At 44.3% G+C, this 72,089-nt stretch overlaps 1 protein-coding gene, 2 long non-coding RNA genes and 1 pseudogene across 4 annotated transcripts; all 4 read right to left on the bottom strand.

Annotated features, from left to right (window-relative positions):
- Positions 1-29,377: 29,377 nt before the first annotated feature.
- LOC127297106 (uncharacterized) lies at positions 29,378-30,279 on the bottom strand. Its single transcript, XR_007848884.1, has 2 exons — positions 29,687-30,279; positions 29,378-29,498 (listed from the first exon to the last, which is right to left on the bottom strand). It is a non-coding gene; the product is annotated as an uncharacterized lncRNA (long non-coding RNA).
- A 14,107-nt stretch (positions 30,280-44,386) lies between these two features.
- Positions 44,387-44,754, bottom strand: LOC127349229 (uncharacterized). Its single transcript, XR_007880161.2, has 3 exons — positions 44,686-44,754; positions 44,527-44,592; positions 44,387-44,440 (listed from the first exon to the last, which is right to left on the bottom strand). It is a non-coding gene; the product is annotated as an uncharacterized lncRNA (long non-coding RNA).
- Positions 44,755-44,942: 188 nt separating this feature from the next.
- LOC127348035 (uncharacterized) lies at positions 44,943-47,030 on the bottom strand. 2 transcript variants are annotated; one of them, XM_071829395.1, is made up of 8 exons: positions 46,853-47,030; positions 46,506-46,762; positions 46,016-46,414; positions 45,819-45,920; positions 45,397-45,738; positions 45,275-45,337; positions 45,146-45,214; positions 44,943-45,056 (listed from the first exon to the last, which is right to left on the bottom strand). In XM_071829395.1, exons 3-8 carry the CDS (start codon positions 46,139-46,141, stop codon positions 44,958-44,960), a joined length of 801 nt encoding a protein of 266 aa, XP_071685496.1. In that variant the 5' UTR covers positions 46,142-46,414; positions 46,506-46,762; positions 46,853-47,030; the 3' UTR covers positions 44,943-44,957. The 2 variants fall into 2 exon arrangements, with proteins under 2 accessions (XP_071685496.1, XP_051230110.1); XM_051374150.2 differs by having other exon boundaries at positions 46,545-46,762.
- A 3,058-nt stretch (positions 47,031-50,088) lies between these two features.
- On the bottom strand, positions 50,089-53,692 carry LOC127348037 (uncharacterized; annotated as a pseudogene).
- Positions 53,693-72,089: the final 18,397 nt, after the last annotated feature.

The raw sequence follows: 72,089 nt of genomic DNA, 5'->3' as shown, positions 1-72,089 counted from the left end.
AAGGGAAAACTTGCTGCTGTTCTACAAACCTCTGCTCTTGGAGGCCCAACACATCTACAGAAAGGAGGGGGAACGTAGACATCAAGCACTTTTCTGGCGCCGTTGCCGGGGACCAGAAAGCTACACCACAGGGATTTCCTCCCTCGTCAACCCCGCGCCAGTCCTGGACAGCATCAAGTACTTTTCTGGCGCCGTTGCCGGGGAGGAAAGGTAAAAGGCTCTCATACTACGGTCCCAGGTAAAGTATTTTTATGGCGCCGTCGTGTGTGTGCTCGAAGCTATTTCCTTTAGATCCTGCAATTGCATCTTTTTGTTTCTTGTTTACACTAGTTTGGCATAATGGACAACAATGAGCTTCTTGTTCTATTTCCTGATTTAAAACATGGATTGTTTGATGCGAAAATTAAAAAACCTATGAAATCTTCTTTGCATGCGGGTAGTAATATTAGTATGAACGCTTTGAACACCATTGTTGACAATAATATAGAAAGTTCTAAGCTTGGGGAAGCTGGTTTTCATGATATTTTTAGTCCCCCAAGCATTGAGGAGAAAATTTTCTTTGATGGTACTTTGCCTCCTATTTATGATGATAATGATACTGGTCTTTTAGTGCCGCCTACTATGGAGAGTAAATTTTGTTGTGATTATACTATGCCTCCTACACTTGATGAGAATAATAATGATAGCTACTTTGTTGAATTTGCTCCCACTACAACTAATAAAATTGATTATGCTTATGTGGAGAGTAATAATTTTATGCATGAGACTCATGATAAGAATGCTTTATGTGATAGTTATATTGTTGAGTTTGCTAATGTTGCTACTGAAAGTTATTATGAGAGAGGAAAATATGGTTGTAGAAATTTTCATGTTACTAAAACACCTCTCTATGTGCTGAAATTTTTGAAGCTACACTTGTTTTATCTTCCTATGCTTGTTACTTTGCTCTTCATGAACTTGTTTATTTACAAGATTCCTTTGCATAGGAAGCATGTTAGACTTAAATGTGTTTCGAATTTGCCTCTTGATGCTCTCTTTTTCTTCAAATACTATTTCTTGCGAGTGCATCATTAAAACTGCTGAGCCCATCTTAATGGCTATAAAGAAAAGAACTTCTTGGGAGATAACCCATGTGTTATTTTGCTACAGTACTTTGTTTTATATTTGTGTCTTGGAAGTTGTTTACTACTGTAGCAACCTCTCCTTATCTTAGTTTTGTGTTTTGTTGTGCCAAGTAAAGCCGTTGATAGAAAAGTAAGTACTAGATTTGGATTACTGCACAGTTCCAGATTTCTTTCTTGTCACGAATCTGGGTCCACCTCCCTGTAGGTAACTCAGAAAATTAAGCCAATTTACGTGCATGATCCTCAGATATGTACGCAACTTTCATTCAATTGAGCATTTTCATTTGAGCAAGTCTGGTGCCATTTTAAAATTCGTCAATACGAACTGTTCTGTTTTGACAGATTCTGCCTTTTATTTCGCATTGCCTCTTTCACTATGTTGGATGAATTTCTTTGATCCACTAATGTCCAGTAGCATTATGCAATGTCCAGAAGTGTTAAGAATGATTGTGTCACCTCTGAATATGTTAATTTTTATTGTGCACTAACCCTCTAATGAGTTGTTTCGAGTTTGGTGTGGAGGAAGTTTTCAAGGGTCAAGAGAGGAGGATGATATACTATGATCAAGAAGAGTGAAAGCTCTAAGCTTGGGGATGCCCCGGTGGTTCACCCCTGCATATATCAAGAAGACTCAAGCGTCTAAGCTTGGGGATGCCCAAGGCATCCCCTTCTTCATCGACAACATTATCAGGTTCCTCCCCTGAAACTATATTTTTATTCCATCACATTTTATGTGCTTTGCTTGGAGCGTCTGTATGTTTCTTATTTTTGTTTGTGTTTGAATAAATTGGATTACATCATGCTTGTGTGGGAGAGAGACACGCTCCGCTGGTTCATATGAACACATGTGTTCTTAGCTCATAATATTCATGGCGAAGTTTCCTCTTCGTTAAATTGTTATATGGTTGGAATTGGAAAATGCTACATGTAGTAATTGCTATAATGTCTTGGGTAATGTGATACTTGGCAATTGTTGTGCTCATGTTTAAGCTCTTGCATCATATGCTTTGCACCCATTAATGAAGAAATACATAGAGCATGCTAAAATTTGGTTTGCATATTTGGTTTCTCTAAGGTCTAGATAATTTCTAGTATTGAGTTTGAACAACAAGGAAGACGGTGTAGAGTCTTATAATGTTTTCAATATGTCTTTTATGTGAGTTTTGTTGCACCGGTTCATCCTTGTGTTTGTTTCAAATAAGCCTTGCTAGCCTAAACCTTGTATCGAGAGGGAATACTTCTCATGCATCCAAAATACTTGAGCCAACCACTATGCCATTTGTGTCCACCATACCTACCTACTACATGGTATTTCCTGCCATTCCAAAGTAAATTGCTTGAGTGCTACCTTTAAACAATTCAAAATTTATCACCTCTGATTTGTGTCAATGTTTTATAGCTCATGAGGAAGTATGTGGTGTTTATCTTTCAATCTTGTTGGGCAACTTTCACCAATGGACTAGTGGCTTCATCCGCTTATCCAATAATTTTGCAAAAAGAGCTGGCAATGGGATTCCCAGTCCCAAATTAATTAACAAAAATAGACACTCCTCCATGGTATGTGATTGTTGGACGGCACCCGAAGGATTCGGTTAGCCATGGCTTGTGTAAGCAAAGGTTGGGAGGAGTGTCATCATAATAAAACTAAAATAAAAAGGCACTCCTTCATGGTATGAGATTGTTGGCAGGCACCCGAGGATTCGGTTAGCCATGGTTTGTGAAAGAAAGGTTGGAAGGAGTGCCACCCAAAATAAAATAAAATGGGAGCCGCTCTTTGAAGGTTTGTCTGGCAAGGGGGTTAGAGTACCCGCTACCATTCGTTGACAACAACATACACCTCTCAAAACTTTATTTTTATGCTCTCTTTATGTCTTCAAAATCAAAGCTCTAGCACAAATATAGCAATCGATGCTTTTTCCTCTATGGAGGACCATTCTTTTACTTTCAATGTTGAGTCAGTTCACCTATTTCTCTCCACCTCAAGAAGCAAACATTTGTGTGAACCGTGCATTGATTCCTACATATTTGCCTATTGCACTTATTATATTACTCTATGTTGACAATATCCATGAGATATACATGTTACAAGTTGAAAGCAACCGCTGAAACTTAATCTTCTTTTGAGTTGCTTCAATACCTTTACTTTGAATTATTGCTTTATGAGTTAACTCTTATGCAAGACTTATTGATGCTTGTCTTGAAGTGCTATTCATGAAAAGTCTTTGCTATATGATTCACTTGTTTACTCATGTCATATACATTGTTTTGATCGCTGCATTCACTACATATGCTTTACAAATAGTATGATCAAGATTATGATGGCATGTCACTCCGAGAAATTATACGTGTTATCGTTTTACCTGCTCGGGACGAGCAGAACTAAGCTTGGGGATGCTGATACGTCTCCGACGTATCGATAATTTCTTATGTTCCATGCCACATTATTGATGTTATCTACATGTTTTATGCACACTTTATGTCATATTCGTGCATTTTCTGGAACTAACCTATTAACAAGATGCCGAAGTGCCAGTTCCTGTTTTCTGCTGTTTTTGGTTTCAGAAATCCTAGTAACGAAATATTCTCGGAATCGGACGAAATCAACGCCCAGGTTCCTATTTTACCCGGAAGCATCCAGAACACACGAGAACCGCCAGAGAAGGGAGGCAGGGCCACCACACCACACCCCGGCGCGGCCTAGGGGGGGGGGCGCCCCCCTAGGGTGTGGGCCCCCCTTCGACCTTCCTGCGCCGCCTCTCCGCCTATAAAAAGCCCCTGGATCAGAAAACCCTACAACGATTGACGAAACCCACGAAAACCTTCCAGAGCCACCGCCATCGCGAAGCCAAGATCTGGGGGACAGGATCTCTGTTCCGGCACCCTGCCGGAGCGGGGAAGTGCCCCCGGAAGGCTTCTCCATCGACACCGCTGCCATCTCCACCGCCATCTTCATCACCGCTGCTGCTCCCATGAGGAGGGAGTAGTTCTCCATCGAGGCTCGGGGCTGTACCGGTAGCTATGTGGTTAATCTCTCTACTATGTACTTCAATACAATGATCTCATGAGCTGCTTTACATGATTGAGATTCATTTGAGTTTTGTATCACAATTCATCTATGTGCTACTCTAGTGATGTGTTATTAAAGTAGTTCTATTCCTCCTGCACGTGTGTAATGGTGACAGTGTGTGCACCGTGTTAGTACTTGGTTTATGCTATGATCATGATCTCTTGTAGATTGCGAAGTTAACTATTGCTACGATAATATTGATATGATCTATTCCTCCTACATATGCATGAAGGTGACAGTGTGCATGCTATGCTAGTACTTGGTTTAGTAGCGTTGATCTATCTTACACTAAAGGTTACTTAAACATGAGCATTATTATGGAGCTTGTTAACTCCGGCATTGAGGGTTCGTGTAATCCTACGCAATGTGTTCATCATCCAACAAAAGTGTAGAGTATGCATTTATACATTAGTTATGTGATCAATGTTGAGAGTGTCCACTAGTGAAAGTGTAATCCCTAGGCCTTGTTCCTAAATACTGCTGCGTTACTACTGCTTGTTTACTGTTTTACTGTGTTACTACTGCTGCAATACCACCACCATCAACTACACGCCCGCAAGCTATTTTCTGGCACCGTTGCTACTGCTTATATATATTCATACCACCTGTATTTCACTATCTCTTCGCCGAACTAGTGCACCTATTTGGTGTGTTGGGGACACAAGAGACTTCTTGCTTTGTGGTTGCAGGGTTGCATGAGAGGGATATCTTTGACCTCTTCCTCCCTGAGTTCGATAAACCTTCGGTATCCACTTAAGGGAAAACTTGCTGCTGTTCTACAAACCTCTGCTCTTGGAGGCCCAACACTGTCTACAGGAAAGGAGGGGGAACGTAGACATCAGAGACAACCCATGTTTTTACCTACAGTACTTTGTTTTTATTTTGTGTCTTGAAAGTAGTTTACTACTGTAGCAACCTCTCCTTATCTTAGTTTTGTGTTTTGTTGTGCCAAGTTAAGCCGTTGATAGAAAAGTAAGTACTAGATTTGGATTACTGCACAGTTCCAGATTTCTTTGCTGTCACGAATCTGAGTCCACCTCCCTGTAGGTAGCTCAAAAAATTAAGCCAATTTACGTGCATGATCCTCAGATATGTATGCAACTTTCATTCAATTTGGGCATTTTCATTTGAGCAAGTCTGGTGCCATTTTAAAATTCGTCAATACGAACTGTTCTGTTTTGACAGATTCTGCCTTTTATTTCGCCTTGCCTCTTTTGCTATGTTGGATGAATTTCTTTGATCCACTAATGTCCAGTAGCATTATGCAATGTCCAGAAGTGTTAAGAATGATTGTGTCACCTCTGAATATGTCAATTTATATTGTGCACTAACCCTCTAATGAGTTGTTTCGAGTTTGGTGTGGAGGAAGTTTTCAAGGATCAAGAGAGGAGTATGATGCAACATGATCAAGGAGAGTGAAAGCTCTAAGATTGGGGATGCCCCGGTGGTTCACCCCTGCATATATCAAGAAGACTCAAGCGTCTAAGCTTGGGGATGCCCAAGGCATCCCCTTCTTCATCGACAACATTATCAGGTTCCTCCCCTGAAACTATATTTTTATTCCATCACATCTTATGTGCTTTTTCTTGGAGCGTCGGTTTGTTTTTGTTTTTTTTTGTTTTGTTTGAATAAAATGGATCCTAGCATTCACTTTATGGGAGAGAGACACGCTCCGCTGTAGCATATGGACAAGTATGTCCTTGGTTTCTACTCATAGTATTCATGGCGAAGTTTCTCCTTCGTTAAATTGTTATATGGTTGGAATTGGAAAATGATACATGTAGTAATTGCTATAAATGTCTTGGATAATGTGATACTTGGCAATTGTTGTGCTCATGTTTAAGCTCTTGCATCATATGCTTTGCACCCATTAATGAAGAAATACATAGAGCATGCTAAAATTTGGTTTGCATATTTGGTTTCTCTAGGGTCTAGATAATTTCTAGTATTGAGTTTGAACAACAAGGAAGACGGTGTAGAGTCTTATAATGTTTTCAATATGTCTTTTATGTGAGTTTTGCTGCACCGGTTCATCCTTGTGTTTGTTTCAAATAAGCCTTGCTAGCCTAAACCTTGTATCGAGAGGGAATACTTCTCATGCATCCAAAATACTTGAGCCAACCACTATGCCATTTGTGTCCACCATACCTACCTACTACATGGTATTTTCCGCCATTCCAAAGTAAATTGCTTGAGTGCTACCTTTAAAATTCCATCATTCACCTTTGCAATATATAGCTCATGGGACAAATAGCTTAAAAACTATTGTGGTATTGAATATGTAATTATGCACTTTATCTCTTATTAAGTTGCTTGTTGTGCGATAACCATGTTTACTGGGGACGCCATCAACTTTTCATTGTTGAATTTCATGTGAGTTGCTATGCATGTTCGTCTTGTCTGAAGTAAGGGCGATCTACACTGAGTTGAATGGTTTGAGCATGCATATTGTTAGAGAAGAACATTGGGCCGCTAACTAAAGCCATGATCCATGGTGGAAGTTTCAGTTTTGGACAAACATCCTCAAATCTCTAATGAGAAAAGAATTAATTGTTGTTGAATGCTTAAAGCATTAAAAGAGGAGTCCATTATCTGTTGTCTATGTTGTCCCGGTATGGATGTCTAAGTTGAGAATAATCAAAAGCGAGAAATCCAAATGCGAGCTTTCTCCTTAGACCTTTGTACAGGCGACATAGAGGTACCCCTTTGTGAAACTTGGTTAAAGCATATGTATTGCGGTGATAATCCAGGTAGTCCAAGCTAATTAGGACAAGGTGCGGGCACTATTGGTACACTATGCATGAGGCTTGCAACTTATAAGATATAATTTACATGATGCATATGCTTTATTACTACCGTTGACAAAATTGTTTCATGTTTTCAAAATCAAAGCTCTAGCACAAATATAGCAATCGATGCTTTTCCTCTATGAGGACCATTCTTTTACTTTCAATGTTGAGTCAGTTCACCTATTTCTCTCCACCTCAAGAAGCAAACACTTGTGTGAACTGTGCATTGATTCCTACATATTTGCTTATTGCACTTATTATATTACTCTATGTTGACAATATCCATGAGATATACATGTTACAAGTTGAAAGCAACCGCTGAAACTTAATCTTCTTTTGTGTTGCTTCAATGCCTTTACTTTGAATTATTGCTTTATGAGTTAACTCTTATGCAAGACTTAATTGATGCTTGTCTTGAAGTGCTATTCATGAAAAGTCTTTGCTTTATGATTCACTTGTTTACTCATGTCATATACATTGTTTTGATCGCTGCATTCACTACATATGCTTTACAAATAGTATGATCAAGATTATGATGGCATGTCACTCCGAGAAATTATACGTGTTATCGTTTTACTGCTCGGGACGAGCAGAACTAAGCTTGGGGATGCTGATACGTCTCCGACGTATCGATAATTTCTTATGTTCCATGCCACATTATTGATGTTATCTACATGTTTTATGCACACTTTATGTCATATTCGTGCATTTTACGGAACTAACCTATTAACAAGATGCCGAAGTGCCGATTCTTTGTTTCTGCTTTTTGGTTTCAGAAATCCTAGTAAGGAAATATTCTCGGAATTGGACGAAATCAAAGCCCAGGGGCCTATTTTTCCACGAAGCTTCCAGAAGTCCGAAGGAGAGACGAAGAGGGGCCACGCGGGCGCCACACCCCAGGGCGCCGCCGCCCCCCCTTGGCCGCGCGGCCCAGGGGTGAGGGGCCCTCGTGCCGCCTCTTGACCTGCCCTTCCGCCTACAAATAGCCTCCGTGACGAAACCCCCGATGCAGAGAACCACGATACGGAAAACCTTCCGGAGACGCCGCCAACGCCGAGCCAATCTCGGGGGATCTCGGATATCGCCTTCGCCACCTTGCCGGCGATGGGAATCATATCGAGGAGGACTATAGGCCGCCATGAGCTCCTCCGGTCTGATGTGTGAGTAGTCTACCGCTGGACTATGGGTCCATAGCAGTAGCTAGATGGTTGTCTTCTCCCCATTGTGCTATCATTGTCGGATCTTGTGAGCTGCCTAACATGATCAAGATCATCTATCTGTAATTCTATATGTTGCGTTTGTTGGGATCCGATGAATAGAGAATACTTGTTATGTTGATTATCAAAGTTATACTTATGTGTTGTTTATGATCTTGCATGCTTTCCGTTACTAGTAGATGCTCTGGCCAAGTAGATGCTTGTAACTCCAAGAGGGAGTACTTATGCTCGATAGTGGGTTCATGCCTCGCATTGACACACAGGACGATGTGAGAAAGTTCTAAGGTTGTGTTGTCTTGTTGACACTAGGGATAAAACATTGATGCTATGTCTAAGGATGTAGTTGTTGATTACATTACGCACCATACTTAATGCAATTGTCTGTTGCTTTGCAACTTAATACTTTGGAGGGTTCGGATGATAACTTTGAAGGTGGACTTTTTAGGCATAGATGCAGTTGGATGGCGGTCTATGTACTTTGTCGTAATGCCCAATTAAATCTCACTATACTCATCATGATATGTATGTGCATTGTCATGCTCTCTTTATTTGTCAATTGCCCAACTGTAATTTGTTCACCCAACATGCTGTTTGTCTTATGGGAGAGACACCTCTAGTGAACTGTGGACCCCGGTCCAATTCTCTTTCTTGAAATACAATCTCTTGCAATACTTGTTCTCTTGTTTCTGCAAACAATCATCTTCCACACAATACGGTTAATCCTTTGTTACAGCAAGCCGGTGAGATTGACAACCTCACTGTTTCGTTGGGGCAAAGTACTTTGGTTGTGTTGTGCAGGTTCCACGTTGGCGCCGGAATCCCTGGTGTTGCGCCGCACTACATCCCGCCGCCATCAACCTTCAACGTGCTTCTTGGCTCCTCCTGGTTCGATAAACCTTGGTTTCTTTCTGAGGGAAAACTTGCTGCTGTGCGCATCATACCTTCCTCTTGGGGTTCCCAACGAACGTGTGAGTTACACGCCATCACAGACCAGCCTCCTGAATGATAAGGTCAGGAGTCAACCACCTTCTGTATGAGAATCTCCATCCCATAGCAGCAGCCTCAGCCACAGTGATTTTCTGTTCATTACAAATGTCAAACAGCACAGGGAACATATCTTTGAGAGGACTTGTACTACACCAAGAATCTCCCCAAAAACTAGTCAACAATCCATTTCCAACCCTCATTCTTCTGCCACAGAGGTATAAATCTCTGACTTTCAGCATGTCAGACTAAAGGGGAGAATCTCCAGGCCTTTTTGTTGCATAATAAATGCCTTTATCTCTAAGATATTTCAGTCTCATAAAATCTTGCCAAGGTCCAGTGTCATGTTCCAGTTTCCACCACCACTTGCACATCAGACTAATGTTGAATTTGGATAGATCTTTAACTCCCAAACCACCTTTTTTGCTTTGGTTTACAGATCCATTTCCACTTCACAAAATGATACTTTCTTTTGTCAGCACTACCAGCCCAAAAGAAGGACCTGATAGGTTTATCAATTTGTTCTATATTTGTTTTGTGCAGAAGCCTCAGAGTCATCTGGTAAACTGCAGTGCTGGCCAGACAAGCATCAATCTTAACCAATCTCCCTCCAATGGACATGGAATTACCTATCCAACCACACATTTTTTTCTTAGTTTTCTCTCCCAGGAACCTCATGTCAGACACAGAAGCTCTTCTAGCACAGACTGGGGTTCCCAGGTATTTGATGGGCCATCTTCCTTTCTGACAGTTGAATAATTCAACATAGAAATTTTGTTTTGTATCATCATCCAGAATCAACATAACTTCACTTTTCTCAAAGTTAATTTTCAATCCAGACATGGATTCAAAAATATAAAGCAAGAGTTTCAAATTAACTGCTTGTTGAACATCATCTTGCAACAATAGAATGGTGTCATCAGCATACTGAAGAATTGCAACCCCATTCTGTATCAAATTATCAGCCAGGCCAGTAATCAATCCACTGCTTTGCGCCAGATGAACCATTTTAGCCAAACTATTAGCAGCCAAATTAAAAAGGAAGGGGGCAAAAGGATCACCTTGCCTCACTCCCTTATGGCTAGTAAAATATGGGCCCACTTTGTCATTAACTTTGACACTAAGGGTCCCACCAACAACAGATTTCCTGATCCACTTCAGCCAATTATCATTGAATCCTTTCTGTTTGCAGCAATCAAACAAGAACCCCCAATTTACTTTATCATAGGCTTTTTCAAAGTCAATTTTTAACACCACCACTAGTAGGAAAAGCCTTATAGGCGGATCTTATTTCTGTGGTGCACCACAAAAAATGCGCCACAGAAATTGTTTCTGTGGCGCACCAGATCCGGTGCGCCACAAAAATAGCTTATTTTTGTGGCGCACCACAAGCTAATGCGCCACAGAAATAAGGTTGGGACCACACCCAATCATTGGTTTCGCTATTTTTATGGCGCACGGTACCATGTGCGCCATAGAAATAAGACATTCTGTGGCGCATAGGACCAGTGCGCCACAAAATTAAGTCATTCTATGGCGCACGTGGGATGGTGCGCCACAGAAACTACACATTTCTGTGGCGCACATGAGTTGCATGCGCCACAGAACATTTTTTTGCTCCCCACGCAACTCCACCCCCCCCCCCCCCCCCCGTGGATCGCCTTTTTGACCTCTGTAAAAAATAAAAGAAATAGATAGAAATTTCAAAAAATAAATTCCTTCAAGATGCCCATGTATTATGTCATCTTTTACCACTGAGAACTAACAAACATGAATTTCGACTTTTTTTGCAAAATTGCGTGGGAAAATCATCAAACTGGATTTCTGGTTGCATACGAACTCGAAAAAAGACGCATAATATATCAAAATGTTCCCACGAAACTGGATTTCCGGTTGGACAATTTTTAGAATCTCCAAATTCGAAAAGAGTAAAAAGTTACGGGCAGTTAAAGATTTTTTGCTGCAAAATACAAAAAAAGAAAAAAAAAATCTGTGGCGCACCCAATTGCCCATGCGCCACAGAATTAAGCTCCGAAATTTGAAATTTCTGGCGCCCTCCTCCACTTCACCTCCACTTCACCTCACTTCTCCTCCACTTCTCCTCATTTCTCCTCACTTCTCCTCCACTTTTTCTTGGATGCAAACTTCTCCTCCTCCACTTCCCCTCCTCCTCTCCTCCACCACCTCCACCTCCTCCGACCGGCCTCCTTCTCCTCCTACTCCGGCGACCACCTCCTCCGACCGGGCGGCCTCCTTCTCCTCCAACTCCGGCGACCACCTCCTACTACTACTACTCCGGCCGGCCTCCTCCTCCTCCCACTCCGGCGACCACCTCCTCCGACCTCCTTCGGCGACCACCACCTTCTCCTTCTCCTTCTCCTTCTCCTCCTCCTCCACCACCACCACCTCCACCTCCGCCTCCGCCTCCACCTCCACCACCACCTCCACCTCCGCCTCCACCTCCACCTCCACCTCCACCTCCACCTCCACCTCCACCTCCACCTCCACCACCACTTCCTCCTCCTCCTACTCCAGCGACCTTCCCAGTGAAATTTCAAACAAAAAATTTTAAAAAAAATTGGCGGCCCCAGATCTAGATCTAGATCTGGCCGCCATTTTTTTTGAATTTCAAAAAAAAATTCTGTGGCGCACCAACGCCGGGTGCGCCACAGAAATAAGACTTTCTGTTTCTGTGGCGCACCCCCACCTGGTGCGCCACAGAAATAAGACTTTCTGTGGCGCATTGGCAGGTGCGCCACAGAAACCTTATTTTTGTGGCGAGAATTCTGTGGCGCACCGACCATGCGCCACATAATCAATTTTTGGTGCGCCACTGATGAGGCTTTTCCTACTAGTGCACACCTTGTTTTTTCCTGAACTTATCTTCTCTCAAAATTTCCTGAAGCAGCATCACACCATCAGAAATGTATCTCCCTTTGATAAAGGCAGTCTGACATGGCAGCAGGAGTTTACTCATCATAGGAGTTGTCCTAGCAGTCAAAGTTTTTGTCACTATCTTGAAAAAGACTTGCAGCAGGCAAATGGGTCTGAATTTTTGAATGACATCAGCATCAACAGACTTGGGAATTAGAGTGATAACTCCATAGTTGATTCTTTCCAGGTCAATCTTATGTTCAAATAGGTCATTGAAGACATGCAGGATATCAAATTTAATAACATCCCAGCGGTGCTGAAAGAATTCAATGGGAAAGCCATCAGGGCCAACTGCTTTGTTTTTCTCCATACTGTCAATAACATCTTTGATTTCTTCTAAGGTGAAATGTTTATCTAACTCAGTAATGTCCAGAGTATTAAGTTTCTCAACATCTGTCCAGACATCATCTCTCAATCTAATCCCAGAATCAGTCATTGGACCAAATAAATCTTTATAAAAGGCAGTAGCATGCTCCAACAAAGCAGCATCACCTTGAACAATTGAATCACCTTTTTTCAGAGAGAAAATGGTTCTTTTCCTTTTGCATCCATTGGCTGCCCTATGAAAGAAAGCAGAATTGCTGTCACCATAAAGGAGCCAGTTCTCTCTTGATCTTTGTCTCCAGAAAGACTCTTCATTATCCAATACTTTCAACATTTCCTGCTGGAGCATACTCCTCCTTTCTCTTTGGAATGGAGATAGAGGGCCAATCTCTTCCAAATCCTCAAGCTCTTTTAATTCCATGGAAATATCTTTTTTCTTTTTAATGTCAGTCCCTCTCAGATTAGCACCCCACCCTTTCAATGCTTTTTTGACATTTTTTAATTTCTTCATTAGTTTATCAAGACTGTCCTTTGCAAACACTTGTTGGACCCAGCATCTTTTAACTCTTTCCAGGAAATTATCCTCTTTGAGCCATCTTTTTTCAAATCGGAAATCTCTCTTCTTCACCATGATGTCAAGAGTGTCAAGAATAAGAGGATTATGGTCAGACATATCTCTCACTAATTTGTGAACTGTTACAAGGGGAAAAAGATCTTCCCAAGAGCTGCTCATCAGAAATCTGTCTAACTTTTCCAAGGTTGGGTCACAGTGGTTATTGGACCAAGTATATTGACCACCAGCCATATGAATCTCCCTCAAGGCACAGGTATTAATGATGGAGTTGAAAATATCTGACCATTTACTATGAGACATGGGTTTATTTTTCTCATTGGAAAACCTCATAAGGTTGAAATCACCTCCTACCAACATTGGTAGAGTTTGATTACTACAGACACTACCAAGTTCCACCAGAAATTCCTCTTTATCAGAGGCTTGAGCAGCTCCATAGATAATAATCAAGCACCATTTAGTATTTAGCTTTAAATCAAGCAAGGTAACTTTGATATGAAATTTACCAACAGAGGTATCACAAATGGTAAACCTGGATAGCCTAAAACCACCCAGGATACCCCCACTTCTGCCAATTGAGCTAATCCATTTCCAGTCAAAATCCCCACCAGGGTCAATCCTTCTGAGAAAAGCAGAAGAGTAATCTTTCTTAATAGTTTCCTGAAGACCAATAAAATCAAGTTGTTGGTCTTTTATCAAATCAGCCAAGAAAATACTCATCCCTTTCTTCCCAACACCTCTACAATTCATGGAAGCACCTATCATAGATATTTTGGATTCTGTTTCCTTCTCCTGGTTCCAGCTACAATGCCACTCAAAGGGTGATCATTGTTGGCTTTCACCTGGGCAGCACATGATTTTGATTGTGCTCCCAGAGTGGCATCACCTGATTTTGACTGTGATCCACTCCTCCCAACCTTACAAGCAGACTTCTTGTTTCTCTTCTTCCTTCTGGACAGAACAGGAGTGAAATCAACTTCATCTACATCTCTGTCACTTTCACTCTTATCATCCCCATTGATATTCACAGAGTTTTTTTGCACAGTAGCCATGTTGTGTCTAGCAATTTCTAAATCTTTCAAATAACTAATATTCTCAAGAGAAAAGGAAGCAGGACTAACACCCATTTCAAGGGCCCTAGCCAAAATTTCCTCATCATCAAGTAAAGCAAAAGAGTTATGAGTATTTAAGTTTGTACCTGGGATATTACTAGCTTCAGTATTCCCCATAGTTCTGACACCAATCCTTGTGTTGTGGGTGCCCAAAGATTCTATTCTGGAGCTCATCCTGGGAGCAGGCTGTTGATGATCTCTACCAGCAGAGAGAGAATTGCCACCACCTGGAATTTCAACATCAATGATGGGATTATCAACCTGAGAGAGGGGTTCCTCTTGTGAATCAGGTTCAGGCTGAGAGCCATCAACAGGAATCACAACAGCAGTTCTTTCAGATCTAAGAGATGGAGCAGCTAAAGCAAGAATCCCCTGCCCTTGTGTCAGGTATGGAGTGTCAGAGGCCTGGGAGTTATCACTGCTGTCATAATCAACCATCTCATCAGAAGGACCAATTTCTTCATTCACATTCTCATCAATGGGGTCAAGGAGATGTTTGTATTCTTTCTGGATAGTGAAGACTTTGTCACTGCCAGATCTTGCCAGAGAATTCAGGAACTGCTTGTAGGAATCGGCAGCTTTCTGTGAGGAAGAACTAGCATCTGACTGTGATGGAAGAGATGCAAGAGCATCAACCACCTCCTTGTGAACTTCTGAGAGAGAGGGGGATATAACAGGGGCATGACAGGGAGAAGTCATTTTCTCTTCAGTATTGCATGGAGGTTCCATTTCAAACAGTTTCCTCTTACCAGTGTCCTTTCTAGATGCAGGAGAGGCTTGCAGAGCAACATGCTTATGTGATCCAGTATAATTACCAGAGACTTTAGGAGGAGCAGATTGAGACCCAGCATCAGAATCCTACATGCCCATTCTCTGTCTTTTTGGGGTACCCTGATCTCTTCCATCACCATGAGTATCAACAGGGACAGCAGACTTGTTACCAGTATTGGAAGAAGGATCAAACAGCTCTCTGGAGTACTGGAATTCATAGAATCCTTTCTTGATTTCCCCAATTCTAGAATTTGGTACCAATGCCAGATCCTGACTACCAATCTTCACTCTCACAAAAGCAAAATGCCTGAGGTAATTTTTATCAAGGGCAAGAGGTTTGCCAACAAGACTGGCAGCATAATAGACAGTGGATTTATTTCTGAATTTCATAGGGATACCCTTAATTCTGAACCAGGCCTCCTGCATGATAGAAATTGGCTCAATGTCCCCAGCCCACTTCTCTAAGCTGATGATAGCACCAGGAACTGTCCTCATGAATAATTTCCCAAAATGGGCAAGCTCTTCAATAGCCTTGGCAGAAGGAAACCTTGTTCTAAACTCAGTAGATGAAACTTCTTTAGCAAAGAAGCGCCAGTTGATCTTCATTGACTCAGCCCAAACATTAAACTCATGCTCAATGTTTCTGCAATTTACCTCACCCTTATCAACAGTAATATGTGCATAGTTGAGCTGGTCTACTGGGTAGTTATCTTCTTCAGGAACTGGAATAGAATAAAAACCAGAACCAAACTCCTCACTACCAAAGAAAGGGGCATTGTAATCCCACGGATCATTCTCTTGACAGACAGAAATATGATGATCACCATTGCAGTTAAAGCAGGACAAGTTTCTGAGAGGAATCTCGACTCTTCTATTCGAAGCAGGGATGGAGGCAGGAACATGTGGTGGTACAGAGGACCCCACCGGTTCCGGCAGAGAAGCTAACGACTGTGAGCTATCAGCAACTGCTACTGATCTATGTTGAGATTGCAATTGAGAGGTAGCCGCTAACACGTCTGCATCAACAGTATTATGTGACGGCAAGGATGGGGCTACAGGACTTACTTCGGCAGATCGAGCGGAGTTGATGTTGGAGGTGGCACCAGGAACCATCTCGGACCGATGCGCCCATCGATCACGAGCACGCAGCTCATCTTCCTTGCGAGTCCTCTCAGCAAGGGCACGCTCACGTGCGACCTTCTCTGAAATACGGGTTGCCTCACGTTGACGGTCTTCATCGAGACGTCTGCGCTCATCCAATCTTCTACGCTCTTCAAATCGGAGGCGCTCTTGATCTGCATGTCGTCGTTCCTCTTCACGGCGGCGGATCTCGTCTTCGTGGCGCCAGTCTTCATCGCGGCGGCGCTCGTCTTCCCAACGGCGCTGCTCATCTCTCCGGTCAGCATCAGATCCAGCCCTTGGCCGGTAGCCGAAATAGTTGTTTCTTCTTGGCGGAGATCTGCGCGGACCTCCAAATCTTCGATCCATCCGCGGCAGAGCGGCGATCTGAGGAAACGATCTGCTGTCACCGGTGGTCGTCTCGGACCAGCGGCGGGGAGGAAGTGGTTGGGGGAGATCAGATCTGGGCGAAGGAAGCGAGGTGACGAAGACAACTGCTCCGGTGTTGAATGATCTAGGGTTTACCTGGACTCTCTCGGCAGCGCCGGCTAAAAGTGAGTCTCGACGAACAGTGTTGGGCTGAGGCCCATCAGAGGCCGCCATTGAAAAACTTGGGGAGGCTCCGGATCCATGATGCAGAGAAACCCAATCGCATCTGCGTACACTGGCCGAATGAGAACGTTGGGCTCGACCCAAAAAAATTCGGTCCAACCCACATCCAATTCTCGGGCCGAACATGATTTGAAAACCAGCAATCTCCCGCGCGGTTCCAATCGGCAGATCAGAAACATTGAGAACAGATTCAGCAAGAAAATTACGCTTAGATCGTAAAAACGCGAAACCAAGGAATCCCAAATCGCAATCCCAGGAACGCGAACGATGAAACCGTCACGAACAAATCGAAGGATCGTTGCACGCTCAATTAGCGCCCGCGGATCTCTGGGGATGTGTAGATCAGAGGCAGAAGGAAGAGGTGAATCATGGGCGGTGGTCGTCGGCGGCGCGAGTTTGCTGGGGGGCGGCGCTAGGTTGCTTGCGGGCGGCGCGAGGTTGCTTGGGGGGGACGCCATCCAGTCGTCGGCCCCTACCGCCATCATGGTCCAAAATCTTACCCTTGTTGCCGTAGGATTGAAAATGGTCTGGCCGTTAGATTTTCTAGCAGGCCCCGCGCGTGGGGATATCAACAGAATAATCTCCATTAAAAGCGGCCCACTCCCTCCCTCGGTTGTTTCCAAAGCAAAATTTCTGTTAATCACTCAGTATAAAAACTTCCGTTAATCTCGTTGCTTCAAGCGCCCCGCTGCTAGGGTGGTTTCCAAAACAAACTCCTTATAACAACGTTGCTTCCATATGTGCTCCCAAAATCCACTCCAGTAATCTAGCATGATTCAGTATACACTGATGCTTCCGTTTCAGAAATATATATTCACAGTGATGGTTCATTTTCATTCCGTGCTCCAGTATTAGCTCCTGTTGGGATTTTCTAAAATTGAAATCAGTTGACGCGTGTATTTGAACTTCAGTGGTATTTTAGACAACCAATTTCGGATCAGGTAACTAATGCACTAGAAAAATGAGATTCCACACCAGTTTGTTTCCTCAGAAGCAACTTTAGTTTCCAATGATATTCAGGTTTGCTTCCTTATGAAATAATATCTTTTTTCAATGGAGGTGAACTTAATTTAGAGTGCAACTTAATTTTGCTTCCTACCAAGAATTCTTTGCTTTTGGTGGTCAATCGATTTTCTTCAAAATTTGGAGATTTTCCATCTAGTAAAACCAGGGAATTCTTTCAGCGTAGCATTAAATTGCTTCCAATCAATCAATATTGTTTCTACGATATATTGCTTCCAAAGAAAATATTGTTCGCTTCTCATGTAACAATTACATGTTTCTATGAACAAATATTTGTTGATACATTATTGCTTCCAATGCTTCTAATTAAAGTAAAATGTATTTTGGTTCCAGTAATAATATATTTTGCTTCAACATACAACAAGAATGAGTCCACATGGTTAAGTCGTTTGGGCATAATGCCACCATGATCCACTTCGATGGCGATGGTGATGGCGCATTCATTGGGACGTCAGTGGTAGCAGCGAAGCACTAGTTGACGTTGTAGGACATACCAGTGAAGCATGCCCTAACATCGGCCCTGCTTTTTAGGCGGATATTTTTACGAAGAGTGGCAACAAAATCGAAGCGACGAGTGTGAGCAGGTGGGATAGATCGAAGATGAACATCAGGGGCTCGTCAGACTGCAACAGCAACCTCCTCGTAGTGGGTAATCACCATGCAGCAATAAAAGATCCTAGAAATAACAAAATAAGATATAAGTTTTATCCATGTATTTAGATTGCATCGAGAAAGCAAATGTAGGTAGCATATAAATTTGGAAGCACATGAGGGTTAGTGATGTAGCGATCATTGTTTTTACTGGAAGCATGGATGGTAAGTAGGTATGTTACATGGTTAGGTAATGGAATATATACAATTAGGATGGAAGCATAGCAAGAAATCAGTAGAAGCGCCTACTGAGTAGTAACGAAGTACTACTAATTTACCAACGAAGCATCTAATTTACATACAGGACTAGAGGTTGAGTACTTTAACCTACAGCTATACCTCAATGAAACATCTAGGATAGGGATGAAGCACATCATAGGAGATTATCTGAAGCAGTAGAAATTAAGATGGAAGCATCACATGATGTTATTTGAATAATCACAGAAGATTGTTTCGCATGAGAATGTATGCAATGTCGAGGTTGAGTAACAATGAAGCATTGTGTATTAAGCATTGAAGCATAGTACATCGATGTTAGTATTTGAAGATCTAACTGAATATTTGGAGTGCCATGTAGAGGCATAAAAAATTAGAATTGAAAATCATTACTTGCTGCCAACATGTAAAGCACAATTCCGGGATGGAAAAACTGATTTCATTATAGTTTGTTATTTTACACAGTAAAAGCAAGACACAAAAACATGATATCAACAAATATCTATTGTACCAATATATAATCAATTAGTAGCACACCTGTATTTCAAAGCAAGTGGATCAATTTGCTTTACACATATTCGAACCTCGAAATAAACATGAGGTGAGATGAGTGTGAACCTAGGTCAGCCGAGTACATGAAGGCTGATTCGTGCAGTCCTCGCCGATGCTGTTGTCGTTGAAGAAAGGGTCTGTCAAAAGATGCATGGCAGCGGCCTTCTGCTGCAGCTGATCCTCTCCGCCGGCAGGTGAACCTGGCCTCCTCCTTCCCATAACCCTTTGAAACACGGGCTTCTATATGCGGTCAAACGTACTGCATCGGCGGCCGCCCCTCACACGAGATGAGCTATGCGGGGCGATGGAGTCGATCTAGATTGGAGGAAGCAGCAAGGTGGGAGAGATGGGGCGATGCATGGAGAGCAGTGGTATCGGGGAAGCAGATCAACGACGACAGCGGCGCGTTTCGATTTGGGGAAGCAGGTCAATCTATTAATGTGGAGATTTGGGTTGGGAGGCATTACAGGCATAAATTTCGGAATGAGTGATATCAGGGATTTTGGCAGGGAATCATGCGTTCTTAATGGAGAAAAAAAGCAAGGTGCAGAAGATACCGTTCGATGGAGACAAGATGTGCGTCGTTGGAGAGGTCCGATGAAACCACTCTCATCGGACTCCGTTGTATAGTGTTTACCTTAATAAAAACTACAACTCGTTCTCTGAACCGTGGTTGCACTTTTTTTGGTCGTTATAGAATTTCAACCGTTATTTTCATGCAGTAGCTGCCTTGAGGGCACGTTGAACGCCTGGCAAGGCATGTCCCGTGCCAACGGGCTTTCTCGGGCAAGTCGGTTAAGTTTTAAATTTTACCCTGTTACCGGTGGTTTGTAAGGATTGCACTGGATATGATACATCAATACCATACTCATACCTAATGACGGAGCCTGTCAGTAAATAAGAATAGGACGGTCACCCAAATTGGGCCATTTGTAGGCTATTACTGCTAATGGGCTGCATTTATAACAAAACATAGGGGAAAGCTTGCAGAAAAGGGTGGGCCGCAATCCAGTATGTCCCACTTGTAGGGTCGACATTGCTCATACCTTATAGCTCATGGGTATAAAATTCTACTTGTGCTCCTACCTATGGGTATAAAACCATACCCGTACCTAGTAGGTGTCCTTAATTTTTTTTGCGAGAGAAGGAACAGCATTACATCGGAAACATTACAGAAAGGACCCCAAGAAACACAAAAATACAGAACCGCCCTCCTGCACGTTGACCGCGGCTTCGAACCGTCGATGCCGTCGGTGGCGCGCCGCCGCCGCTGCCTCCCTCGAAGCCTTGGATCGGAGGCAGTCCCCAGGCGAGCGGGAAGTCGCCGAGCGCCGGTCCCGGAAGACCTACACCGCCGAACGTCGTCGCGGACGATCCGATGCGCCGCTGCAACACCTTCTTCATGAACTCGATTTGGAGGCTCCGCCGCCCTCGGAGGCGGCCACGGGGAAGACGCCCACGGCACCTCCGCAGAGATGCGAGGGCGTCGATGGCGGTGGATCGAAGACGACGCCCCGCAGAGCGCCGACGCCGGAGAGGAGATCCACCGCCCGCAAACTTCAGCCGCCACGCCTCCACCTCCAAGACGCCGACGACCTGCAACCACAGAGCTCCTACACTATGTACAGGACACGAGACGGGGATCCCCCGGCCTCCCGCCGCCGAGGCGGCCGGCGGAGACCGAGGGATCCGACGAATCACGCCGGCGAGGTGGAGTTCTTCGGTGGGATCCAAGAAATCGCCTCCGCTACAGTAGGTGTCCTTAATTGATGGGTATCCATTGCGTAGATCCACATTTCACCACCTAACGTGCGCCGCCACATCACATTTGTGTTCTACTCTCGATTGGGCCACCGCCCGCCTGCCACACACCTACTTGAGTTGACCCGATGCGGTTGAAGAAAGTGAGAAATCACAGGATCCATAGTGGCATGGGTGAACCTCCCAGTAGGACAAGGTAGGGAAGTCGCCCGCTGCGGTTGAACAAAGTGAGAAATGACATGATCAACCATATATAGGGGTAGGGACGAAGCTCCCAGTATGTCAAGGTAGGTAATTTTAAGCGAACAATATTACATGCATCTATTTCTTCAGAAAAATTTGACTGGTTCAAAAACGGACTCGGTACGAGGAAGTTATGCTTTATCTTTGCACAAAACCGATTTCAAACCGAAAACGAAAACTAGGTCTAATCTAGTCAGAACCAATTCTTTCTCTTTCAATATCTAATTCTCAATATAAAAAAACCAGACTCTAATTTCTTTTTTGGTCTTTGCATATATTTTAGAGTTCACGCTACCTCATTTCTTTCCATCCTTTACCATTGGATAGGGAAAATATGAAGGTCAGTGGCGTTGTCGCCAACTCCATGTTGCAGCGGCCTAATGGAGTGGGGTTTGGATATACCCGTGTGCACATGACATATTCCCAACCGGTAATTTTACATATAGTGACTTTACATATAAGGTACATATACCCATGTGTAAAAAATTGTGCCCATAAAGTATCCAGTGGATACCCGTATCTATAGATAAAATTGCAATCCTTACTTTTTGTAGTTAGGGCCCTGCATAGGCAGTATGTCATTCTTCGATAAGATTGAAAATAATGTAAGTAGAGAAAGTCCGTAAAGTTGTAACGTCGTGTCAAGGAGAAGCAAAAGGCAAAAAATGGAAAAGTCGCCGGGGCGTGATGTTCGATCTGTGTTGAGATATGCATGGACGGACACCGAAGCCCAAAGTGAGCAGACAAGATAGGTGGGCTTGATTGAGCTTGACGACCAATGGGCGCTCCACGCGAAACGGGAGAGTGCGTGTAATCGCAAGAAAACAAGGAGGCTCGCAACAAGCACAACGGGTGCGATCAAAGAAAGCCAGAGATTCTACTCCAAAAGCAACGAAGGTTCGCTATCTCCGTGTGACCCAACCTATGTGCCCTCACTGTCAATGCGACTTCATATCACGCTTGTGTTTGTTTCCTTAATCGTGGATGATCTCAGTTTAACTAAACAGAACCGATGTTAAAAACCCAAAATCAATGTACGGGGTACTATCCTTAATCTTGGATGATCTCAGTTTAACTAAACAGAACCGATGTCTAAAACCCAAAATCAATGTACGGGGTACTAAAGCAGGGCATCTCCACCGGAGCGATCTAAAACAACGATCTATTCAGTCTTTTTTTGTCCGCTTGGGTCGGCCCGCACAGGTCGTGTCTGTTTAGGTCAAGGGTGCACCTTTTCGACGCACGTTGACCTCTCTCGCCTGTTGTCAAGGATTGACACCTAGCCTCTAATGGCAAGCGACGTCGCCAAACCCGTTTGCGGCTTCCCCCGCACTCATGGATGATCCCCGCGTATCCGTCTGGTTCCCATGGTCGGTGGCTCTTGTTTTCTACGCGTGTCGTGGGCGATTCCCACCCACGGCTGGAAAACATCGTTTTCTTGGCCGACCGTTTCCCGCCCAAGCCGCGGTCCATAAAACGCCCTCCGGAGCTGCAAGGAGCACCACCCAATAGACACGAAACACCAAACCATCTATGCCTCGCCGTAAGATCGCGAATTAGACCGCCATCCGGCAGATGTGCCTCGCTCGCTTCCTCAGGCCTCCGACGAGGACGTCGACATTCGCATCATGGATCTGGCCTAGCGGTACGCCGAGGATGAGGTGGCCGGCGTAGAGCGCGAAGGCGCAAAGGCTTAACAGGCATTGGAGGAGGTGGTCAAGCTAGCGGCGAAAGAGGCCGCCCAAGTCGCGGTGTGGGAGATTCACGCCATCACGGGAAAGGAGGCGGTGGTCAAAGAGGCCGCAGCCGCAGCCCTGCATGAGATTCACCACGACATGGCCATGGCGACGTTTGAGTCGGTGCTGCAGGAGGCCGCTACCATCGCCGTGTGAGAGATTCGGCACGCCGCTGTGGCACACAAGGAGGCGGCAAAGGCGTCGGCGAGTGGCGCTTCCGCCATCGTCATGTGCGAACTTTGCCGCGTAACCGCGGCGCGCAGGGAGGTTGCGTCTCACGAGAAGGCTGACGATGCAACGGAGGTGGACCCCGTGGAGTAGGCAGCGATCGCGGCGATGGCTTGGGGACTATTGGATAAGAAGGAGGAGGAAGAGGAGGGGATGTCCCAGCGCATAACGCCGGACCAAGCACGTGGATCGGATCCCTAGCTGCGGGGAGGACGTCTGTCAAGTGAAAAGGAAGCAACGGAGGTCTACGGCAAGGGCACATAAACACGCTCGCCGGGAGCGCGACGAGGAAGGTCGGCAGCGCGCCACGTGATAGAGCTCGTTGCGGCGGTTTTTCACGAGGGAGGTGCTCCATGCGTTGGAGACAGAGCGGGTCACGGAACAGGAGAGAAGGAAGCACTAGGCGGCCAAGCTCGACGCTGCGTTGGCCTGCCGTGAAGCCAAGCAGGTCCGGAGGGCGGTGCGCAACGCCGACCACCGCAACTCCGTCGCCTTTCAAAGCTTCCAGGAGCGCACTATCTGGGGTGCGCGGGCGGCGATCAACGATGCCGAACCCGCCGGCTACGGAGGCCTCGGCGACGCCAAAGAGTAGACATAGGCATGCCTATAATAGAGGTCGTCGAGAGTGGAAGCACATAGAGTATGGCTCAAACTATGGGGCGCCAATATCCCGGGTAAAGTGAAGGTGCATGTTTGGAGGCTGGTGAAGAATGGGTTGGCGTTGGGGGCGGAATTGCAAAGAAGACGGATAAAAGGAGGAGTCTTCTGTGTGGCATGCGGGCGGGAAGAGACAACACTTCACCGATTCTGGCATTGCAACCACTCACAACAAATCTGGGGCCACGCTCGTCTCCTATCCGGTGTTGTGGACGCCTCTCCCCCAAAAGACGTCCATAACCAACGTGATCTGATGAACTGGATGTTGGAATGGATTGCTTCCGTGAAGGATTCAGAGATGGATATTACACTGATGATCTTGTACCATGCATGGCTGGCTAGGAATGAAGCTCGTGATGGCAAGAAAATCGATGATCCCGAGGTCATTGTGAAACGGGCGATCCACCTGTTGGAAGAGTGGCATAATGTGCAGGTGCCAAAACCAATCAAGGTCACGGTGCCTAAGGAGCGCTGGCTCCCGCCGGAGACTGGGTGGATAAAGGTCAACACGGATGGAGCTTGGAACAAGGATTCAGAGAAGGGTGGCGGAGGAGTGGTTGTTCGCGACCACGATTGACGCTTCTTGGCCAGAGCTTGCCATTTTTCCCCTCCTTGCCTGACCCTGAAGCGGCGGAGCTCCAAGCTTGCAAGCGAGCCATGTGGTTGATCAAGCAACTGAAGCTAAAGAAAGTGGTGCTGGAGTTGGACTGCGTGAACGTGGTTCGGAAGCTTAATGAGACGGGGCTGGACAGATAAGTGCAAAGCTTCGTCATTGAAGATTTAAAGCGGGAGCTCAAGGCGTTGGATGGCCATGTGGTCAAATGGGTACGGCGATCAGCCAATTCAGTTGCCCACAGATTAGCGAAGGAAAGCTGCGATTTAGAACTTTGTAAAACTTGGTTTTTGTTTTCTCCAGATTGTATTGTGGATGATTTAGCTCAGGACATGCCTGGGGTTTAATAATAACGCAGCAATTTCCTCTAAAAAAATAGAGGTCGTCCTTTTTAATTTTCGTTTAATTAGGGCACGTACAATGGGGTGATGTCAGCCTTCCCTTAAAGATGCCACGTCAGTTTTTTTGCTTAGTTGGATGAGAGAGAATAAAGAGAGAGAAGATTATCTTCCCTTAGCTAAAGGATCATCTCTTAAAAAATAAGGGAAGACTATTTTCTCCATTGTATCATATATGTCTTCCCTTAACAACAAATTTCCTACCAAAATGTAATTATTACTATTAATTGCTAAAGATGGCTGTAAGAGATAGTGCATTGTATGACTTATATCTAATGCCTTGTTTATCTTATGTGGCGGGGTTAGGGAAGGCATGTCTTCTCTACCATTGTACATGCTCTTATTTATTGAAGGTTTTGAGACGGGGCTGGACAGATCAGTGCAAAGCTTCGTCATTGAAGGTTTTGTAAGGATGTAGATGCATTTGTTTCTCAAATTTATTGAACGGATAGATTGTTCCAGATAGATTGGTCCGTTTAGGCTACGTCGCTGAAGCATGCTCGACCCGTCAGTCTATCCACACAAACTGTTTCTAATAATTCAGAATCATTTAGATCGCACCGCTGAAAAAATGGCTGGAATGCAACTTGGAAAATTCAGAATCTTAGACTAAGGATGAGAGGACATGGTCACCACAGAGAGGTTAATAAAAAGCGATGCAGCCTGGACGCATTGCCTCTCGTGGCATGGGGCTAGTACATCATCCTCTGTCTCCGGGCCATGCAGGCTACCGTGTATGCGACTGTAGCTCTACTGCTGCAGCTGCGTGTTTAGGTGAGGATGGGAATGGGACGGTTGGGCCGTAGCTCTTGAACCCGAGCCCCTTGGCTGGCTCACTCCCCGATACGATTTCGTGTGTCCTCCGCTAGCGTCGATGACGGGACGGATGCAAGAGTTCGTGTGTCCTCCGCGCGGTTTGGTGTGGTTTGATTTGGGAGCATATGCTTGGAGCCACCCGAAGGTGTTCTTCTTCGTCCCCTTCGCATGCGCAGCATGGCAAGTACTCCGTATGTACGTGTGACGTGAATACGAATATACGATGGCAGCTAGAGGCGATCGGAAAAGATTTGGGTGGTACGCGACGGAAAAGAAAGAACAGAGTTGACTGTTGGTGGACAGAAACAACAAGAAGACGACCAATGCACAGGACATTCTTATTTAATCTTTGCTGGCACCCAATCCTTGGAGATTAACCGTTGCAGTTTGCATTCACTAAGGGCAGCCCACAGGCTTGCTACCAGAGTGGAGTAAAACAGACGAACAAGTTTTTAAGACATTTAGATGTTTGATAAGCAGGGTTTTTATTTCTCATCCGAGATTTCCAAAATATTGTCAAAACAGGTGAAAACTTTGTACCGCATAAAATGTACCAGTATTCATAAAATTTGCTCAAAATTAAAGATAATAATAAATTTTGGACGATTTTATAAATTTGTTTGATAAATCTTGGGTGGTAATTCCAATATTTTCGAAAACCGTTCATGCGAGCGACTAGTGGCTGACCTTCACCATAATTGTAGGAGGGGTCAAGAGACATTAGATGGCAGCTGAGGGGGCAACTTCAACTTATATTTTATGTTTTGTATAGTAAAAATGGTAAATAGTACTATGCAATTTTTCATTGAGTTTTTTCTTGGGGGGCGGGGGGGGGGGGGGGGGGGGGGCAATGGCCCTTTTGGCCTCCAATATCTTTCCCAACTTCGTTTAGTTCACTTTTTTTCCTAATGTAATACTCCTACTATCATTGAATATCTTCTCTACCAACTAATGAGTGCTTCTAAATTATAGAAAATTGTTTATCTTTCGCAGAGACCATCTCTTAGCCAAAGTTTTTTTGTGTGCATATGTCTTTCTTCTAACTCATCAGTTATCCCGCATGGCATTACAAATATATTAACTTGCACATGACCTCACAAGGCAGTGCACCAGTTGCGAGGGAGCTCCTACATCTCGTCATTTCCTTTTTGTTGGAGCATTAAAAATTTCCTTTGGAATTTTTTGGACATTTCAAAATGTTTTTTCGGTGGCAGGAGCATATACTCCCATGTGCCGAATTGAATTTCTCATAATCAATCACATTATAATCTTGGTGAACTATTGGCCAAGGGCAAGCTACATTGGTCGGTCACTACCGTGTTTTCTAAAAAAATATATGTCTTTTATTTTGTAAGATATTTCTGTTGGAAATGTATTTTTCTTAATAACATAACTAAAGCATATGAAACTTTTTTATCAACAAAAATATCTTTAAAAAATAAAAACATAACTAAAGCATTTTTTAATAACTATAACTAGAGTATTTAAGATAATTGTTTGAGTTCATTGTGCTGGCATAATACTCATTTTGTATTGAGGCGGAGAGCTGCCAACTCCCGCCGCTTAAGGCCGGATATAGGAAGTCCACGGTTAGGCCCAGTTCAATAAAAAGGCCTCAGACTCAATGAATTCTCTGGACAGTCAGATCCATCCTTTGTTTACATTCATTCTCGGCTTGAGCTGGCAAAATGTAGGGGCCTGCCTACCTCCAACTCATTAGCAAGAGCGAGCAGCCATAGCCTGAAGGCAATTTCGGGTGGGCCGGTCCATTAATTTGTTCGGTCGGTCGAAATAACAAGTTCAAACCCCAGTGCCAGACGGATTTACAACCTTTTTTATGAATCTGATACAAATATTGAATTCAGGCGATGGCTGCTCGCTCCCGGGTGGACGATTTGAAATTCACTAGAATTAAAAAAAATGCTCGAATTTAAAAAAAAATCGAATATGAAATTTTCTTGAATTAAAAATTTACTCGAATTTGAAAAACGCTCAAAACAGAGAAAGAAAAAAAGCAGAAAAGGAAAAACAGAAAAAACGACAACCAACAGAACCAAAAAAAAGAACCGAAGAAAAAAAGGAAAAAAATCCGTAACGAAATGGGCCACGGCCCGCTCGCTCCCGCATGTGTGCGGGGCTTAATACGCCCCGCTAATGGGTGGGAGATAGGATTAACTAAAATGTAGCCTAGGTGATTCGGAGCCACAAGGTTGTGGACCAACTAGGGCGTACGTATTGCTAACATGTTTGAGTAAAGTTGCAATGAAAGAAAGATTTCAAGAAAAAAGATGTTGTTCGAATGATGTAAATGTCTAGTGTAAAGCACGCCTTGCAGTAGAAGCAAAAAAAAAAAAAAAAAACAGATAAAAGACCTTGGGGTTGGGGGGCGTATCAGGTGCAAACGCTCAGATCCTGAAAATCTGCAAATGTTTGCTCATGCCCGTAGGATCCTGTACCAGCGGCTGTGATCCGGTCACAGTCATTTTGCAAGAAAGCGCCCGCAGCCACAAGTTTACATTTGTAATAAGGCCCTTTACAAATGTTCGTCTCAAAAAATCAGACCCGCTGGTACAGTTGGTGCCTCCCGTTCCTGGACATTCGGTCCTTGATGTGCCATTTTTTTACTCCACGTTCCTGTGCCACTTACTTTGTTCGTTGTGAAAATTCTGGATATATAGGATGACCTGATTTTCTTTATGTTTCAAAGAATTGACCAAAACGATATTATGTTATTACTCCTTCAACTCCTTATAGGTTATATAGGGGATGTTAGTTTTCTAAAAGTTAAATTTTACTCTTTTGGGACTAATTTGGGCAAAAATAAAGGTATCAACATCTTGCATACCAAATAAATAAATATTCCCCTCCTATTATAAATAATTATCTAAAATAGCACCCTTCAAGTTTCAGGGACAGTGATGTTGCACTTTTGTTCTATTCTATAAGCTTGGCTTGTAATGGCGGAAATTTGAACAAGCTTTAACTTCAGAGAGTCCAAGGTAAAACTGTGCATATGCAAATTTAGTAAACTTCAAAAAACCACTGTTCAAAAACTAGGCCGATTCAACGATTACTAGGCCGATTAATCGCTACTAGGGGCTTGACCGTGTCGATTACCATTAATCTCTTGTGTTAATCCTTTAGCCCGATTAATCGGTCAGAAAGTCTGATTACTAGGTATTTTCCCGATTAACTACCAGACTTGGTCAAAAAAGTTACAATATTTTCAATGCATATCGCTAATACAGGCGCTACCCCTCCCCAATAAAGTAGATTTTGCGAAGCTCCCGCTTGATTGCAGCCTCCAGTAGCTTCATTTCCACTTTTGCCAAATAGTTTCTTGCCCTCCCACACCAGTTACTCATAGTTTCCCGGACCTCAGATTATAGGAGCTCGATCACCATGAGGAGCTCGTCTAGGAATTGGAGGACGCCTTCAATAGGTTAGGTGGTTGAGGTGTAAGAGGGGTCGTACCCTAGGTAGGTGGTGGGAGAATATAAACTTCAGAGGTGCGAGGAGAAGAAGTGGAAGGAAGGAACGCGGCTTCGTCTAGTGGATCCTGATTCGCTCCTGACCTTAAAGATTAGGTCATGGAGGAGAAGCGTACAAGTTTTTCTAGGATTTTAGGCTTTAGAGAAGTAGGGAGAGACATATAGAGGCTCATATACTATTATTTTATCTTATATAAATTGTTTTAAGTGATAATTTGTGTAGGTTGCGCCGATTAATAGCCGACCGATTAAATCAGTTAATCGTCCGAATTCCGATTAATCGCTACTCCCAAGCCGGCCGAGCAGTTAACGATTACCGATTTCCTTAACATTGCAAAAAACTATACATGACTCACCCAAACACTATATTGATAGTAAAGAAATTTCTTTGATTGCTATTTTAGAATCCCACAAACTGCTTTTCTGTAGCAGCTTAGACCATCATGTGCAGGAACAATTGGTACGGTTCTTTCTCTCAATAAGTTGACCCTGTAGAAAATGCAAGTATTTCAAGCTTCCATGTTATCACATATAGGTAATATTTGCAACTACTCAGATACTAAAAGCTAACTCGATATGCTAAAAAAATATCAGAACTGATAGCTCATCATGACGGAGGAAATTAAACTTAGTTTATATGGAACAAAGAACTTGTCATTTGCTTAGTATTTACTTACCTAGTCGTAATCTCGAGTATGAACTGAAATATATAAAAAACACTGCATTTCAGGTTCTCCAGGCGTACATCCTACAACGTGAACGGAGAGGGTCTTGGTACTGGATGCAAACGCCCCCACCCTGCTTCGTAAGGTGGGTGAATCTAGGAAGGAGGCGGCGGCGTTGTGGACCAAGTGCGGTTGGGCGGCACGAGAACGAAGCTTTGAACGGCGTCAACCGAGAGCATGGCGGCGCACAGATCGAGGCGGAGAAATGTTGGATTCGAGCTGCGTGCAAACAAGGAGGTAGCTGGGCGGTAAGGTGCTGAACTAAACCGGCAGGGGAGCCGTATCCATGGAGCTATCCTGCTCGATCTATGATGGGGAATGGAGAGCACGGAGATGGAGAAGAAAGGGGATCTCGTGGGTTCTGTCTACCTGCTGTTCCAGACACAAGGGGAAAGGGATGGATGACGCAAATAATAGATGTGTAGGGGGGTTTCTACAAACTGCATGGTGGTGGAAAGGAACATGAGATCTGACCGTTTGTATCAAATCCGACGGCACCGACGGGAGTTTGCAGATTTGCAGGATGTAGTCTATTTTCAGCTGATACGTTCAGGGTTGGCTGCCCTTCCTGCACAAAATGTGCATATGCCTTAGCAATAGGAAAGCTTCATATGCTTCAAAGTTTGTGGGTAAGTCCAACAATTCACCTAATCCTCCTACATTGTTTATGCCAATAGTTGTTCAAAGTTTTGAAATTCGGTATAGGCATCTTTTTCGATAAAAAGTATATATTAATATCAAGAAGATATCAATTATACATAGCCTCTGCAACAATGTAGTGCTTTAGTGTCAAGAAGATGCGGACTTTGAAAGGAACATCTACATGCCATCCTTTCATTGTCTGGGTATAATTGTTGCCAGCGGACCACATGACACCATAACTCAGATTGTAAACCAGTTTATACGAGACTGCATATATGGAACATGGGGACATGTGAACCCACTTTTTGAAAAGTTTCATTTGTGATGTCAAAATATGTTTTAAAAATCGAAACACAAAATGATTTTTCAGATGATCTCAAATATGTGCCCTGGACATGAGTTTCGTGACGAAAAAACATTTTATTTTGTCTCGGCAAAAAAAGTGAAATTTTGCAGGGCTATATATCAGTATATATGTGACGTATTTTGTCTTTTTTAGATTCTGAAATAAAAAAGTGGTTTGTCCACGAAAACTTTCTACGCACACATGGAACATGCGTACGTACCCAGATATTTTTATTTCAGAATTTTTTAACATTTGGAAAATGCATTTCCAACTAGGATTCACATGCACCCAGGTTCAAACCGGACTTTTCCAGTTTATATGCACTTTTAACAGCGAAAATACTACTCTATTTCGTTCATAATGCCATGCAGGGAAGTCATTGCTAGGCTGAGAAGGCAGCTTCATGTTGAGAATACACTCAGCATCCTCCTCGTAGAAAATTATCCTCACGAGATCCATATTCCAGAGAGAGGAACCACTAGTGATCAGTTGATTTACCCTACGAACTCTGTGTTAGTCTTCCCCAGCCCTTGGCCTCACGTTTTGGTCTGTTGGCAGCCAGCTGTCTCGCCAAATATTAATGTTGTGTCCGTTTCCGATCCTCTAGATAAGGTGCGCCCTCTTTCAGCAGTTCCAGTTCATGTTCTATACCACGCAAAGGGGAGAGACATCCTGGCGAAAAATGGTATCTAGGAAGTTTCCCCAAGGGTAATAGATAGATTTTAGAAGCCTTGCCCATAAACTATTTGGGTTCGATATAATCCTCAAACACTGTCTCGCGGCCTGATTGAGTAACTTCATATCTCTGAAACCCACACCACTAAGTTTCTTGGGTTTAATTAGCACATCCCAATACTCCAAGAGCGTGTTTGGTTGCCGAAAATACGTCTTCTAGCATGGGGGAAGAAGAAAATCGTGTGTTTGGTTGCCCACGAGAGAACGAATCTTTCCATCGCACGAAGTTTAAAGCACCCGAAAAGTTGTATGCGGAGAAACGCTTGATTCGACCATTTTCAGCGATGCAGCATTGCCTCGCGCTCGCTGAAGCCAAACTGCGTCGCAGTGGTGCGAGGGAGAGATGGCGGGAGCCCGCACGCGCCGAGGAAAATACAACGGGAGACATTCAATCACCTCCTGCCGATACTACCCCTACTAGCTAAATACCCGTGCGTTGCTACGGAATTGTAAAATCCAAATAACATTCATGTTCTATGCAACGACCTAAGCCCACCATGATAGACAATGTGCAAATTAATCGGTATTAATTTTGAAGCCTTAAATTATTATTTATGTCATTGTTTTGTAGCGAGATAAATAATACAGATTGGTACAATGCCGCTATGTATATTAGTGTCTCCGAAGAAGATGTTATTTTTTTTTTTTGAGAAACACGGTATTCAGAGCCATAGTTTGATGTGCCTCTTACTGAAATTTATGTTCAATGTTTCTCAATGATAAAATAGTGTGATTTTGCCCAAACATGGTACACTGAATATTATGGTCATTTTTCATTTCCAATGTATAATCTGCCAATGATTCTCGCCTGCTTTCTCCAGACGCATGTCTTCTACACACTATGTATTGTCGCTTGACTCGTACAACATACTGTAATTATTTAGATCAGTCCAAACCATTAGACACCGCGCCCATTTCACTGCAGTGCAGCAGCATGATGTCTGGTGAACATACTTACTAATAAGATTTTTATATAATTTTTCTCTCTTCCTCTGGCCACTGCTTGCACCTGCTCTCCTTTGGCCCCTCCAATTCCTCTCTATCTCTCTTCCCCTTCTATCCCCGCTTCAGATCGAGGCACAGCACAGGCGCAGCAGCAGCTTGGCCGTCGCCACGCCAGGTGCAAGCTCGAGGAGGAGGTGTGCGCCTCGAGGTAAATGGCCTGGAGCTCGCGTGCCCCAGCGCACCGAAGCTCCCCGCGCCTCTCACCACCGCTTGTACTTCCCCTCAGCGCCCATCAGCGGGAGGTCCCCGACCGCGGCGCGTATTGGAGCAGGTGGCGGCGGCCAAATTCGGAAGAAGCGGGGACGGGGGAGGAGAGGTCGAGCACGGGCAGAGGGAGTATATAGCGCAGGGATTGGAGGCTTGAGCGCAAGGAAGGAGAGGGTTGGCTTCGGCGAGCTCGACGCAGCGTACTGGAGGGCGGCGCTAATGGGCTCGATGTTGCAGACCGGTGTGCTCGAGGTAGCGCCAGCGGATTGGATGGCGGCGCCGGCAGGCTCGATCGAGGATGGGATGGGGAGGCATGTCAGCGCTCCCCTGCTCACCCCCGCCGGAAACGAAGCTAACGTGGCGGACGACCAGCGGCTAGCCGGCGGGGTCGAGGTGAGGTATGAGCAGCGTTCTCAATACTATCTGATTTTGCTGGGGATCGAGGCGATGGGCGAGTCGTGGATGGGGATCGGGCACGACGGGGAGTGACTTTTTGGCTAGCGAGGGCATGGCAGTGTGTGTACGTCCAGGCGCAGCCCACCAATATTTTGCAAGGCCCGCTTCAGGCAAACGAGAAGGCCTACTTCAGAAAATTAGGGACGCTCAGGACGTACACGTACACGTACGAACCACGGATCCGAATTTAATAGTAAAGATTTACACCGCCCCGCCTTGATACGTCTCAATCTTATCTATAATTTTTGATGATCCATGCTTGTTTTACACCTATTTGTATATGTTTTGCTCATACTTCGTTGCACTTTTATATATATTTTCCGGCACTAACCTATTAACAAGATGCCACAGTGTCAGTTCCCTGTTTTCTGCTATTTTGTATTTCAGAAAAGTTGTACAGAAAATATTTTCGAAATTGGATGAAACAAAAGCCGAAGATCTTATTTTTCCGTAACGAAGACGAAGTCCGGAGGAGAGACGAAGGGGGGCCACAGAGTGGCCAGACCATGCCTAGGCGCGGCCTGGCCCTAGCCCGCGCCTAGGGGTGGTGTGGGGCTACCTGGCCTCCACCGACCTCGCCCTTCCACCTATAAAAAGCCTCCCGACGCGTGAACCCTAAATCAATCGGTCTCCATCCAAAAAAGTTCCGTAGCTCCGCCGCCGTCGCAGACAAGATTCGGGGGACAAAAGTCTCTGTTCCGGCACCCTGCCGGGACGGGGAATTGCCCCCGGAGCCATCTCCATCGACTCCACTTGCATCTCCATCGCCGTTGCTGACTCCCACAATGAGGAGTGAGTACTTCTCCCCCGGGGCTCAGGGCTTTACCGGTAGCTATGTGGTCTATATATCTCTCTATGTATGATCTTTATGTGATCATGAGCTTTATAATCTAGTTGAATAAGTAGATGTTATGCTTCAACTATTGTGCTACTCAAGTGGTTTTATTATGTGATTTCCGGGGACACCTTGTCCAATGGTGTGAAGGTGACAGTTTGCACACCTTGTTTGTTTCTTATTCTTAATTTATAGAAATACTTATGAATTGTGGTGACTAGTTATTACCATCTTTGTATACTCAAAGTCACAGCGTGGGGTGTCCATAGATTGGGAATGCAAATTTTAAGGAATGTTTATGCAGATCTACGCAGTGAATTTGTGTTTATTATATATCAAACCAAAGAGTGATTTAGAGTAGCATAGTGAAGTGATAATATCTATGTATTCAATTATGGAATCATTGTTGAGAGTGTCCACTAGTGAAAGTATGATCCCTAGGCCTTGTTTCCAAGCATTAAAACACCGTTTACAACCAGTTCTGCTACATATTTGCATGTGATGTCTACGGGTGCTTCTATTCTTGTAGACAGTGTTCGGCCTCCACAAGAGCAGAGGTTTGTAGAACAGCAGCAAGTTTCCCTTAAGTGGATCACCCAAGGTTTATCGAACTCAGGGAGGAAGAGGTCAAAGATATCCCTCTCATGCAACCCTGCAACCACAAAGCAAGAAGTCTCTTGTGTCCCCAACACACCTAATAGGTGCACTAGTTCGGCGAAGAGATAGTGAAATACAAGTGGTATGAATGAATATGAGCGAGTAACGGCGCTTGAGAAAAGTGCTTGCTGGCGTGCGATTGATGGTAGTAATATTGCAGGAAGTAAAGATGCGATAAAACAAGTAAACAAGCAGCGATAGCAGTATTTAGGAACAAGGCCTAGGGATCATACTTTCACTAGTGGACACTCTCAACATTGATCACATAACAGAATAAATAAATAGATGCTAGACTCTACACCCTCTTGTTGGATGATGAACACCACTAACTGTGTAGGATTACACGAACCCTCAATGCCGGAGTTAACAAGCTCCACAATATTCAATGTTCATATTTAAATAACCTTAGAGTGCATAACAGATCAACATAACCAAACCAAACCAAGTACTAACATAGCATGCACACTGTCACCTTCACACTACGAAAGGAGGAATAGATCACATCAATACTATCATAGCAATAGTTAACTTCATAATCTACAAGAGATCACAATCATAGCCTACGCCAAGTACTACACGATGCACACACTGTCACCATTACACCGTGCAGGAGGAATAAACTACTTTAGTAACATCACTAGAGTAGCACACAGATATATTGTGATACAAAACACATTGCAATCATAAAGAGATATAAATAAGCACTTCACTATGCCATTCATAATAGTGAATAAGTATTCTGTGAAATATAGCCTAAGAGACCCACACGGTGCACACACTGTCACCTTTACACACGTGGGACAAGGAGTCTCCGGAGATCACATAAGTAAAATCCACTTGACTAGCATAATGACATCTAGATTACAAGCATCATCATATGAATCTCAATCTTGTAAGGCAGCTCATGAGATTATTGTATTGAAGTACATAGGAGAGAGATGAACCACATAGCTACCGGTACAGCCCCGAGCCTCAATGGAGAACTACTCCCTCCTCATGGGAGACAGCTGCGTTGATGAAGATGGCGGTGGTGTCGATGGAGAAGCCTTCCGGGGGCACTTCCCCGTCCTGGCGGCGTGCCGGAACAGAGACTCCTGTCCTCCAGATCTTGGCTTCGCGATGGCGGCGGCTCTGGAAGGTTTTCTCTGTTTTCGTCGAACGTGATAGGGTTTTCGCGACGGAGGCTTTAAGTAGGCGGAAGGGCAGGGTCGGTGGAGTCACGAGGGACCCACACAACAGGGCGGCGCGGGCCCTAGCCTGGCCGCGCCGCCTTAGTGTGGCGCCACCTCGTGGCCCCACTTCGTATCTCCTCCGGTCTTCTGGAAGCTTCGTGTGAAAATAGGACCCTAGGCGTTGATTTCGTCCAATTCCGAGAATATTTCCTTACTAGGATTTCTGAAACCAAAAACAGCAGAAAACAGGAACTGGCACTTCGGCATCTCGTCAATAGGTTAGTTCCGGAAAACGCATAATAATGACATAAAGTGTGTACAAAAGATGTAGATATCATCAATAATGTGGCATGGAACATAAGAAATTATCGATACGTCGGAGACGTATCAGCATTCCCAAGCTTAGTTCCTGCTCGTCCCGAGCAGGTAAACGATAACAAAGATAATTTTTGGAGTGACATGCCATCATAACCTTGATCATACTATTGTAAGCATATGTAATGAATGCAGCGATCAAAACAATGGTAATGACATGAGTAAACAACTGAATCATAAAGCAAAGACTTTTCATGAATAGTACTTCAAGACAAGCATCAATAAGTCTTGCATAAGAGTTAACTCATAAAGCAATAAATCAAAGTAAAGGTATTGAAGCAACACAAAGGAAGATTAAGTTTCAGCGGTTGCTTTCAACTTATAACATGTATATCTCATGGATAATTGTCAATGTAAAGTAATATAACAAGTGCAATATGCAAGTATGTAGGAATCAATGCACAGTTCACACAAGTGTTTGCTTCTTGAGGTGGAGAGAGATAGGTGAACTGACTCAACATAAAAGTAAAAGAAAGGTCCTTCAAAGAGGAAAGCATCGATTGCTATATTTGTGCTAGAGCTTTCATTTTGGAAACATGAAACAATTTTGTCAACGGTAGTAATAAAGCATATGTATTATGTAAGTTATATCTTACAAGTTGCAAGCCTCATGCATAGTATACTAATAGTGCCCGCACCTTGTCCTAATTAGCTTGGACTACCGGGATCATCGCAATACACATGTTTTAACCAAGTGTCACAAAGGGGTACCTCCATGCCGCCTGTACAAAGGTCTAAGGAGAAAGCTCGCATTTTGGATTTCTCGCTTTTGATTATTCTCAACTTAGACATCCATACCGGGACAACATGGACAACAGATAATGGACTCCTCTTTAATGCATAAGCATGTAGCAACAATTAGTGTTCTCATATGAGATTGAGGATATATGTCCAAAACTGAAACTTCCACCATGATTCATGGCTTTAGTTAGCGGCCCAATGTTCTTCTCTAACAATATGCATGCTCTAACCATTAAAGTGGTAGATCTCTCTTACTTCAGACAAGACGGACATGCATAGCAACTCACATGATATTCAACAAAGAGTTGATGACGTCCCCAGAAGCATGGTTATCGCACAACAAGCAACTTAATAAGAGATAAAGTGCATAAGTACATATTCAATACCACAATAGTTTTTAAGGCTATTTTGTCCCATGAGCTATATATTGCAAAGGCGAATGATGGAAATTTAAAGGTAGCACTCAAGCAATTTACTTTGGAATGGCGGAGAAATACCATGTAGTAGGTAGGTATGGTGGACACAAATGGCATAGTGGTTGGCTCAAGGATTTTGGATGCATGAGAAGTATTCCCTCTCGATACAAGGTTTAGGCTAGCAAGGTTATTTGAAACAAACACAAGGATGAACCGGTGCAGCAAAACTCACATAAAAGACATACTGTAAACATTATAAGACTCTACACCGTCTTCCTTGTTGTTCAAAACTCAATACTAGAAATTATCTAGACCTTAGAGAGACCAAATATGCAAACCAAATTTTAGCAAGCTCTATGTATTTCTTCATTAATAGGTGCAAAGTATATGATGCAAGAGCTTAAACATGAGCACAACAATTGCCAAGTATCACATTATCCAAGACATTTTACCAATTACTACATGTAGCATTTCCCGTTTCCAACCATATAACAATGAACGAAGCAGTTTCAACCTTCGCCATGAACATTAAAAGCTAAGAACACATGTGTTCATATGAACCAGCGGAGCGTGTCTCTCTCCCACACAAGCATTTATTCAAACAAAAACAAAAACAAAAACAAACAGACGCTCCAAGTAAAGTACATAAGATGTGACCGAATAAAAATATAGTTTCAAGGGAGGAACCTGATAAATTTGTCGATGAAGAAGGGGATGCCTTGGGCATCCCCAAGCTTAGATGCTTGAGTCTTCTTGAAATATGCAGGGATGAACCACCGGTGCATCCCCAAGCTTAGAGCTTTCACTCTTCTTGATCATAGTATATCATCCTCCTCTCTTGACCCTTGAAAACTTCCTCCACACCAAACTCGAAACAAACTCATTAGAGGGTTAGTGCATAATCAAAAATTCACATGTTCAGAGGTGACACAATCATTCTTAACACTTCTGGATATTTCCCTAAGCTACTGAAAGTTAATGGAACAAAGAAATCCATCAAACATAGCAAAACAGGCAATGCGAAATAAAAGGCAGAATCTGTCAAAACAGAACAGTCCGTAAAGACGAATTTTAAAGTGGCACCAGACTTGCTCAGATGAAAATGCCCAAATTGAATGAAAGTTGCGTACATATCTGGGGATCACGCACGTAAATTGGCAGATTTTTCTGAGTTACCTACAGAGAATTCTGCCCAGATTCGTGACAGACAGAAATCTGTTTCTGCGCAGTAATCCAAATCTAGTATGAACCTTGCTATCAAAGACTTTACTTGGCACAACAATGCAATAAAATAAAGATAAGGAGAGGTTGCTACAGTAGTAACAACTTCCAAGACACAAATATAAAAAAAAATACTGTAGTAAAATAAACACATGGGTTATCTTCCAAGAAGTTCTTTCTTTATAGCCATTAAGATGGGCTCAGCAATTTTAATGATGCTCACATAAGGATGAGAGTTGAAGCAAAAAGAGAGCATCAAGAAGCAAATTCAAAACACATTTAAGTCTAACATGCTTCCTATGCGTAGGAATCTTGTACATAAACAAGTTCATGAAGAGCAAAGTAACAAGCATAGGAAGATAAAACTAGTGTAACTTGAAAAATTTCAGCATATAGAGAGGTGTTTTAGTAACAAGAAAATTTCTACAACCATATTTTCCTCTCTCATAATAACTTTCAGTGGCATCATGAACAAACTCAACAATATAAGTATCACATAAAGCATTCTTATTCACATGCATAAAAGTATCATTACTCTCCACATAAGCATAATCAATTTTATTAGTTGTAGTGGGAGCAAATTCAACAAAGTAGCTATCATTATTATTCTCATCATCAAATATAGGAGGCATATTGTAATCATAATTGAACTTATCCTCCATAGTAGGCGGCACCAAAAGACCACTATCATTATAATTATCATATATAGGAGGCATATCATAATCAACATAAACTTTCTCCTCAATACCCGGAGGGCTAAAGAGATCATTTTCATCAAAACCGACCTCCCCAAGCTTAAATTCTTCCATAGCATTAGCAACAATGGTGTTCAAAGCATTCATACTAATAACATTCCCATTAGCATGCATAAGTTCCATGGGTTTTTTAATTTTCTCTTCAAACACATCATGTCCTAATTCAAGATAAAGTTCATAAAGATCTCTCATTTTGTTGTTGTCTTCCATTAAGCCTTACTAGTGTAAAACAAGAGACAAAAAGATGCAATTGCAGGATCTAAAGGAAACAGCTTCGAGCACACACACAACGGCAACAGAAAAGTACTTAGTTACCTGGGACCGGAGTATGAGTGCCTTTTACCTTTCCTCCCCGGCAACGGCGCCAGAAAAGTGCTTGGTTGCCGGGATCCGGTGTGTGTGTGCCGTTTACCTTTCCTCCCCGGCAACGGCGCCAGAAAAGTGCTTGATGTCTACGGGTGCTTCTATTCTTGTAGATAGTGTTGGGCCTCCAAGAGCAGAGGTTTGTAGAACAGCAGCAAGTTTCCCTTAAGTGGATCACCCAAGGTTTATCGAACTCAGGGAGGAAGAGGTCAAAGATATCCCTCTCATGCAACCCTGCAACCACAAAGCAAGAAGTCTCTTGTGTCCCCAACACACCTAATAGGTGCACTAGTTCGGCGAAGAGATAGTGAAATACAAGTGGTATGAATGAATATGAGCAGTAGTAACGGCGCCAGAAAAGTGCTTGCTGGCGTGCAGTTGATGGTAGTAATATTGCAGGAAGTAAAGATGCGATAAAACGATAAACAAGCAGCGATAGCGATATTTAGGAACAAGGCCTAGGGATCATACTTTCACTAGTGGACACTCTCAACATTGATCACATAACAGAATAAATAAATAGATGCTAGACTCTACACCCTCTTGTTGGATGATGAACACCACTAACTGTGTAGGATTACACGAACCCTCAATGCCGGAGTTAACAAGCTCCATAATATTCAATGTTCATATTTAAATAACCTTAGAGTGCATAACAGATCAACATAACCAAACCAAGTACTAACATAGCATGCACACTGTCACCTTCACACTACGAAAGGAGGAATAGATCACATCAATACTATCATAGCAATAGTTAACTTCATAATCTACAAGAGATCACAATCATAGCCTACGCCAAGTACTACACGATGCACACACTGTCACCATTACACCGTGCAGGAGGAATAAACTACTTTAATAACATCACTAGAGTAGCACACAGATATATTGTGATACAAAACACATTGCAATCATAAAGAGATATAAATAAGCACTTCACTATGCCATTCATAATAGTGAATAAGTATTCTGTGAAATATAGCCTAAGAGACCCACACGGTGCACACACTGTCACCTTTACACACGTGGGACAAGGAGTCTCCGGAGATCACATAAGTAAAATCCACTTGACTAGCATAATGACATCTAGATTACAAGCATCATCATATGAATCTCAATCATGTAAGGCAGCTCATGAGATTATTGTATTGAAGTACATAGGAGAGAGATGAACCACATAGCTACCGGTACAGCCCCGAGCCTCGATGGAGAACTACTCCCTCCTCATGGGAGACAGCAGCGTTGATGAAGATGGCGGTGGTGTCGATGGAGAAGCCTTCCGGGGGCACTTCCCCGTCCCAGCGGCGTGCCGGAACAGAGACTCCTGTCCCCCAGATCTTGGCTTCGCGATGGCGGCGGCTCTGGAAGGTTTTCTCTGGTTTAGTCGAACGTGATAGGGTTTTCGCGACGGAGGCTTTAAGTAGGCGGAAGGGCAGGGTCGGTGGAGTCACGAGGGACCCACACAACAGGGCGGCGCGGGCCCTAGCCTGGCCGCGCCGCCTTAGTGTGGCGCCACCTCGTGGCCCCACTTCGTATCTCCTCCGGTCTTCTGGAAGCTTCGTGTGAAAATAGGACCCTGGGCGTTGATTTCGTCCAATTCCGAGAATATTTCCTTACTAGGATTTCTGAAACCAAAAACAGCAGAAAACAGGAACTGGCACTTCGGCATCTCGTCAATAGGTTAGTTCCGAAAAACGCATAATAATGACATAAAGTGTGTACAAAAGATGTAAATATCATCAATAATGTGGCATGGAACATAAGAAATTATCGATACGTCGGAGACGTATCAGCATGCTGCTATTTTTATTTCAGATTGCAATTACCACTCATAATCATCCATATTACTTGTATTTCACTATCTCTTCGTCGAACTAGTGCACCTATACACCTGACAAGTGTATTGGGTGTATTGGGGACACAAGAGACTTGTTGTATCGTAATTGCAGAGTTGCTTGAGAGGGATATCTTTGACCCCTACCTCCCTGAGTTCGATAAACCTTGGGTGATCCACTTAAGGGAAACTTACTGCTGTGCTACAAACCTCTGCACTTGGAGGCCCAACACTGTCTACAAGAATAGAAGCGTGCGTAGACATCAAGTTCTTTTCTGGCGCCGTTGCCATGAAGGTAAGGTAAAAGGTACTCACATCGGCTACTAAGTCCTTTAGTTGCTGGTGAGTGCTCGAAATTATTTCCTTTAGATTCTACAATTATATCTTTTTATTTCTTGTTTTTATTTTCACTAGTTAGGCTTAATGGAAAACAACAACAAAATTATAGAGCTTTATAGTATTTATCTGGAGTTAGGACATGAGGGTTTTGATAAGAAAATTAAAAAACCTATGGAACTTTACTTGCATGTTGGTGGCAACGTTATTAGTATGAATTCTTTGAACACCATTATTGCTAATGCTAAGAAAAAGTCTAAGCTTGAGGAAGCTAGTTTTTATGAAAATGATATTTTTAGTTTCCCAGCTTTAGAGGAGGAAATTTGCTATGATGATACTATGCCTCCAATATAGGATGATTATAATGATGATTATGTTATTTTCAGTCCACCTACTATTGAGCAGAAAATTAATTATGATTACAATATGCCTCCTATATTTGATTATTATGGTGATGATAATAATAATGATAGCTATTTTGTTGAATTTAGCTCCCACTACAATTAATAAAAATAACTATGCTTATGTGGGGAGTAATAATTGTTTTATGCATGTGGCTCATGATAAAAATGTTTTATGTGATAGTGTCAACACCCGGTTTTTTAATTCCAGATGCCTATTATGCAATACATCGCAATCCCATAAATATTGTTTTTGCGAGACATAATAGTTGATATCACAGAACATCATTCATTACAAATCATAATCGTCTTACAACATGGGATCACATGATCCAGTCTTACAACAACAGTTGATCTAAGGATCAAATATAAAACACATAGCGGAAGAAACGTAGTAGCGGTCCATCTGTTTCACAGGCAACACTTGACGTCAGGAGGTGATCCTAGTTATCATAGACATCCTGCTGTCCATCTTCCTAGTACTAGTGCTCCTCTTCATAGTCCGGCCATATGAATAGCCAGTAAAAGACTCTTTATTTGCCTAGCCAAACTCAAGTGGGAACATTAGTGTCATTCCCACAACTCTGTTGTGATCAAGTCAAATTCACCTTTCAATTCACCAGTCATTTTTAGAAACATCTGACGATGGAACAGTATGGCCATCCGACCGTCCATGACTGTGGACACGGCTATTCGAATTGGTTTAACACTCTGCAGAGGTCGTACACTTGTGCCACAACTTTTGATTACATCCTGGTCAGGGATAGCCCTGAATAATCATACTCAGTATGCGGATCATCAACCATTAACCTTTCACTTACATACCCTAGTATAGGTGTCGAGGGTACTCCTCGCCAATGCCCTCCGATAGGGGCTTACACTACAACAGAACCCCTCCTACAGCAACGTATTTATCTGTATCTAAATGTCAATATAGGCGTTGCTAGCGCTTCTACCAACGGATAATAATACGTTGCGTTTTTGGGCGTTGCAAAGGTACAATGCAACGCATATAGGTCTATTGGTAACAGGGGCGTTGCTAGGCAGCAACGTATAGAACTAAGGGCGGGCAACACTTACATACGTTGGTGCTTGCCCTACTTGATTCCTGATACACATAATATTAATTTTATATTTTGGCAAAAATTAATATTATTTTCTTAATTAAATATTTGCAATGGTGGTCCACATATAACATCCGTACTATTACTTTTCCCGCAATTATTGCAGTTATCTTGAATCGGGTCCCTTTCATGGTTTCAACACATACGTTTAAGTGAGAAAAATCAATATCATTATTTATATAAATAAAAGAGAAACATATATGTTGGATTCAAATGGTAGCATTACAAGAGGAACACCATCCACGTGGTACATATATAAATAGTATGTTTACAACATCACTTTCCTCCCACGAAATAACTAAAAATGCATAGATGTGAAGTAGATTCTCCAGCCGCAACAGCAATGTTCCTCCTTCCATTCAACTAGTCACCCATATCATCATCCATTTATCTTTTGAATCTACAGAAAAAGGCCAATTTGTCAACACAACAGCCAAAGAAACATCACATGATGCAAGTATCGAGGCGGAAAAGTCACGTACAAAGGTTCAAGGCCATGCAATTTTTGTTCCTTCTGCGTTACCAAGAGTGGTACAATTTTTTCGTTTCCGTACCAGCTCTTCGGTTTTCACAAGTGCAGCAATGACATGTACATCCCAGAATTGGTTTGTTATTTCAGCACCATCGAGTTTATATTTCGGATCGTTGCTTACAATTGTAGCAAGAGCAACATCCTTATTTCCGCTTGCTAGGCTCTTCAAGAATACTTTAGTGCCTGCCTGTTAGAAAAAAAAGGTAAGGATTGGTTTCCACATGCCTATAATTCGGAAAGAAAATCAGAACAAAATAGATTTGTTTCATGAAAAAATATAATCATAACTAAAATAATATCAGCAACATTATCATTCACATCTAGTGAAGCTAAATAAATGGATCGCAAAGTTGACCAATCTTACTGGTAGCAAGCCAGATCCCAACCAACTTACTGAACCACTTTGTTGTTTCTACAAAATATATAATGTTCAATGTCAGTGCTCAATTCAAGTAAATATTATAAACAATATTTTAAGAAGGTTGTGTGTGTTTACATTAGAAAGCACGGCTGCATTAGCAACTTTTGAGTTCCTGCTCTTAAAATCATGCTGAGAGCCAGAAGCAACATCATTTTAAATAATGATTAGAGTACTAGAGTTTGAACATAGATCCACGTTTGATGATAAAAACATACCTTGACTGATGTTGATACCCCGGTTACTCTTTGTTTCTCACTCTGTAGGGGGTTTGTTTTCATGTTCTGAATTGTAATACAACAACAAATTACCAATAAAAATGTGATACATCAAAGTTCATAATGGCAGTAAGCTCCAAATAACAAGAGTGAACTAACATTGTGTACAAAAGCATTTTTCTCCCCTTGTTGTGCATTGCCATTTTGAACCAAACTTTCTTTGTTCTGTGATCAAGGAATACACAAGTTTTGGAAGAATAGAATTTGGACATAACATTGCAAACAATTCATGCATAAGGGTTTGATCCTCGATAATGCGAGAAAACCTTATCTTGAGTAGCCGACTTGATTGATGATTGCGAGTCCAGACCTGGGAAACCACTCTGCTTGATCTGTATTGAAAGGTAAGATAAATCAGTAGTTTCTATAAGTTACTGCTGGAATGTAAATCCACATCCATACAGTACCATCAAATTATTTGGTTCCTTGACCATTGGGGGTTGTTTACTAGGAGAAGCGCCATATACTCTCTATAGATAGAGAAAGAAAATTAAGACGTGAGACAATATATGTTAGAGTGAACTTTGAGAAATTTATTTGTGCACTAAAATGTACATACTTTCCTCTTAGAATTATGTCCATCTACAGGAGGATCATCTCGAAGAGTAGGCACAAGATTCAAACTTCTCTGTCATAGCAATGAAGTTAGTTCTGAAAACAAATGAAGATGAAGTTTCTATAAATTTACCTGATTCGGTTCTCTTTCCAACTCTCTTATCTTCTCTTTTAGCTCCATAATTTCCAAACTTCTCTGTCAAAGCAATGAAGTTAGTTCTGAAAAAATTGATGGTGAAGTTCCTATAAATTTACCTGATCTGGTTCTCTTTCCAGCTCTCTTATCTTCTCTTTTAGTTCCAGCATTTCAGCACCTTGATTCTTCACATATTGTCCTATTTTTTCCATCTCAACGCTAAGGGATAGCATAGCTTCATTTGGTATATCCTCCAATGAACTAAATTGTATATTTTGGAAGCGGCGGGAAGTTGACACATCAAGAACTTTGTTTGGATTAGGAACTAGTCCCAAACCATGTACATGACCAGACTTCTCATCTCCCAAGACTAAATTCAATGCATCTCCTTTCCAAGCAGTCTTTCCTTGGCTGGTATCTGCTAACTCTGGTTGCTCTTCTAAGATACCTTTCAACCTTGCCTAAACACAAGACAGAGTAAGAAAAGGCAAAATATGCAATATCAGCACAAAGTAAGAGTGGCTGAGAGCTGAGGAAATACCACATGTGCATTAATTTTCTTGTTATCCTTGCTTATAGGCTTGTGTGTATGGATGTACAAGACAGCCCTGTGAGGGTACTTCTTCTCAGGATCTTGTTCTCTCTAATAGTGGATGAATAAATTACTTAAGGGGTTGGTGATGACTTTACGTTATATGAAAATGGAAAACAGATGCATATAGTTATTAAAAATTATACCAATTCTTCCCTATTTCGAGAAAAACTCTTTGTTCCAGCTGTATGTGTGGACTTCCTCTTCCCACAGTTTTCCCTATTTTGAGCACTTATATCGTACAAAGAATAAATGGAAAAATTTGTGCACATATCTTATAATTTGGTGGAAAAGCTAATTTGATAGGGGAAAATATAAACGATAAAAAAATGCCTATGTACCTTTGCTTTCTGGCTTGTCCAATTATTCACTAGAGCTCTCCACTGATCTGGACTCACACAACTTGGACCACTGCTGTAATTTGCTTCAATGCTCTTCTTCTCATTAAAGTAGAGTGCTTTCATGTCTGACTTATGTTGCCTCCATCGGTCTCTAATTGTTTTTAATATATATGGTTCCAATCGTGAAGGATATAGGAACCTCATCTACACAATAGTAATCAGAAAACAATAGAGAAACTAAATTTAATGCAAAATATGAGAATTTTGTAAAAGATACTAATGTGCCACAATTTACCTTTACTTGATCAAGTATAGCCTTCAAGTTTATCCTTACATTAGTTTCTTTATCTTTTTCTCCTATCAACAATCTCCAATCCTTGTAGGACAAGCTACACAAGGATCCATTCCTAGCTATCGTGCCAAGAAAGTTTCCAAGATGTTTAGCTTCTTTCCCAATTGGCTGATCTAAATCATTGCACTTAACCACAATCCTTTTTCCAACAGGAAGGTTCCAAATATATTTAAGCTTTCTCTTCTTACGCCCTTTTGTTCCTACGGTTTGCATGGATTTAACTCGGAATTATCTCATATGACAATTAAGAATTTTATGTTGCAATGAATAAGGAATAACTTCCAAATTACCTTCGTCGTTATCAGCATCATCATCACAATCTGTGGAGCCTTCTTCATCGTTACTTGTTGTGATAACTTGATGATCAGATGATTCTTGAACTTTTTCAACACAATTTTGTTGCTGGATCTGTTCCTCGACCAAATATTCTTCGTTGGATTCGACAACATGCATTTTTTTCCTCGTCATATCTGATGCACCATGAAAATCATAACACAAAATTAGCATGTATCATAGAAAATCCTCAAAATATATGCTGCCGAGTGTGCCTGCTGTGCCTCGGAGATCCATGGAGTTTGAGTTAGAGAAGGGGATCTGGGGTAGGGATCAAGAGAAGAGAAGGGATCGGAAGATATGCCGCTAACCTGATGAACTCGGAGTTGGAAGATGCCACCCGACGGTCGTGGGCGTGACCACCTGCGCGAATAAGAAGGAACCGCTGTATATGCGGCGAGCTAGCTGATTTTGTGGGATTTGTTCCGTTCAAAGTTCTACCCGTGATAATTCCTGGTTCCTATGAAAGGTGGGGTCATCGTACAATTAGCGCGGGTAACCAATTTTTTGCCCACATTGGGGGCTATTTGGTGGGAAAGAATGAAGGGAAATAAAAGCGTGGAGGGAAAATATGGAGCGAAAAGATGCAGAATTCCAAAACGTCTCGGTCCGTATGTTTAAAAAAATTCTAGTATATAGTAATAAAAAAAGTTAATCTCAATATATCATGATATATTTTTATTTCAAATATTTATGTTTAAATATTTAATGAAACCTTAGATGCAATTAGATTTACTTATAGATTTGAATTTGAGCACATTATATGTTCTTCATTATATATTCAACTTCGACGACCCGGACGGAGAAGTCCGAGCCGTCCACGTCCAGAACCACGGCATCCCGGAATCAAGCCGGGCTGCCGCCGGCCGAGTGGCACACGGCGCACCGCCACCACCACCTCCACCACCACCACCACCCGGGGGCCGGGCAATTCCCCCCGGAAGTCGACGCCAACGGCCTACCGCTGCACTCGTCACCAGCGGACAACGTGGCCACTGCGCACGCCGCCCTCGCCAACCTCCCCGACACCGGAGAGGGCGTCATCTTCGTCCAACACGCCAAAGCCTTGGTCGCCAAGGCCCTGGAGCAGCAGCACGCCGCGGCGGACTCCCAAGGACGGATCTACTCGCGCTCCTCGGCCAGTCGCGTTGCGTCCTCTACGGCGGTGAACCGCGCAATCGCCAACATCAACAACTGCCCACCCCCCGCACCGCGCGCTGCTCACTCGTCCAACAACTGAGTCGAGCCGCGACCCCCGCGGGCGATGGTCGCCGCCAACGGGTAGCCAATCGACGCGCGCACGCACATCGTCAATGACCAAGCTTGGCGAGCACGCAACCGCCTGAATGAGCAATATGTGGACGAGCCCCCTCGCCAAAGCGCATTCAACCGGGTCGGCCTAGCCTGCTTCGGCCCCATGATCAGGGGTGAGCCCTATCCTCTGGGGTTCAAGGGCCCCCGCGACATCGAGAAATACGACACCCACATCGATCCTACAGTATGGATTGACTCGTACACCATGGCGATGGGCATCCAAGGCTACTCCGAGCTGCTCGCCGCCCGATACCTACCCCTCATGATGGACGGGCTTAATCGCCAATGGTTTAACACCCTCCCCCCAAACAGCATCGACTCGTGGGAGGAGGCCCGCGCCGCCTTCATCCAGCACTTTGCCAGCGCGTACACTCGCGCCACCACCATCGAAGACCTAGATCGCTGCATCCAGGGGCCCCGCGAATCGACTCGCCGGTGGGTTCAGCGATGTTAAGACATGTGGACGACCTCAAGCGGCATCAGCACCGACACGGCGATCTACTGCTTCCGACGGTGCTGCCGCTACGAACCACTCGGCGCCAAGCTCAGGCGCCACAGTCGTGACCGAATCTCCATGGCCAAGCTGTTTAACATAGCTCAGCGCTACGCCGATGAAGACCCTACAATCGACTCGGACGACGAGTACGGGCAGCGGCGCAATCGCCGCCCCATCCGAGCGGACACTTGCCGTGACGACTACCGCTTCACTCGCCCCAGCAGCGGCAAGCGCCGCGCCGATGGTGGCAACACCGAGTTCGTCGCCAACATCGACTACGAGCAGCGCGACCAGAAGTATTCTCGCTGCGACAACCCCGTGGCCCAAGAGAGGATCGCCCCCCAGGAAAGCGCTTCGATGCGCGCATCCTGTTGGACACCCCGTGCATCTACCACAGCAAGGAGGGCAAACCCTCCAAGCACACGACCGCTAACTGCTTCTCCCTCAAGCAGATCAAGAAGGCCCGCGCGCCAAGGAGAACGGCAGCGGCGACCCCACCAAGGACCGCAACAAGGATCAGGACCAGCCCAAGGAGGATGGGTTCGGTCGCAGCGTCGGCTCGCTCCACACCTTCACCGGGGTCGGCGATCGCCGCGACAAGAAGGTGCTCACACACGCAATCGCCGTCAACGCAGTCATCACCGACATCCCCCACTGGCTGTCTCCACCGCAAACCATCATGGTTGTGTCGGCTGTCTCCACCGCAGTCCCGAGCCAACAACGGCGGATCTCTTGGCTCATGGGGTACGACGGTCCACGGTGAGGAGGAGACGGTAGTCCAACTGCTGAAGCGGGTGAGGATGCCACCATCGATGGCGGTGCTTGTGGGTATCGTATTCCTCCATTTCAAAATTTTCATGTTATTTCAAAATTACCATGAAATAAATTTAGCAAAAGTTTAGCTGACTGAACTTGGAAAGTTCAGAAACATGCAGAAAAGTTCAGCTAACTGAACTTGATTGTCGACAGTTTCAGGGAATCGATATCTAATTTCCGGTTCAAAATATTATGTAGGTGTCAAAACTGAAAGTGACTCTCATGTTCTCCGTTTACAAAGTTTATCCAATTGATGGTCATCTTACATACGGATCTTGGATTTGTTTCCTGATATAAAAGGAGATATGTCCTATGATAATAGCAGTGTACACATATTGTGACAAATTGCAGGTTCCGAAATTAAGAATGTACTCTCACGCACCACAAATATACTTGTTCGAGGTACCATGTACTGGGACAGAAAATAAAGTCTTTAAGCAACAAATAGTTTTAAAAATGAACAGCAATGGCTTCATCAAGTTAACTGGTTCCAGACTTTTATAATTCACCCGCTGCTGAAGAAAATGTTGCAACTGAATCACACGAGAACACACAGGAAGCTGAACTTCATTGAGGCACTGTTTCATCGGGAACTGATTCATCTGGTGACACTTTGGGAGCATCTACAGTATCTCCCTCTATATCTCTTCTCCTCCAAGTTTGTTTCTGATGGGAAATATCAAAAAGCTCCAAGAACTTGCTGACTTGATAAGGTTCAGTTTCCACATCGTTCCACTCTTCACCCAACTCGAACTCATCTCGAGGCTTTATCTTCAAAGCAATTGACCATCCTTGATAAAGATGATCATCCATGTAGAATACTTGGTCGACTTGATTGGCAAACACAAAAGGTTCATCACTTCCCTTTTTACCGGTGTGAATTTGATGCGAGAAATTTACAAGTCTACAACCATACTTATCTATTTGCACACCTTTTCCTTCAGTAGGATCAACCCATTCACACTTAAACAGCACAACTGAAAATTTTCTATAGTAGTCTAACTCAATTATGTCAACTATCCTTCCAAAGTACATGACATCTCCGAGGATAGGGTTTTTATCACGTGCAGAAGTGTAGCTTGATGTTTTTGCAATCAGAACAACACCACTATTTTGAGTCACCTTGTCATAACGCTTCGGTCTAAATCTGTATCCACGAATATTAAATGCTCTATGTCTTGTTGCAACATGAAGTGGACCACGGGCTAACCATCTAATATCCTCATCGATGCTGCCAGTACCGTTCTCCCTCTCCAACTCCATGACCTATAGGAAAAAAAGTAATATGTAAGCTAAATTCAAACCAACAATAAGTAAATCATGATTAAATTGCATAATGGAATTTACATGATCCTTGAACCATTCAGCAAATTCCTCATGTTGCATCTTCTCAAATGTATTTGGATCTAGGCGTTTCTTTCGGTTCTTTCTTCTCAAATATTTACCATGTTCTCTACAAAAAGAAGGGCACAAGTTTACATAAAAACTAAATAATAAAAAAATTGAAATTTTGGGCCATGACATTTACGTTAAATATGGCTTGACAGCATCACAATTGAATAGCACATATCTATGGGCCTGTACTGCCTCGTTGTCGCCTAAAGTGTAAACAGTTGGTCTTCCCAGTGATTTCCCTACCGGAGGAAACAACATAGACTCATGTGAATATATTGAAGATTCAGATAGATGTGGGTTGTCATCATTCCTTGCTGGTTGGTTATGCTTAGTGGAGAAACCCTCTAAGTATCTTGAACAAAATGCCATACACTCATCCGCCAAATACGATTCTGCAATTGAGCCCTCCGGACGAGCTTTGTTGCGAACATACGACTTCAGCTTACCAAGATACCTGTAGTCCACACATAACCATTAATTTAGCAAAATATATGACATGAAAGGAAGAAAAAGAAAACTGAATGTATGTTAAGAACACATGATAACCTTTCAATGAAGTACATCCATCGGTAGCAAACTGGTCCAGCTATCTTACACTCAGTTGCTAAATGGACAACTAAGTGCACCATAACCGTGAAAAATCCAGGAGGGAATATCATCTCCATTTTACAGAGTGTAATTTTAATGCTTTCTTCCAAACGTTCAAGCTCATCTTCATGAAGAACTTTCGAACATATTCCACGAAAGTAAGATGACAATTCAAATAGTACTGCTGTGACATTATCTGGAAGAATACCCCTCAAAGCAATAGGCATGAATTGATGCATTAGGACATGACAATCATGTGTTTTGAGTCCATGAATTTTTCCGTCAACACAATTTACACATTTGGATATATTTCCACAATATCCATCTGGAACATTTATATTGCGATGATTTTTGCAGAATAATTGCTTCTCACTTCTACACATAGTAAAGCTTGCAGGTGGTAAGTAGAACTTGCCTGAAGGTTTTTTTTCTGGATGGAGATCCTCTCTAATATTCATCTCTTTGAGATCTTGACGAGCCTGTAGATTATCTTTTGACTTCCCATCCAAATTTAGAAGTGTGCCATAAATATTATCACACACATTCTTCTCTATATGCATAACATCAAGATTATGTCGAAGGAGATTAGTGTTCCAATAAGGTAATGTGAATAGACTGCTTTTGCCCTTGTATGTTTTTGACTTCGTAAAATCACTAATGGAAGCTATGTCATCTAATACGGGGCGCCCATAATATGTTTCAGGCTCTGTTCCATGCTCAGTTTTTCCATCAAAAGAAGAAGCATCATTACGGAATTCATAACCAGGTGGCAGAAATCGTCGGTGACCCATAAAACAATATTTTTCCCATGTTTTAGGCGCTTGGTCCATGCATTTGCACCACAAGGTGGACATGCAAATTCTCCATGCACCATATATGAAGCCAGCATTCCGAAGGCCGGTAAGTCATTTATAGTCCACAACACAGCTGCTTTCAGAGGAAAGGTTTCATTTTTGGATGCATCATAAACAGAAATGCCATTCAGAAATAGATCTTTCAAATCATCTAAAAGGGGTTGTAGAAAGACATGAATATTATCCCCCGGGCTCTTAGATCCAGGAATTATTAAAGATAATGAAAGGTAAGATTCCTTCATGCATAGCCATGGAGGCAGGTTATACATGACTAAGACAACCGGCCAACAACTATAACTAGAGCTCATCATCCCATATGGATTAAATCCATCAGTAGCCAGGCCAAACCGAATATTACGGGCATCTGAATCAAATCCCGTCTTTTCATCAAAATGCTTCCATGCCTGGGAATCAGCTGGATGCCGTAGCACGCCATCCTGCTTGATGCGCTCTTCATCGTGCCATCACGCTAAAGGTGTTGTTTCTTTGCACATGAACAACCTTTTCAGCCTCTCCTTGATTGGAAAGTATCTTAAAACTTTGCTTGGGATTGCTTTCTTTCTTTCCTTTTTGGTTAACTTGGTTTCGGGTAGTTTATCTTTCCATCTAGAAGTCTTGCAGATAGAGCAAAAATCATCATCTGCTTTATCTTTCCAGAACAACTGGCAATTTTTTGGGCATGCATGAATTTTTTCATAACCAAGGCCAAACTTCGAAACAATCTTCTTAGACTCGTAAAAATTCTGGGGAAGTTCCTTTCCATTCGGAATAGCCATGTGCAGAATATCAAGTAGATCTCCAAATGATTTATCAGACCATTTGTTCATGGATTTTATATTAAACAAAAGAACAAGTAAGGATAACTGAGATAATTCACATCCTGGCCACAAAGGTTTCTCCGAGTCCTTAATCAATTTGTAAAAGTTTTGTGCTTCTATGTTTGGTCCATTTGAAACTGGATTTGGAAAATCTGTATTGTCTGCCATTGGCACATCATCATATACTTGCCTAAGTGCATCATTAATTAATTGGTGCATGTTAGCATTCATTCCTTCATTGCGAGGTTGTGGTTGTTGAGCTGGTTGTTCAGATATTGACTCACCATGGAAAACCCATTTATCATAACTCTGAAGAATTCCATTGCACACCAAGTGGCCACGGACATCATCTCTTGATAGTAGTATAGTGTGCACGCAATCTTCACATGGACAAGAGATTTTTGTATCTTCGAGCTTATCTTTATATGCAAATTCCAGAAATCCATCTACGCCAGCTAAGTGCTCTGTAGTCCCTCTAGGATAACGCAACAACAACTTGATGGCGTCTAAATCCATTCCACACTGCATAAAGAGATCAGTAGCATGTATGAGCTTCAGGTGTAGTTCATTTGAATGCAATTTATTTGAGAACATACATTGAAAACTTATTGTTATGTTGTGTTCTGCGAGTATCCAACAAAATACCATCCACTAGAAAGATGCCAGCTATTCTGTCAAAACAATACAGAGAAATTGCATAACTTATAAAGTATACAATCTGTAGAAGCCTTATGTAGCAACCAAAATAATTTAGAGTACAAACGTATATAAGCTTGCAGATGTCATGTTTAATGAAAATATATGGAGAAGTATAGGGCACGTGTGAAAGAACTTTTCCAAATCATGAAACAGAGTCGTCCAATTATCCATATTGACTCAGTAAGTTAGAGGAAACAAATCTTGGCATGCTTAGTGAAACATTTACACATGATAACTTATCAGGATTCATCTTGGCACTGAATGCTAAGGTAGTCATGGTTGAGAATAAGATATGTAATAAAATTCGAAGACAATAAGCCCATCGATAATAATTAAGTAGTACTGAAATTCTAATTAAAGTGACTCATTTGTTAATGCTAAAAGCCCCTTATCTTTTCACTCACCAGTGAATCAATTCAGAACCGAGATTGTTGGATGTCTGCTGACCTAATGAACTCGTTTTAGGACCTGGCGACACCTGCCTGATGTGCCTGGGGTGAGACCCGTGCGAATCTAGTTAGAGAATCGGAATAGGGGCGGAGGGATCAGGAGAAAGAGGAAGAGTCGGGGAAGAGGCTTCTGACCTGATGATTTCCAGGGGCGTTGTCGACACTGGCTGGCTATCGATGCAGACCGATTGAGTTAGGAGGAGGTACAGGATGGCGCAGACTCGGTGAAGTTGCGCCGGCGTTGCCGCCACCGGATGGATGTTGCTGCAACGACCTAATGGAATTCTGAAAGAGACGTATCGGCAGCTGATGGCTCGGATCCTCCTGATGCAGACGTACTGTGCCTAGGACCCTGATCTATCCAACTGCCATAGAGAAGTGAATAAATATAATCTATTTCTAAAGCTGGTCAAAAGTGTGCCGTGGCGGAGATGGTCACAAGCCCGGGCTACATATCCCCACGTTCTGGGTTCAATCTCTGCCCAACTCATATTCTTTTTCTGCTTAATACTTCCTTTTCTGTTTCCGGAAAATTGGTCAACTGACAACTAGATTTAATACGGACTCTCCGAAGACCATATCCAAAAAGCATTATAAAGTTGCAACGCATGAACCACAACGCATCGTATCAGTTGCAATATGTATAGCGGACGACGGATATGGCCAGCAACAGATATATACGTATCTATGCAAAAAAATTACAACACATATTTAATTCGTTGTAGACTATCTATTGCTAGAGGGGGGGTTTCCTTGTAGTGTTAGGGTTGATGGAATCCTGCAGGCTGACACGAGACATCGGTTCACAGACAAGCGGGGAGAGCGATTTACCCAGGTTCGGGGCCCTCGATGAGGTAAAACCCTTAAGTCCTGCCTGTCTGTTCTTTGATTATGAAGACAATGGGTTACAATGGGGTGCCGAATAGTTCGGCTGAGATCTAGTCGAGATTGCTGTTGCTAGGGTCACCTAGCTCTAAGCTTTTCTTGGCTAAGGTTGCTAAGGTGGTTCCTGTCCCTCGGCAGCCCCTCTCCTGGCCTTTATATAGGAGGCCAGGTCTCAAGGGTCCTAACCGAGGACGACTAGGTTTACAGTAGTTTAGATCCAATCTTTCCTTGTTTGTTCGCTTCCTTGTCTTGCCCGTCAAGGAATCTTCTGATGCGCCGACCTAGTGGCCCATTTCGCCTTCAGGTATCTTCATGGGCCTCCAATTTGTCAATACCAGATAGGGCAATACTGGTTACCCGAAGGGTAATGCCCACGTCAGTAGCCCCCGAGTGTCTAGCCGAAGATAATTCGGGTAGAGACTAATGCATGTTTTCTCCTGACATTCTTCTCCTTCATTGCTCTTGTTCATCTTGATTATGCTTCATCTTCTTTTTATCGGGTGCGCGTCAGCGCTCCCGATGGGAGTAGCCCCCGAGTCTAGGTACGAATGCTTGCAATCCGTGCATAGACTCAAGTTGTACTACTCGAATACTTTCCTCTGCCGAGATCTTCATAAATCATCCGATATATTTTGTTTATGCAAAGGATAATGAGTAACGTGCCCAACTGTTGTTTGGTTAACTGCCGATGGCAAAACACCGTTACCCTACACAGAATCAAGTCCCCGGGCATGATCCTGGAGTGAAAAAAAACTTCTATCAGGTATGCATCACGAGCTCCCGATGGGAGTAATAGCCCCCGAGTGTCTGGGTGCGAGCGCTTGGCAACCGAGTGCTGACTCGAACCTTCTTCCTTCGACTGCTCATCCTGTCGAGTCTTCATTTTATCGGGTGCGCGTCAGCGCTCCCGATGGGAGTAGCCCCCGAGTCTAGGTACGGATGTCTGCAGCCGGGCGTAGACTCAAATCCCTCATCCGATAACTCTTCTTTTTTCCTTCGAATGCTTCAAGTTTTTTTTATGATGTCACTGTTGACGTGTAACTTCTGTGGCCTGATTGACAAGACTTGACCTGACGGGCCCACCCTAGCTCTGCGCAGGCAGTTTTTAGAGCTTGACCAATGCACGCGTGGCGATCGAGGCGCCTCCTCGATTTTCGCACGACGTGGGAGTAATGGGCCGCCGGTTCCACTCCTTCTTCAAGCGCCACGTGTACAGTCAGATCTGCTCCACCCCCCACGACGCTTTGTGGAGTTATGGCCACGATTGGGCACAAATTCTTACGGGATAAATAGGAAGCCTCCTCTCTTTTTTATCTTTTACCCCGCTTACTGCTCATCTTCTTCCTCAAGCCTCCTTGTTTCTCTGCCTCTTCAGCTGAAGCTCCGCTCACCATGGGCAAGAAGAAGAGTGGCAGCACCTCGGAGGCGGTCAAAGTTAGCCGTGATTGGAGCTTCGCGCCCTCGGCTTCATCTCCTCATCTGAGGAAGACATTCGTCTCCCAGGTTCAGTTACTCGCCCAAAGCCCCCGAAGGGTTTCACCGTCATGTTTGCTGCTTTCCTGTTTCGTGGTCTTTCTCTTCCGGCTCACGAGTTTCTTCGCTCCCTCCTTTTCTTCTATGGGATTCAGCTCTGGCAGCTGACCCCAAATTCCATCCTTCACCTTTCCATATTTATCACCGTCTGCGAGGCCTTCCTCGGCATTGAGCCTCACTGGGGCCTTTGGAGGAAGATCTTTTATGTGAAGCGTCACAATGACAGCAATGGCCCCCCTGTCGTTGGTGGCGTCGGCTTCGTCGTCTGGAAGGAGGTCGACTACTTTGACTATCCGATGAAGGAATCCGTCCAAGGCTGGCGCAACAAGTGGTTCTACCTGCAAGATCCCGCTGTTCCTGGGCGGCGTTCAAATCTCCCTCCTTTTGATGATGTCTTGGTGGCTCACAAGAAGAAGTCTTGGAACAACGCCCTTTCTCCCGAAGAAAAGGCGACAGCCGACGATCTTTTCAAGCAAATTGTCACTTTGAAGAATTCAGGAGGCATGACGATGCGCGGTACTGAAGTAGTTTCAGTTTTCCTACAACGTCGAGTGCAGCCGCTGATGTCTCGCCCTCACCAGATGTGGCTTTTCACTGGTAAAAACGACAAGTCGAGGGTCAACTCTGCCGACCTGTCGGCAGATGAACTCCAGAACGAAGTTCGTCGCCTGACATGCCTCAGCAGCAAGGACACCATTGTCTTGACATCGGCGCGCCCTCCTTATGATTTCAAACATCTTCCGTCCGAGGTAACCTTATCGTTCTTCGTTTACTGTCATTACTTCTTTTTTTCTGTCTGTGTAGGGTAACGAAGTTTTCTATCCTTCCGCAGGTTCCCGCTGTCGCCCAATGCTATCCTCCCTCACCCGAGAGCGGAGTGGTATTAGAGGACGATGATGACGATTCTGAGGGAACCGAGGATGCTCAGCACGCCCTTGAGGACAGCGATGTCCAAGAGGAGGAAACTGCTGAAGATGACGCCTTCCTCAAGAGCAGACGTCGCAAGCAGGTACATGATGATCTTATCGCTTCGGCTGAATCAAGTTCTACAGGAGGAGATAATGATGCCGACGAAGCTGCTTCGCCTCCTCCTGCTAAGAAGGGTTCAACAAGTTTCTTCGTGGACAAAGATAATCTGGACCTGTGAGCATTTATACTCTTTGTTACTTTTATTTCTTGTCACCTTGTATGCTAACTGCTCGCCGTACTTGAACAGCTCTGCCGATGATGATGACGATGTTCCTCTCGCAAAGAGGGCTAAACTGGCCTCTGAAAGAGTAGCATCGGCTAAGGAATCGAACCCTTCTCCTGCCAAGTCGACACCTCCATCCCGAACGGGTGTAGGGAAGGTCCCATTATCGAGAGTTATCCCTTCTGATGATGCTCCCACCCCGCCGGCTGGCCGCGATCACGTAAGTACTTAAACTGTCTGGCTTTGCTAAATCTCCATCACCTGACTCCTCTTGTTTTTTCCTGGCTGCAGCCGATTTACACTACAGTCGATGATGTGGCGGACTTTGCTGAACAATTTACTCGCCTAGAGGCCGAAAATGCCCAACTTCGGAAGGCTGTCAAGTCTTCGGCTGATCAAGCGATCGAAGCCAACAGGATCACTGCCGATGCCAAGAGTGAGAACGCCTTGTTGAAGGAGGAGGTAACGAGGCTGAAGCGTCAGATAACAGATGATCAAGATGCCAGGCGTGCAGCGGCGGCTGCAATTGATAAGAAGGAAGGTGTCCTCCGCGAATCCGTCAAGGATTTACTGGGTAGAAAATCTTTATGGTGTTCCGCTCCTTTCTTGATGCTTTCTCCATTGATTACTGATACATCTCTTTTTCAGAGGCCGCCAATTTAACTGTCAGTCGATGTCATCAGCTTCGGGAGGATTCTACGGCCGACGCCTTGTCACTTGCTGCTGAGTCAAATGTCCAGATCCTCAGATTGCTGCAGAAGTCCAAGGGAGCACTGTCGAAGTTATACTCGATGATCTTCCCTAAGGCGAAGCTAGACAAGACTCTCGACGAGATGGCTGAAGCCTTCCTTGTCGATCCCTCCGATCCTGTTGAGGTACTGAAATGTCGCAGCCGCTTGATTGGTGCGGTTCTTACTTTCCAGTTGCTTATGGGCCACGGGATGGGGTCGGAATTGGAAGAGTTCTCTAAGGCGCTGCCTGTTGATGATGAAAATCATCTAGTCGACCTTGAGCCTTTCAAAAGATCGGCAATTACTTGCGCCAACCGGCTTCTGAAGTTGGTGGATGAAGCACAAGCCGAGCCTGCTCCTGAGTCAGCCCCTGGTTCAACGTCGGCTAATCCTTGAACTGTTATTTGATTTGTTGTACATAATGTTTTCGTAACACTTTTTAAATTCGGCTCTGTTGCCAAACATCCTTTTGCCTGTATGATGTGCACTCAATGCTCCCGATGGGAGTTTCTTTTTTATATTAATGCTTGGTCTGAAGTGAGGATGTGCTGCAGATTCCCTCATCTTCTTCCCGTGCCGAGCTCTTTCTGAATCCTTCGGGTAATGATGAATCAGGCCTTGTTTGTTAGTTACGTGACCAGGTGTCTAGTCTAAATAAAGACATCACTTCCCTTCATGCGTTGGCTGCCTTGGTGAAGAAGAAGGGAGAAATAGCGACTGCCATTGAACAATACGCTCTTGATGGTCTTCACGTTGCTGCCGAAAGTTTGAACTGTGAGTGTTAGCCTGCCTTCTGATTCTAGGTATAGCTTGAATGTTCTAACATTCGTTCCTTTTCCAGTCGTGGCTTCGGATGCAGCTGAAGAGGACAAGAAGATTCATGAAGAGGTTGAGGCGATGACCGACGTTGCGCACCCAACACATGGTTTATGGCTGCATCGTCCGAAGGCCGTCATCATGGCGAAGTTCAAGTACCGGGTGATGAAGGCACACTATTATTTTGACAAATACTATGCCCTTCTTACGATGGTTTGGCACACCTTGTTTCCTCTGGATCAGGCACCCGAAACTTTGTCTGGCTTATTCACCCGATTCAAGTCCCCTGAGAGGATTCGACAGTTGGTGCGGAAAGAGCTTCTGGCTGGTGCTGAGCTTGCCTTTGCTTCAATATTGGCGTGCCATCCAACTCTAGACTTGGGAACCGTAGCAAATACTGAAAGAGATTTAAGCCAGTACTATGATGTTGCTAGAGGTCCTGCTTACACCGTCGTTTCTCGGATGGAATCATGCCTTGAAAAGGAACTGAAGGCCCATTGGGACCGGGGAACCCGATTATAATAACCTTGTATCTGCATAAGATTGTTTACTGCGTACGCTGCACGCTATGTTTAGTTGGATTGATATTTTGTTGTCGAGTGCGGCTGAGTGATCAGTTCAACCTGCTTTCTCGACGACTTCGTTGAATTTTACGCAATGTTATTGCGAAGTCGATGTGTAGTTTATTCGAGAGTTTGGCTTCGTCACCCGGTGCACCGGTTTGAGCCTTATGTTGTGATAATGTAACCATCGACTGCAGTGCTCACGTATTTTTCGAGGCTTGGATTGGTTGTTTTTGGGTGTCATTAATCTTAGCTCTCGCTGAGAGTATTTAATTAATGACACTGTGTAAGCATATTGCTTTTGGGCCTGAGCTCCTGATGGGAGTTATAGCCGATGGTAGGGGCTCCAAACGTTATGTTCGGATGCTGAAGCCTGAAGCAAGAGAAAAGAGAGACAATCTGATTAGATCTTTATTCATAATGTAAAAGCAACCTTATAGGCCATTGACAGAACAATCGTGTCCTACGCATAGAACCGTCGCAATTTCGCGATGTTCCATGTATTCTCAACGTCTTTCCCTGAATCTGGATTTTTGAGCCGATAGGCTCCTCCTGGTATCACTTCGGTGATGATGTATGGTCCTTCCCATGGGGATTCTAGCTTCAAGGGTCTTTTTTGCTTCAGTCGTAGTACCATATCCCCAACATTGAAACTTCGACTGCGTATTCGTCGGCTGTGGTAGTTTCTCAACGCTTGCTGGTACACCGTTGTTCTTTCCAAGGCGATATCTCGTGCTTCGTCAAGGAGATCAACAGCATCTTGTAGTGCGATGTTGGAGGAGGACTCTGTGTATGATGTTACACGAGGCGCTTCAAATCTGACGTCAGCTGGTAAGACTGCTTCGGCTCCATGCACCAAGAAGAATGGAGTATATTGAGTCGATCTATTGGGTGTAGTACGCAAACTCCAGAGTACAGATGGTAACTCTTCGACCCAGGAGCTCATTTGCGCCTTTAAGGCGTTTCTTAAGGCCATTTCCTATTAAGCCATTGATCCTTTCCACCTGGCCGTTGGTCTGGGGATGAGAGACTGATGCAAATTTCAATTTAATTCCTCCATTATCACAAAATTTCCTGAACTCCTCGGAATCAAAATTGGAGCCGTTATCTGTGACGATGCTGTGGGGCATACCGAATCGACAAGTTATTCCTTTGAAAAATTGGACCGCTGTTTCAGCTTTTTGATTTCGCACAGGTACCGCCTCGATCCACTTAGTGAATTTGTCGACTGCTACCAACAAGTACGTGTGTCCTCCGGGTGATGATCTTGGCAGCGGCCCAACTTGATCTAGTCCCCATTGAGCGAAAGGCCATGCCAAGGGTATTGTCATTAGGTCCGTTGCAGGAGCGTGTGGTTTTGGTGAAAAACGTTGGCAGGGATCGCACTTCATGACTAGATCCCTAGCATCCGACGCTGCAGTTGGCCAGTAAAATCCTGCCCTGAAGGCTTTTGCCACAAGGGCCCTGCTCCCTGCGTGATGTCCGCAGGTTCCTTCGTGTATCTCGCGCAACAGTGCTTTTCCATCGTCAATGGCAATGCATCTTTGGAAGATCCCTGAAATGCTACGCTTGTAAAGCTCACCATTTATCACAGTGAAGGCCTTTGATCGTCTGATGATTCGCCTAGCTTCCACAGAGTCCTCTGGCAGCTCTTGCTTTGTTAGATACGCTAGGAACGGTTGGGTCCATAGCGGCTCGAGGAGGAGGACTTGTTCGGCAGGAGGAGTTGGGGATTCTTTAGTCGAAGGAGTTTGCTGTGAGCTTGCCTCTGATTCATCAGCCGATAACTTTGGAGGTGCCGACGTTTTTTCTTTTATCGATCGTTGAGTGATCACTTCGTAAAACACTCCGTCTGGGATGGGAGAGCATGTGGATCCGATATTCGCCAAAGTGTCGGCTTCCTCATTACTGGCTCTGCCGATGTGTTTGAGCTCGCATCCTTCGAATTTAGCTTCCATGTTCTGATACAGCCGCTGATAGGCGATCATGTTGTCGCTGACTGCGTCGCAAAGGTTCATCGACTGCTGCACCACCAAGTTTGAGTCTCCGTAGATCTCCAGACGAGTAGCACCACACGCCTTTGCCATTTTCATTCCGTGCAACAGCGCTTCGTATTCTGCTTCATTGTTTGTCGGCAGAGAGAAATTCATGCGTAGTATGTACTTCATCTTATCTCCCTGTGGTGATATCAGCACCACTCCTGCTCCTGCACCCGTGCTTCGTTTTGACCCGTCGAAGTACATTATCCATGATCCTAACATATCGGGTACTGCCGGCGTCTGGGATTGGATCCAATCTTCCACGAAGTCTGGGAGGATTTGAGATTTTATCGCCGTTCGATTAACGTAAGTTATGTCGTGTGGTGCTAGTTCAATAGCCCATTGGGATACTCGACCCGTGGCTTCCGGATTGGTCATTATGCTCTTCAGGGGTGCTTCGCTTACGACTTTAATCGGGTGCTCCGTGAAGTAGTGCCGCAACTTGCGAGCCGACCGCCACACTGCATACGCTAGCTTCTGGTGATGGGGATACCTCTGCCTTGCAGGAGTGAGCACTTCACTGAGGTAATAAACGGGCCTCTGCACACCGTGTACTCTCCCTGCTTCCTCTCGCTCGACGACTAGGACGCTACTGAAGACTTGTGCTGTTGCAGCTATGTACATGAGCAACGTCTCCTTCTCGCGCGGAGTCACGAGTACTGGGGAGGTCGATAAGATTTTCTTCAAGTTGTAGAAGGATTCCTGTGCCTCCTTAGTCCACTCGAATTTTTCTGATTTCTTCATCAGGTTGTAGAAGGGCAAGGCTTTCTCCCCTAGTTTCGCAATGAACCTGCTGAGTGCTGCTAGCCGGCCTGCCAACTGCTGCACTTGGTGCAGATTCTTTGGTGGCTCCATATCAAGAATAGCTTTGATCTTTAAGGGATTGGCTTCGATTCCTCTGGCTGATATGAAGTACCCAAGTACTTGTCCTCCCGGTACTCCGAAGAAGCATTTTTTGGGATTCAACTTGATTTTGTATCTGTCCAGATTGTCGAAGGTTTCCCGTAAGTCATCGATGAGTGTGGCTGCGTGCTTTGTTTTCACCACGATGTCGTCGATGTAAACCTCAATATTTCTTCCAATCTGCTCCGCAAGGCAAGCTTGCATGCAGCGTTGGTAGGTGGCTCCTGCATTTTTTAGCCCGAAGGTCATGACGTTGTAACCAAAAACGCCGTGCGGGGTGATGAACGCGGTTAGCTCTTGGTCTTCCTTCTTCAGCTTGATCTGATTGTAACCAGAGTATGCATCGAGGAAAGAAAGACGGTCGCACCCGGCCGTGGAGTCGACTATCTGGTCTATTCGAGGTAATGGGAAATGATCTTTCGGGCAATGCTTGTTAAGGCCGGTGTAATCGATGCACATGCGGAGGGCGGTTGTGTCCTTCTTTGGCACCATGACGGGATTGGCCACCCATTCAGATTCCTTAAGCTCCCGAATAAATCCCGCCTTGCGGAACCGATTAACTTCTTCTCCAATTGCTCTTCTCTTCGGTTCAGAGAATCGTCGCATTGATTGCTGTACCAGTTTGGTTGTCGGGTCAACATTTAGGGCGTGCTCAGCGAGTTCCCTGGGGATACCTGGCATATCGGATGGTTCCCATGCAAATATCTCCCAGCGCTCACGGAGGAACTCGATGAGCGCGCTTTCCTATGCGTCAGTAAGGTCAGCCGAAGTATTGACCGTCTTCTTTGGATCAGTAGGGTGCACCTGCAGTTTCTTGGTTTCCTTTGCAGTATCGAACTCATCGGATCTTGCGTTTCGATTGTCGGCTGGTGGCTGTGTGTGATCTGTAATGGCGTCGATCGCGTTGAGTTCTTCCTTGGCTCCAAATTTCGAGGCGATCTTCTGAAATTCCCTGTCGCAGTTGTCTGACCGAGCGAAGCTGCCGTGAACGGTTATTGGGGTCCCGTTGTTGCCTGGCATCTTTAGCTTCAGGTATGCATAATGAGGCACGGCCATGAATTTGGCAAACGCAGGTCTGCCGAGGATGGCGTGGTACTGAGATTCCCAGTCGACTACCTCGAACTCAATCCTTTCTTTCCTGAAATTACTGGGCGTGCCGAAGACTACGTCCAATGATGTTTTACCCAGCGAGTAGGCGGGTCGAGTCGGTATAATGCCGTGGAACCCTGTGTCGGATTCTTTTAGCATGTCGATCGTTAAACCCATTGCCCTCATTGTCTTTGGCGAATAACAGGTTCAAGCCGCTTCCACCGTCCATAAATACTTTGCACATATTGTATCCTCCAATCGTGCTTCCAATGAGGGCCGCGTGACCGGGCCTTGGGACGGCCTTCGGGTGATCCGCCCTGCTGAAGGTGATGCTCTGATCTGACCAATCGATAAAATCCGGCGTATCAACCATGGCAACTTCTGCGTATTTTACTTCTCGGGAGAACTTTTTGATTTCTCTTTTCGAAAAGCTGGTTTTGTGGATCATGTTGATCTGTCCACGCGATCTTTGGGAATGCCTCGACTTGTTCATATTCGTCTTTTCCATTGCCTCGTATGGTTACAGTACATATGGCTCGGCTGATGACCACAGACCTCGCTTTCTCTTCTATTATGCGAACTCTTGATGTGGCTTCGGCTCTAAGATCGTCGCGAGCTGCCGAATCTCAAGGAAGTGTCGGCGGTTCCTTGCTGATGGCTGGACTTCTCTCGACCATCCTTAGGATCGAAATAAGAGTGGAGATAACACGGTGCTTCAAGTTGCTCTGTAGCTGAGAGGTGTGGAGAACGGGTGCGTCCTCTGATCGATGACATGTCATAGCATCGAGAGTGGACTGCTGTTTGGCCTTCCTCTTCACGGTGCGAACTCCTTCGTCTCTTTCTTTGTCCAGCCGCGGCATCGAGATTTTCCCGGTTGCTCTCTCGTATGCTTCTGGGCGGAGCCTTTAGGGTTGCTGCCGATGGGATACCTTCCTGAGGCTCAGCCTTTGAGTGGGACGCGCCGGCCCCGGGGAGGCGGAGAAAACCTCCGGAGTCGACGACGAAGTGGACGCCACCGAAAACAGCTTCCGTGTTGCGAGACGATGCCATAAAATTCGGGTGAAGCTCTTCGCGGTGCGGCGCAAATTCGAAGGATCCGCAGCGGATCGGGTCTCTTGACTTTGCTGGCGTCGGTGATTCGAGTAAGAACGCCGCGGACGTAACTGATGCTGCCGATGACCTGCCTTGTGCCGACAGGCTTCCCACAGACGGCGCCAATTGTCGAGGGTACTCCTCGCCAATGCCCTCCGATAGGGGCTTAGGGTTGATGGAATCCTGCAGGCTGACACGAGACATCGGTTCACAGACAAGCGGGGAGAGCGATTTACCCAGGTTCGGGGCCCTCGATGAGGTAAAACCCTTACGTCATGCCTGTCTGTTCTTTGATTATGAAGACAATGGGTTACAATGGCGTGCCGAATAGTTCGGCTGAGATCTAGTCGAGATTGCTGTTGCTAGGGTCACCTAGCTCTAAGCTTTTCTTGGCTAAGGTTGCTAAGGTGGTTCCTGTCCCTCGGCAGCTCCTCTCCTGGCCTTTATATAGGAGGCCAGGTCTCAAGGGTCCTAACCGAGGACGACTAGGTTTACAGTAGTTTAGATCCAATCTTTCCTTGTTTGTTCGCTTCCTTGTCTTGCCCGTCAAGGAATCTTCTGATGCGCCGACCTAGTGGCCCATCTCGCCTTCAGGTATCTTCATGGGCCTCCAATTTGTCAATACCAGATAGGGCAATACTGGTTACCCGAAGGGTAATGCCCACGTCAATAGGCACCTCCCCTATGAGCTTGGCCTCCCAGCCATGGCAATCTGCCATCCTGGGAACTGCACAGGGCTTGGGTAGGACATTCACCTACATTTCATGTCATTTCACTTTTCACAGAGGCAGCCTCGGCATAACCCCTATGACGCTTGTTCATAGAGAACCCATACTAACGTACATAAATTTTTAGTTAAGCCCTACCCATAATCAGGTATTGTGGGGGTACTCTAAAATTGGAATGGTATCGTATCCAAACCCAACCATCAGTTTTTGTCAAATTTACCTTGTCATTCACAAGTCATATTCACCTTCAAAAATTTCAATAGAATGACTCATCATTCTAAGCTTTTCAAAGTCATTTGATTCACATGTTCCCATCTAGAGTAGTCAATTTTAGTTTTAGCACTAGCAACTAATCATGAGGGGGGCTAACTAAATTCTAGCTCTCTAGGCTAAATTTGATGCTCTTGTGGTACTCTATACTTAGACCAAAGTTAACTATAACAATAAGCATTGATAATCAAAGTAAAAGATTTGCAAGATAAAAACTTGGGCTTGGAAAATAAAATCCTTAAACACAAAAATAATAATGCAATGGTGTCTTGCTCTAGTTCAACCTGTGCATTCCCGGTTTAACCTGGTTTCTGCCGGTTCCTTAAACCAAACCGTCCATCACAGTTTTATTTGGTTTGATCTGGTTTAGACCGTTTAGACAGGAGGTGATTAGTTGGTCCGGTGCGGGCTGGTCTGACGGTGTAATCGGTTTTGCACCGTTCCAGCGCTCAAAGAGAGACAGAACGGGCGCTCTGTAGCCACGGCACGGGAAGCCCCGCCTCCTCATCACACACTGCTGTCGGCCGTGGAGAAGGAACGGCCGCCGCCCGCCGCCGAGAAGGAACGGCCGCCGCCCGCCGCCGAGAAGGAACGGCCAGCCGCCGCCGAGGAGAACGTGCCATCGCCGCCAGCCTCCACTGATCCCTCGGCAGTAGGCTCCCGTCTTAATTGGTCGCAGCCTGCCGTCTTCCGTTGTCGAGAAGAAACGGCCGTCGTCCGCCGCCGAGAAGAAACGGCCGCCGTCCGCCGCCGAGGAGAAGGCGTCGTCGCCGCCAGCCTGCACCGATCCCTCGGCCTCCCATCTTGGTCGCAGCCTGCCGTCGTCCGCTGCCGTTCCCTAAGCCCGACGTGGCCATGCGGGAACATTGTGTGCGATTCAGATTGGTTTGGACGGTTTCCTCATGTCCAACCCGTCTCAACCCGGCTCACGATTTTCCGCTCGCGGTTTGAAACCAAAAACCAGTGAACCCAGATTAAACTGTTGATCTGGTGCGGTGCGGGCTGGACTCTTGGTTTAGCTGGTCTGAGACCAAACTGTGAACGGGTTTAGCTCTAGTAGAGCTTGCATTAGGGTAGCTTGCAAGAGTATAGCTTGCTCATGGTAATATCTTGTATTGGTAAATAGCTTGCATTAGGGTAGCTTGTCTTGATTGGTACAATGATCAAAGTTTTCCTCCTCTTCTTCGTAGAAGACCTCCTCCTCTTAGTAGCCTTCGGTACTAGCGTCTATGAACGGATACGAGGTATACAATCACCAAATAATACTTAAGTACTTAACAATCAAGTGGCTCACACAAGACCATCACACCATTTTGGTTGGCTTTGTTTTCTTTTAAGAAAAAATAATTTCCTCTCATTGAAGTATTTACTAGGATTTCTATTTATTTCCTTTGAAGAATAATTTCCTCTCATTGAACATTATTAAGATTTAATTTCCTAAAACAATAAAGTATGAGATCATGTTGACCAAAGTCACCACTTCATATTTATTCATTTTAGAAAAGGATTTAAATGAGATACTACATCTCATACCCTTTAAACACTACTTGGGAAAGATTTAATATTCTCAAATAATAAAATATGGGGTCATTGAGACTAATGTCATCACCTCACATTGAATTACTTGGAAAGGTGATTTAAATGAGAGGATACATCTCATACTATTTAACTACTATTTTTGATTATTTTAAATGGGGTAGAAATAGCCATATAGCCATTATTTTGATCTAGCCCATGATCATGGTAAACACTAATGCTATATTTTTACATATTCATGTAGAGCATTTGAAATGTGAATTATGAGAGTTGGAATCAACTCAAAATACATTAGGGTTGATTTTATAAAAATGTTTGAATTTGGCAAAGGTACTGCCTTGTTATTTTTATTGCAATGGTTCTATAATAAATCAAGGGTTGAGACCAGTGGGGTTGGATAGACAGTTTCATCTACTTTCCAGAAATATTTATTTCATAATTTTTGGCTCAGTAGATATTTTTCTATTTATTTTTGAACATGGCATCAGTATTATATTTCAGCTAAAAGAATAATTCGAATTTGAATTAAACGGGCTAGGCGGGAAAACAAGATGGGCTAGGAGAAAATGAAAGACGGGCCGGCCCAGCAGCGTGTCTCGCACGAGCGGGCGGCCTGACAGTGGGCTCCACACGTCAGCGTCACTTAACACACCGAATCAGTACGCTAGACAGAGGCCGTTGGATTAGATCCTGATCGAACGGTTGACGGTCGTCGTCGTCGACGACGAGCACGAACCCTTACTGGTGTCGAACCTAGGGGTTCGGCAGCTCACCGGAGGTCCGGCGATGATCGGCGTTGATGCAGAGCGACGTTATCGACGACGGCGAATCTCCTGGTACCGGCGGCAGCTCCTGGGGTGGCTCCAATCTCCGGCGAACTTGCGGTGGTGCTGCGGAGCTCCGGCGTTGTCGGGGGGAAGACCCCGGGTAGGGCAATAGACAAGGAGCAGCAGGCCCCCGGCCGGCTGGCCCGCGGCAAAGGCCGGCTGAGGAGCAGCCGGCTGGAGCCGTGGCCGGCTGCCTTGGGAGCCGGCTGGCTCTAAGTCTTAGTCGGCCTGGCCACGGCCGCCTGCACTGTGGCTGGGCTGGCTTCTACAAGCCATATCCGACTGGGGACTTACACCCTGGCCGACTCGAGGCTGACGAGCCTTGCTGGAGAAGGAGCTGGGTAGGTGATCCGGGTTCAAAGGTCCACGCTGACCTCACCTTCCGTAAAGTAAGGGGCACTGTGGAGCAACAGTACCCCTCGCTCGACAGGCCATCATGGCTGATGCCGCTCCGTACGGCTACAGGGGACCGGGGACATTGGATGCTTGTTGTCTTGGTGTTTTGCTATTGATGATGAACACCGCATCCATGATGTGCATTTTGGGAGTAGCTAGGGTTGATCTGCATTGATGACGCGTCTGTATATTTTGCGAGATGGTATTTATGTAACCCCTCGGTTGATGAACTTATGTTGCATCATGAGTTGTCGTTCGTTCCCTCGTGGTGCAACTCCACTGCTAGAACTAATTTCCGTATTCTAGCCTTGCTGATTATGTGATCTATGGTTGTTGTCTTGTTATTCTCTATTTCATCGAACACCTTGTGGGCATCTTCGGTGAAGTGGGTAAGCTCACCAAGAAGTTTAGGAGGTGAACGTATTCCGCACGCTGCTCGTAACTAAACACCCGTGGTTTTTCTCAAACACGATTTGTGGGCAACCAATCACCAGAGACTTTGCTTCCCAACTGATGCGGAGTAGGAATTATTGGCAATCAAACAACTTACACAACGTGAATTAGACGTTGCATTAACCCAAACAGCATCCACGGAGCCATGTACCATAGGTGCGAGGAAAAAGTTGTGAGCAGCTAATCGTGAACCTTTCTTCTATTCTCGTCTTCACCCCACCAAGTGAAGATCGATCGGAAGCTTTCTCCCACCGGGTTGGCTGGATTATCGTGTTCCGGAAGGTCCTGCCGGTAAAATTCATTGTGCGATCAATGCCTGAAGATTGCTGGATTTGGTGTTTTCGGTCGTGCGCACCCATATTTTTTATCTGGCCGTTTGGTTTCAGAGGGAGCGCTTTGAAGCTCTGCTGCCTGTTAATATCATGGAGTTCGTTTTCTTTCCATGGTGCTGGCGGAGAAGGTCATGAAAACCGAGATTGGTGGAGGAGCAATGGTGGTCGGATCTTGGTGGTGAGGTGGAACTGGCTTGGAGCTTCGTGACCTCAAACAGCGACTTGTATGTGGGGGCGGTTGCACAGGAGAAGTTCAGAGTTCTATCTTTCAGGGTGAAAATCCAAGGTCTGACCTTAATTGCTTGTGGCTGGCAATGTTCTTGTTAAGGCATTGTTTTGAGAGAGAGGATTTTCTTCAGGGTGAAAACCTAAGATCTGTGATCGGGCGATGACAGCGTTTGTGCACTGTTTTTTTCTTGGAATCGTCGCTTATGGAGAATCTGATCTTCTGATGTTGTCTTGGTGGTGTCAGTGTTGCTGTTTCAAGCTTTCGATCTCTGTAGCGAGATTTTTCATTTTTGTATTTTTTTTGGCTGTGTGCAGCCTTTATGCCATTAGGACATGACGTTGTTGCAGAGCCTGGTTGTAATTGGTATCTCCACGATATTAATATATGCTTTTATCTTCACTCCACCAAAACATTCCTTGCAATTTGTGTGTAGTCTTCATGGAACCCTGCAGGGAGTTTAAAAACACTCATAACGTAGTTATGAATAGCCTGAGCCACTGATTTGATAAGCTCATCCTTAGCTCCCATGGACATAAACCTCTCAGCCCAATTAGACACTATTTTCCTTAACCGGTCTGTGCAGGACTGGAATTTTTCTTTCTTCGTGTGGCCCGCATCTTTGGGTGGCGTACAGCGAGGGACAACCTTGCAACGACGAAGAATAAGCAAAGAAAAACTCTGGAAATTCTGAGTACATGTAAGTTGTGTGGCATGACTGAAGAGATTAGCTACCATGGTACTGTAGCCTGTACCGAAGCGAGGGCCCTGAGGAAACAGATGAGAGACCACTGGGCGTTCCCTCCTGAATCAATGTTCCGGTATACTGGCAATGATTGGCTACTGGTTTTCCTGGACTATTGCAGTAAGAAACAAGCGCGCCAGATCCTTCTACTTCTTTGGAGGGCCTGGAATTTGAGATGCGACGCTACATATGAGGGTGGCAAAGAACTGATGTTTTTTTAATAATATTTATGCATGTTGGAATTTTGTGTGTTTGATGTTGAAATACTTTAGTTCTTCAAGATTTTGGGTTTCAATCTGGCGATCACCGTTTAGAGGACTAAATTTATTTTCATCTATTTTTTTTCCGCCATTTGTCCTCTAAATTTTAGGAGTTCGGTTAGAGATTATCTTAGTATAAGCATATGTGAACAGAGGGAGGAGAAAAGATTTAAATGGTGAATCCAGCTATGTATATTTTCTCCTTGCAACAGTCAATGCGTGTATGCAGGTCATCTGTCGCATGCATGAAAGATAAGATCGCTAACCTAGCTACGGGGATAATAGTATGAATTATAAAGTCTCGACTGACTGGGTATGTAAAAAAGAGAAAATTTATCTTGTAAAAAGCATTATTTTTAGCACCAATTTTTTTCTTTTTTACACACGTCACATGACAAGTCGATATTTTATGAAACCAACTTTCTAAGCGTGTAGCACGTGAAAATGTATGTACGAATTTTTTCGTTTCAATTTTTTTGAAAATCAAAATATGTGTAAGATGCATTCTAAAATAGAGGGAGCATACGCTCCCATGTTCCAAAACACCACTCCCAGTCCGTCTGATAGCTCCTAAACTACATCGTGATGAAATTTACGACCAAACAAAAGCCGTGCGTGTTCTATCATTACTCTATTAAAAAAACACTGGATTTAAATGTACTCCCTTCGATCTATAATAATTGTCGGAAGTTTAGTTTAAGTTTGAGCAATTTTAAACAAAAATCCCGACACTTATTATGCATCGGAGGAAGTAGTAATTTTCAGCGATGTCATTAGTGGTGTACAAATAAAGATTAATCAAATTCAACAAGTCATTCTTCTAAACATATGCATATACTAATACTAGTGTCAAGTGTTCTATCCATAGCGGAGACCTAGAAGCTAAAGGATCTCGATTCATGTAGGCTTTAGATAAGAGAATCAAGATCCAAGGCCAGTATCCCACAAGCAATATCCTACTAGCTATCAAAATTGACTTTGCTCAAGGAGAACATAGAACGACTTCTAAGCAACCGTATATCGCTTTTGACGAAATGCTAAAGGCTGACATCGCTCTCATAGGGGGTAGCCGTTAGTTTGCAACCAGTTGCTCTTGCTCGGCTTTGGCGTCCACAGAAATCCTATAGCACAGCTGTGTGCTTAATCCAT

The sequence above is a fragment of the Lolium perenne genome, chromosome 4, assembly GCF_019359855.2.
Source record: "Lolium perenne isolate Kyuss_39 chromosome 4, Kyuss_2.0, whole genome shotgun sequence".
Taxonomy (NCBI): Eukaryota; Viridiplantae; Streptophyta; class Magnoliopsida; order Poales; family Poaceae; genus Lolium; species Lolium perenne.
Note: the sequence above shows the minus strand (reverse complement) of the source record. Positions and strands in the feature narration are given on the sequence as shown.

Bases quoted from the DNA above. Each gene is read 5' to 3' on its own strand.
- LOC127348035 (XM_071829395.1), bottom strand. From the start codon at position 46,141: ATGTGCACAAATTTTTCCATTTATTCTTTGTACGATATAAGTGCTCAA. The intron at 45,921-46,015 runs GTATAATTTTTA...ATCCACTATTAG, and splicing joins CTCGAAATAGGGAAGAATTG to AGAGAACAAGATCCTGAGAA. The intron at 45,057-45,145 runs GTATGTACATTT...CTCTATCTATAG, and splicing joins GACATAATTCTAAGAGGAAA to AGAGTATATGGCGCTTCTCC.